At 32.5% G+C, this 72,089-nt stretch overlaps 2 protein-coding genes across 4 annotated transcripts in view; both read left to right on the forward strand.

The window, feature by feature from the left end:
- The first annotated feature begins 17,170 nt into the window (after positions 1-17,170).
- Positions 17,171-43,713, forward strand: LOC111705473 (FMRFamide receptor). The gene is made up of 10 exons (XM_023478032.1): positions 17,171-17,368; positions 24,392-24,526; positions 25,665-25,781; positions 34,486-34,570; positions 36,400-36,467; positions 39,066-39,141; positions 41,554-41,621; positions 41,705-41,833; positions 42,792-42,886; positions 43,261-43,713. The coding sequence occupies exons 1-10, from the start codon at positions 17,333-17,335 to the stop codon at positions 43,637-43,639; spliced, it is 1,188 nt and encodes a 395-aa protein (XP_023333800.1). The 5' UTR covers positions 17,171-17,332; the 3' UTR covers positions 43,640-43,713.
- Positions 43,714-61,602: 17,889 nt separating this feature from the next.
- LOC111705491 (uncharacterized) overlaps positions 61,603-72,089 on the forward strand; it is a 12,623-nt gene continuing 2,136 nt past the window's right edge. The window contains exons 1-13 of one of the 3 annotated variants that reach the window (XM_023478061.1): positions 61,603-61,689; positions 62,751-62,825; positions 63,347-63,443; positions 64,017-64,056; positions 65,110-65,182; positions 66,363-66,472; positions 67,134-67,194; positions 68,291-68,370; positions 69,067-69,148; positions 69,820-69,900; positions 70,759-70,815; positions 71,107-71,204; positions 71,716-71,812. In XM_023478061.1, coding sequence (XP_023333829.1) covers positions 61,612-61,689; positions 62,751-62,825; positions 63,347-63,443; positions 64,017-64,056; positions 65,110-65,182; positions 66,363-66,472; positions 67,134-67,194; positions 68,291-68,370; positions 69,067-69,148; positions 69,820-69,900; positions 70,759-70,815; positions 71,107-71,204; positions 71,716-71,812 — 1,029 coding nt within the window. In that variant the 5' untranslated portion in view covers positions 61,603-61,611. Of the gene's footprint in view, positions 61,690-62,750; positions 62,826-63,346; positions 63,444-64,016; positions 64,057-65,109; positions 65,183-66,362; positions 66,473-67,133; positions 67,195-68,290; positions 68,371-69,066; positions 69,149-69,819; positions 69,901-70,758; positions 70,820-71,106; positions 71,205-71,715; positions 71,813-72,089 lie in introns of those variants that run through there. The other 2 variants (XM_023478062.1, XM_023478063.1) reach the window with 2 other exon arrangements.

The following is a 72,089-nucleotide window of genomic DNA, read 5'->3' on the forward strand; positions in this document are numbered from 1 at the left end:
AATTGATAGAAACTCAATTTGTTCCAGAATATATTTTCTTCAATGAATTCTTTCAGAAAAACCCTTTACAATATATTCATTAAGTTAATTGTACATACACAAAACATACACAAATACAATATGTACGCTATCTTCATAATATCATCAGCTCATTATTTTATCTATATATGCTTTGCTTGTCTGGGTGTCTGTTTGTTTGTCTGCTTTTCTGTCTGTCCGTTGGTACCCAATAACGTCAATATTGCAAAACCGATCGGGCCCAAATTGTGTGTGGGACCTGATCGAGGGGAGGAAGGCCAGCCACAGCAAGTTCTAGTCCAAGCCATATTCTCCCCATTTTCTCGTCCGAGCCACCTCGAAATCCTCGTCATCGAAGTCCTCGTTTATAGAACTTTGATCTTTTTTGTTAATTTTAGTGAAAACCATAGAATTTTTTTCGGGTGGTTCCAAGGGGAAAATTATAGGCAGAGGTATGCCAAATAATTTGCTATTTATTTTGTATCACGAATGTTAGCCATTACGGAGGCAGAAGAGATTTAAGTTTCACCTAAATAAAGTTTGACATCATTTTCATGGCTTTGAAGATTTCAACATGATGTAATCATTGCAATACTTTAGTCCATCCATATTTTATGCCCTAACGTGGCCTGATTTTTAAAAGATAGCTTTATCTTCAAGATTTAGAAACTTAAAAACACATAAGAAGCGAAGGACGAGGTTTTCCAGGTGGCTCGGACGAGAAAATAAGGAGAATGTGGCTCGGATGAGAAATTGATGTGGCTGGCCTTCATATCCTTCCTGATCACATGACCCCGGGGAAGGTTTTTTTTTTAAATGCGCCAGTTCGTAAAGAAAACTCTGCCAAAAGAAACTGAGGTTTTGCCAAAAACTCGAATTTTCTGATCCCTACAGTTCTGCAACCGGATGATGTAAACCTTTGATATTTCAAACTTGGATTATTTAATCTAACATATCTTGAAGATAAAACTATTTTTAACAAATCTGGCCACGTTAGGGCATAAAAAAATGGATAGACGGATAAATATCAAAAAATCAAATGCCATATTATCAAATGCCTAATTATGGAGTACAAACGCAGTACGTTTCAATTAGGTATACAAGCTAGAAATGTAAGCAAATCAGAGAAAAATCATAACAACGGATCGTACATGCATCAAAACCGGTTAAATGTCAACAACAAAGAGAAAACGAAGAGGATACGATAAGAGATAAGGAAAAAGAGAAGAAAAGAGATAAGAGAATAGAAGAGTAGAGAGGAGAAGAAAAGAAAAGAGAAAAAAAGGGAAGAAAAAAGAGAAGAAAAAAGAGAGGAAAAAAGAGAAGGAAAATAGAAGAAAAAAGAAGAAAAGAGAAGAGAAGAAAAAAGAAGAGAAGAAAGGAGAAGAGAAGAAAATAGAAGAGAAGTATAGAAAATAGAAGAGAAGAGAAAGAAGAAAAAATAGATTGCGTAAAAGAGAGAGCCTGCATTTTACAGACGTTTTATCATAAAAATATGTTGAAGAATACCTTTAACTTTAAAATTAACTTTATTGTAAAATTGTATGATATTTTTGAAAAAAATAGTTGTCCTAACTGTTTAGCGTACATTTTTTTTGATCATTTGATCATTTTATCTTGGAGGACTAGCTAGACACTTTTAAAAATAATATTGGAAGGACGAGGATTCATTCGTCAAAAGATCCGACTTGATCCTAATATGTGTAGTATCAAATATAATCTGTTTTTTTTTATGCTGTAAATACATTTTTTCTTACACTTTGAGAACTAGTTTAATTTAGTCAAGGCTTCAACTTTTAATTGTAACAGTAACAATTCGATCACTGACCAATATAATTTTTCTCAGTTATTTTAGAGAACAACAGAAAAATTATAAATTTCATCGAGAAAAAGACATAGTTTATTCCTAGGAATATACATACATAATATATATTGTTAAAATTTAAATACATTTTTCTGAAACGAAGATACTCTACTCACACATGCACATGTAAACTAATAAAAACATAATCCGATCCTGTCCATCGTAGAGGTCTAACTAGTCTAACTGTTAATCTTCTTTTCTCTCAATTGAACTTCCCAGGGACTAGATGGAGGAGGAGAGAGGAGACTTTTATATAATGGTTCAAACAGCGGGAGAGTAAATGTATACAATTTACACAACATACACCCAACTAACCTGACCTAAACATGTTCCTACCATGTCAAATTCAGTTTTATATATACAGTTAAAAAAGGACTTTATCGCCGACAAGTTTTTCTTACATGCCCCCCATGGGCCAAATGTGGAATTGCTATACCAAAAAAACATTGATTATGTTCTGAACAGAAGCTTTTTAAAGAAAATAAGATTTGTTTTAATGAAGAGTAATGCATACTGTTACTATGTATGTAGATACTGTAAATATATATAATTTATACATTGCATTAACCCTAATCCTATCAGATCCTTAATTCTATATCTTTTTTAATCAAAGAAAAGACAGAAACATGAAGAAAACATTTGTTGTCAATGGGAACTGTTTATGTAGTTTATTTAGTTTACAACGATACCCTTTAAACATTAGTCTGCAGGCACGTTAATTTAGCTGAAAACTTATTTGGGTTTCTATAAAGTTTTTTACGAATTTATGCAGAAACTTATAAGGAAATATTTAGTCAAGTTTAAGTAGATTCAAATTTTTTTTTATATAAAGTTGTAAAGGAACTTTAAATTACACTGACAATGAAAAAAATATATTTTTAAAAACAGTATTTAAACCGAGTGCAACAAATCCTTGAAAAGCAGTAAAAAATATAAAATAGTACATTTTATTAATTTATAATTTTTTATCGCATCGCATTAATTTAATTATTGATTAGGATTTACAAACTCCCAGTTTTCAATCGACTTCTCTACTATATAATCGGAAACGTTTCTGACAATTTTATTATCACAAATTTATTAGATAAAAGTAAAATTGTTGGTTCCGGATTAAATTCCGATAAGGCCTATATACCCAGGGGCATATTCGGGCTTAGAAATCGTTGCAGTCTGAAAATCCACTGGAAACTGAACCAACATGGGGCCTGATCCCCCCACAGCCCCCTTCTCCTGAGTACGCCTCTACCTATACCACTTTTTATTTTTCATGAGAACCAGGGGCGGATACAGGGTTGGGGGCGGTAGGACCTTCGCACCCACCTGACAGATTCAGGGGGGGGGGGGCGTAGCCCCTCCTGAGATTTCAAGGCAAAAATGTCTCCCAATTTGATAAATCGTATGTGTACCCATTTTTCAAGCTATTTGATTATTTAATGGAAATATAATATTTACTAAATAATTGAATCATCAGAACGACGAAAAAAATATTTTTCTAGCCTGTTAAAAATAAATATAACCAACGATGTAAGTATGACGCCAGTGTGTTTTGGTTTTATTAGTGTTAATACGCGGCACATTGCACATCTTGAATTTAATTTTAAAAAATCAACAAGTAAATGTGAACAATAAATGTAGAAAGGAATTGAGTTTTTGCCACAAACTCGTATCTTCTTATCCCAATATCTTTGCAACCTAATGGTGCAAACCTTTGATATTTCAAACTTAGATTACTTTATCTATAAGTATTAATAGTTTGAAATATCTAAGGCCTACAAAATTGGTATATAAAGATATATAGATTAGAAAATCAGAGTTTGTGGCAAAAACTCAACTCCTTTGTAAGAAACTAGACTTATGTTATAATATTATTTCTATCTAGTAATGTTCCTTAATCAATACTCATTAATAAAAATTGTAATATTGTTCCTAATTTTCATGCATTTAATTATAACTAGTGATTTCATTTTAAGGGACAGAAAAACTAGTGCAAAACAGGAAAAATATCTATCTTAATAAACTATAATGTGTGATAAGTTAAAAATCTAGTTTTTTAGTCTTTAGTCATTAATTTTGACTCTTTTTGAGTATTTTAAGTCAATACTCATCTTTGGTTCCTAACTCTGGATTTTTGTTCCGAAATAAATCTAGCACCCCCCCTCACATAAATCCTGTATCTGCCCCTGTGAAAGCACACTTTAAAGTAGCGACTATAGAAGGCGAAAGTTTTTACATTTGCACTTTTGAAACTTTCTTGAATTTGACAGAATTTGTGCAACCTGTTTAAATAAACATATGGGAACTTTTCTGTGAAAATATAAAACGTGTTCTTTATTCTTATATTATACACTAGCTGAAGGTCCCGGCGTTGCCCGTGGGAAATTTTTTTTTGAAAATTTTTTAAAAAGTATTACAAATTTTTTTAGCCTATAACACCCACCAGCCACCCCTGAGTGTTCACAAAAAATATCAGCCCAATCGGTCCAGCCGTTTGGCCGGCTATACGCAACATAAATATATACGAATGTCTAGTTTTATTATATAGATTTGTTAAATAAAAATTACAAAAAGTTTATAAAAAAGTCACGGTAATCATTTCTGAAGGAAAAAAATAAAAACAAATCTACTAAACTAAATTGCTCGTAAGATTAAGATCTTATATGTTTTCATTTTACTAAATTGTGAATAACACAAATGTTTCAAATGCTTTGTAAGTAACCATGTGGACCGAATTTAAATAATTTGAACGGCGGTTTAAATTTAAACCGCGGCTTAAATATGGTTGTTTCCACTTAAAATTGTATCAAATGCTTCAAGATTTAAGCTGACGCTTAATTTAACCCGGGTTTTGGCGGATTTAAACTGCGGCTCAAATTCTTTAAATTCCATCTCAGATAAATATAATATTCTCATATTTGTGCGTAAAATAAAAACTACGCGGTCACTTTAAAGTAATGTCGGATACATTTTATATTTTCCCTGTGTCTAGTTCAGTGTGAGTGGAAACCATGTGAATAGAGATATTTCCTAAGAAAAAGGAGAAAAGGAAATGCAGATATTTAAAGATAAACATTTTGTACAGACATATTTCAACAAAGAAACAAAAGGATTATTTTATTTAAAATTTTTAAAATGTTCTTTCCAATTTTGTTTATCCCTCCTTTGTGGTGTATATAATCAAAAATAAGATTAATTTGCCCAAACAAGAATATTCTTGACAAGCTAGAAACATAGAAACTAATTGAAAACTTAAAACTATGATTTTTAAATTAGATTATAATAAAGAAACATGATGCCAAATCGAGTACGTATTTAACAAATGTCGGAAACAAAAACAGTTTAAAAGTATTTAAAATATTTTTTAAGACTATCATATTAACCAACGAGATTTTTATTTTAACATCATCAACAATTGGAGACATTAGAAGAGTGCCATGTCGTACTTTTAACCAGCCGTAACTAATGGTTCTTATTGTGAGCTGAGCAAGCAAGCATATTTTATATAAAAACAAAATCTCCAAAATTTAAACAAATCTATATATGAGATGTTGTTCTGCAGATATAATTGCTGGAAATGTGTTTACGAGATGCTCGATTTAACCAGATTATTTTCGCATTAAATATTTTGTTAATAATCAAAACGGAAACAAATATAGTTGAAGGGACTGTAAGCATAATTTCAAGTGACCCTCCATACACAGATGGCTCTACCCGATTTACAACGGTACCCTTAAAAGCTTGGTCTGATCAAATATTAATTAGATATGCAATAAATGTATGTTTTTGTTTTTTTAAACTGCTTCTTATTTTATTTGTGGTTTCTCTGCAAAAGTGACTTAACGTTATTTCCAATTTTTTGATCAGATAAAGGTTTCTTAAGAATACTGTTCTGAATCGGGTATTGCTATCTTTGCATGAAGGGTTACTTAGAGCTATGTTTGCAAGTTGCAGAGCATATTTACCCTGAAGATGAATCTAGTTTAAATATCCAATATTAGAACAAACTAAGTATTCATGTTTCAAAGGAATAGTCGGAGAGGAAATGCAGAAAACGAACCTGTCAGTTGGAATAGACTCAGATCCAGACAGATATGCAAATTATGAATCAATTTTTAGAAACGGGTCGACATTGAAGCCCCTTTTGTTTTACCTTTAAAATATTTAATGCATTGTTCCTTAGACTACCTCCACCCTTTGTCTATGGATTGCATAGTTCCAGATTGATTAACGTATTCCGAACCCGCATAGTTCCTTTGTGTATCAAGGTTCAGAGTCATACACGCTCTAGCAGTTCTCAGACAGCTTTCAGATAATTTCCAGATGAAAGAGATATACACTGATCTACTTTATACACTCTAGAGAAGATGATTAATAGATCTTCCAGGAGTTCTCAGAGAGTTCTCAGATATATCCGGATCTACTTCATATAATCTAGAGAAGATCATTAATAGATCTTCCAGGAGTCTCAGAGAGTTCACAAATAATCCATGATCTACTTTATACATTCCAGAGAAGATCACTAATAGATCTTCCAGGATGAGGGATTTTCTATTTTCAGTTAGTTTTGGAAAAATTTACAAAAAGTAGAGTTTGGACTTGTTCAAAGCATTTGATTTTTGAAAACGCCGGAGTTGTAAAGGTGGAATATATCTAATAATATTCGCTAGATCTTTGCATCCTGCACATATGTTAATCGTTGTAGTTCACTGACCAAATTATCAGTCAGTTTATTTTTACCTGTACCATGAGACCTAAATATAGTTAGTTGGATATAGACTGTGAATGTGAGTGGTTGGACTAATCATTTATCGATAGAGAAGATAGATTCAGAGAGCTTTAAGTGTGAGTAATAAAAATACTTGGAGAGACTTGGAGTTAGGGCACTGTTACAAAGAAACCCAGTTTTTGAAACAAAATCAAATTTTCTTATCCATATAACTTTGCAACCTGATGTGTAAACCTTTAATATTTCAAATTAGATTATTTAATCTGACATAATTCATAGTTCAAAATATCAAAGGTCTACGACATTGGGCTGTATTAGAAAACCAGAGTTTGAAGCCTCATGTTTATACTTAATGCTCATAGATTTTCTATATAGCTTAAAAATTGGAGCTTAATTTTGATAACAAAAAGGAGATCTTAAATTTCTATTTTTGGCTACATTCCTCCTTTTATAGTTTTTGAGCCGCCTCCAAAATCTTGTCCTGGTAAGTTTTTTGAAGAATGATGATCTTATTTCAACTTTAATCTTCTTTCTAGAACATCTTTATCTGTTAAAACTTTACCTTTCTACACTCCAACCTCAAAATGTTTGTGTCAAACACTGGTAGAACTTTGCAACCTCGTTTTCTGTAAAGAACGAGAGTGGGAAAAGTTGTAAAGTTACATACAATGATATCGTAAATTATTTTCTGTAATCTTTAGCTCTTCCGAAAAAATGTTAAACAAAAATTAAATGAAATTTTTTCATATCTTTTTAAAATAAGAAATATGTTATCTCTTTGTCGTAAAATATTATAAATTGACAAGTTTCCTCAGGAAGGATTTAATTTTTTTCCCTGTTTCTCATATAGAGAAAACTCTAGAAAACTAATTAATTTGCTAAAAAATAAAGGATTAATTTGATCTGTTTGCAAATACACTTCTCAAGCGTGTACAATATGCAAGATAATATTGTATATGAATAAAAATCAATAAAGCAATGCACTGAGTTTCTCAAATATTCAACGAGTCGGTTTTTCTTACAATGTATTTATATGCAAAAGATACAAAAATACAAACTTCAAATCGAACGATACTTATACAAACTAAATATTATGAATCAAATCAGTTTCATCAAATAGGGGAATTCTTCAAGGGAACCTCAGTTTAAGGGAGCTGACGATCAACTAACTCTCCTCCTTCGATTTTGCTTTATCCTAGGATCGCATTTAACCCTAGCTACCCCGGGGTTGTTCCGCCCCCTCCCCAACGCTTGGGTCTTCAAGATAACGGAAAATTCGGCGTCGCTTGGGTTATTTATAGAATCCAAATGCAAACTCAAATAAATCCGTTAGGATTCAAAATAGGACTCTAAAGTCCAACCGTAGGGTTAAAGAATGGGGGGGGGGAAGGGGGCATGATTCCCCTTGGTAGCTATGATCTCAGCGATCCAAAAAATCCTTGAATTGCTGATCGTAAAAGATCAACAAAACTCGCCCACTGTTACAATAATCTAAATTGTTTAATGAAAGACCAAATATTTCTTGTAAAGAGCGTTACATGAAGTTAAAATGTGGGATATGGATCACGCCAAACTAAACCACACTCAACTCATCATGTATACATTTCAATCTGAACCGATCTTAACGATCCTAAATAGTTTGTACTGTCCCGCCCGGTACAACAACTACACTACAACAGGCATACAGCAGGGGTCGATATACTTGGTGTCAGTGCCGCGCCTAGAACAGGCAGGGGCCGAGCTCTGCGGGTAGGACAGACTCGGGTAGGACAGACTTTGAAAGTTGCCGCTTAGGAAATTGCACATTTGGGAAGTTGCCACTATGGAAAATACCCTTGGGAAGTTGCCACTTGGGAAAGAACCTAACATCATATAGTTGACCTAGCTTGTGCAACTAGGTTGACACGGTCTGACTTCAGGCTGCATCTGGTAAAATTTACAATCACTAAAGTGGCAATTTTGCATGAATTAATTGCACGTTAGATTGAAACCTGCCATGCTTTCGATCATATCTCCTCTTATTGAAGAGCTATTGAGAAGAACAAAACTGTTCTGACAAGCTCGCTTTCCTCATACTTAAAGGTATAGAAGCTATGAGGTCACAAAGTCGTTAGTCGTTACAGTAATATCACAGTTCTGTCTAGTAGAGTGAGTGATCTTCTAGAAATGTGTAATAAATCAATATTTAACAAATAAAGACAACGCTGTCTAGTTCTTTAATCAATATCAAGTTTACTAACATTATTTTTAAAGAGACTGTTCCTCATAATTTGAAGTTACCCTTATTTGAAAAAGTATAGTAAAAAGGAATAAATGTCTGTTTTTTTCAACGGAAAACAAACAACAATATCAGAATGATTGAATCTCAAGATGATCTTTTGATGAAAATTTTATGAACGAATAGATTAATCAAGTTCTCAACAGTTAGAATTTATAAACTTTCATTTAAAATTAGTATTTATTGACAGCTAATGATGAAAAAATTTATGAAAGAGAAAATTAATTAAGTTCTTTGATACTTGTCTCGTACTTTCCAGTTTTAGTCTGTAAATAACTATCTTGCAAGGACAGTACTTTCCAGTTTTAGTCTGTAAATAACTATCTTGCAAGGACAGTACTTTCCAGTTTTAGTCTGTAAATAACTATCTTGCAAGGACAGTACTTTCCAGTTTTAGTCTGTAAATAACTATCTTGCAAGGACAGTACTTTCTAGTTTTAGTCTGTAAATAACTATCTTGCAAGGACAAAAAATTTACATTTTTTAATAGTTTAGACGTTACAGAATTTTAGAATTTCCAGAACCTTGAAAGAATAGATCTGCGAAGCAGAAGTTATTTCAAGCGACCTTTAAAAAGCTTTGTCTGAACTAGACTGTAAGGTATCACTGTTTTTCTCCAGTACCGTTTGATAACTTTTTTTTAATGGGTTTCGCCTTTTACCTAGGGTACTTGAAAACAGGGGCGTATACAAGAGTTTGTCCGGGGGTGGGGGAACTTGCACCCTTTTGGTCCTGAAAACCCCCTGGAAACCATATATTTACTGATCCAGGGAGGATTCACTTGTACAAATAAATTCATCTTCACTATATGTATTGTATACGGTATAGTGTGCTAAACAATGAATGAAATATTACCGGGTTTCAGACGAAATATTTCGGATGAGATATGAACTGTCAGAAATATTTATCAAAATATTTTAGCTTTTGTTTAAAATTTTATTTTCCCAAAGGCATTTTTCCAAACGGCTACTTCCAAAATGTGCAATTATCCGGCGGCAACTTCCTAAGTCTGTCAAAGCCGCAGTGCTCGGCCCTCCATCCCTGTTCTAACAGCAGCGACCGACCCCCACCCCTATTACAGCCTGCGGCGCCTCAGAAGGCCTTACCTAACCGCAATGAAGTTGCCGCTTGGGATATTACGAATTTGAAGTTGCCACTTGATAAATTATTATATCATCATAAAGATTTATTCACACACAAAGATATAAATACATATATAAATGGTCTAGTTTAAATTTGTTGAAATAAATTTTTGAAAATACAGGTTTCCAAAAGAAAAGAGAAAAATATGCAAAATTATGCACAAATAGACAACATTGATCATTACTTATTACATGACATATTTATCATTTCAGTTATTGTCACTTGGGATATGACCCTAGGAAAAATGTATTAGGAAAGTACCTAACAATTTATAGAGCTATTATGTATTAAGGGGAACAAAAATGTTTTAAAATTAGTTTAAAATGTAAAATAAATTAGTTTTTCTCCTTTTTGGGATTAAAACCCTAACTAGAGGAGCTGCGAGGTCACACAGTACATATGTCCATATTTTGACCTTCTCTTTCTGTCTAGTGTAGTGTGTGATCAAAGGGATTATTAGCTTATTCAGGCGGTCCTCGATATATGAAATTTCCTAGGTTTTTACACAGCATGATTTTGTAAGACAATATGAGATACTAGCTGAAGGACCCGGCCACCCATGAGTGTCCGCAAAAATTTCAGCCCATTCGGTCCAGCCGTTTGGCCAGCTATAGGCAACATATATATACGAATGTCTTGTTTTATTATATAGAAGATTAGAAAAACAGAAAAACATATTCATAATTCTTTGATACCATGCACATTCTACAATCTAACCATCCCTGCTAATTATTAACATTTCTTGGTCAAGATATCAAAAGAGTTGACTCTTTGCCACAAAGTCGTACTTTCTGATCCCCATATCTTTGCAACCTAATGGTGTAAACCTTTTATATTTCCAACTTAGACTATTTGTTCTAACAAAATTCATAGTTTGAGATTTATGAGGTCTACAGTCTACTACATTTGGCCGGTTGCAAAGATAAAAGGATTAGAAAATCAGAGTTTGTGGCAAATTTAACAAATAGTTAAAAATAGTTGAACTACTTTGACTAAGTTGAACCCCTTCTTTTTTCAGGACAGTTCAAGCTTGACTGTTCATGGTCCAATGTTGAAACTGAAAACAAATGAAAAAAAGCTTTTTTCTTCCAAAGAAATTTTATCAGAGATAATCTGAAAAAGAATTGCCGAAAAAAAGTCTGGAAGTAGGAATTAAATTTTTTTTGGAAAAAGTGGATAGAATTTAAAATTGATTTATTAAATTGAAATAGTTTTCAATATCAAATTCAATTCAAAATATATTTTCTATCACAAAATTTATGTACTTTTTTTACAAAATGTAGATTTTTTTGTATTTATATTTTTTGTTGAAATATGCAAATATTACGATACAGACAGGATGCACTTCGTTGAACGAGTTTTCCCACGCCCTCCTCCCCCCCGCCCCCCCCCCCCCCCTAGAAAATAATAGTTCAATCAATCAAAGTTATTTTAAAAAATCATTATTAACAAAATGTTTAGAATCATGTGTAAATAAATCAAGAAATCATCGCAAGAGATTTTGTTTGAGATTTATCTGATAAAAAGAATAAAATGAAAATTTAGAAAAGCTCTGGTTGCCTAATTAGCTAAAGTTTAATGGAGCGTGGTTTCATTAATTATGAACCATGTTTAAATATAAAAATATTTAGCTGATTAAACACAATTTTAGTTTGAGATAAAAGATATTTGTTTTAACAGAATTAAAAGTTCACCCTTTATAAGATGAACTGCAGTCACGTCAAATTAAATCAAAGGAATTGATTTTTTGCCGCAAAATCTGATTTTATAGTTTCTATATCTTTGTAACCCAATGTCGGAGATATTTCTAACTACGAATTTTGTCAAATAATCTAAGTTTGAAATATCAAAGGTTTATACACCATAAGATTGCAAATAAATAGGGATTAGAAAATTTGAGTTTGGGGCAAAGACTCAATTCCTTTCAGTTTCAGGTATTTCAATTATAGCTCATTTTTTTAAAAAGCTATGGAGAAGAAACAAAAAAGTTTGAATTTTAAAGGAATTGAGTCTTTTCCACAAACTTGAATTTTTAAACCTCTTTATCATTTTAAACTAATACCGTACTCCTTTGATATTTCAAACTTAGACTATTTGATCTAACAGAATGCATAGTTAGAAATATCTAAAGTCTACGACATTTGGTTGAGAAGATATAAAAATTAGAAAATAAGATTTTGTTGCCAAGACTCATTTCCTTTGCAACCAAATGATCATTTATTCAAGAGCTTCAAGGACACAAAGTCGTAACAGTAATTTTGCATAAATCTGTCTATATTGGAGTGTAGCTGAAGTGCACCTGACAAGTCACAAAAAACAAAACGTGGAAAAGGTCAATCTAAAGGATAGGCCCCCTCAAAGATGGTAGAATAGAATAGGGCATTAGGAATTTATCCGAATAGTGTGTACGCTCTGTACACTTTTATATGACGTCATTGGCTGCAGTATTGGTTTTAAATTCAAACAATCAACATTAAAACTCTAGTTATCAAATAAATTAATCATTGTAGGTGCTAAAAATGGTGGGAAAATAATGACACGGATATAAACTTCTAAATTTGTTTTAATCAGTGATAGGATTGGATGCTCTCCTGCTAAAATAAAGCTAAAATTGTGATTTTGTTACGCATCTCATTAGTATGAAAAATACCATATATTTTAAAACAAAATTTGTTAGAATGTCATTATGTATAGTTTTGTTATAGTCTAAAGCAGAATTGTATGCCAGTAACGTGAGCAAAGCCCGAAAAAACCTTGGTTTTAAGTAGCCAAATTATTTAAACCAATTACATTGCAGTCTGTTTTAAAATTTAAAGTTTATGTAAAAAGATAATAAAGTTATACATTTCTAACGGCAAATTATGTAAAAAACGCAAGTTTTTGGTGATGAAAATGCTCAAAAAGGCCTAAAATCTTTTTAAATTATAGAAAAGACGACATTCTTTGGCTTCTTATAGGACCCAATTGAGGCGTCTGGTTTTGCGTATAAATCCCAATGCCTACTCTTTATATTACAAAGCTCTTTGGGCCCCCTGTCCTATGTTCCTGTTACAGCTACCAGTTATATGTATCACAGTGTACAGGGGTTACCGGCTGTAGGCAACATATGCACATAAGCACTATGCCCATACAAAAAACATGCAAACATTCAAATTCGACACTTTGTTTTACTGTTAAAATTTGATTAATACTACTACGTATAATTATAAACTTTCATGAATTTAGTCAATATTCATTTTTTAAATTAAACAAATCTGATGTTAAAATTAGGAGGAAATAGAATTATTAATCAGGAAGGTTCTGGTTACTTAATTAACTAAACCTTAATGAAGAAATGGTTTAATTAATAATTCAACTATTTTCATACAGCAAAATATCTTGCCGAGATGTTTCTTTATTTAAAAAAAAATATTTTTAAACGAATTAAAAAGTACACATAAATATTTTTTATTTGCCCAGTTATAAAATTATTCAGAATTATTTTATCAAGAGCTGGGACTGTACGCATTATTTCAAGTGACCCTCCATGCCCGATTTTAACGGTATCCTTGAAACCTTAATCTGATCAAAAATGTGGGTGATGCGGTCGTTTTTCTGACTCGAAAAGTGGTCATTTTTGTCAGTTTCTAAATTGAGTCTTATAAACAAGAAATGCGCAAATCACTTTCATAGAGAACCCGCGCAACTGAAAATACAGAAAATAAAGAAACCAAAGCTGAAAACTTTAGAATATGATATCCTTAATCCCGATCTGTTGATTAATCTGGAGATTAAATTATTGAGGTGAACAAGCAATATTTAATCTGGAGATTAAGAGAAAGAGGAGATCAAGCATTAATCTCGATATCCACCATTCTAAAGTTTTCAGCTCAAAGCATTGATATCTAATTTATACTTGATCAGACAAAACTTTCAAGGATGCCGTTTTAAATCGGGCATTGCAATCTCTGCATGGAGGGTCACATGAAATTATGCTTAAAGTTCCAAGAATACATTTCTAATAAGGAGATAATTGAATGGAATCTTGAAATCAAAAAAAGTTCTTAGCTTGGTTTAAAATTGATGAGGTTTGATTTTTTAAGGAAAAGTTCAATTTCCAGACAAAGCTTGTTTCTCAAGCATATATTTGTAACAGAATATATTTAGATATCAGTATTTAAATATCTCAATTTTGCGCAATTTTAGATGAAAATATTTTCATATTTAGTTCATATTTTTAATGTTCGTGTAAGAATTAAATACTACTATTCACAATATCAATTCTTTCCTAATACGTAATTTAAATATACATATTTGTAGATTTGTTTAAAAAATGCTTGAAAACATTTAATCATGATTTTTACAATTAATTGAAGTAAATCTAATGTGAAAGCAGGGGTTTATGAATAAGTTGAAAATCTAAAGAAGAAAATGTTTAAATCTTTTCCTCCCCCCCCCCATCCCATTATTTTGTGAGATTACTATAAACGATAATCTTGGGATATTTGTCTATATACACTCTAGGTAAAGTGCGTACTGGGATACTCCTTTAAATATACTCTAGGTAAAGTATATCCTGGTATACTCCTCTACATATACTCTATGTAAAGCGTATCCTGGGATACTCCTCTACGTATACTCTATGTAAAGTGTATCCTGGGATACTCCTCTAAATAGTAATGCAGGGGGAGGAGTAGGACTCTGGGTTGAGAAATCACTTTGTTTTAATCAATTTTGTGATTGTAAACTCTATCTGTATACAGATACATTTATTTTAGCAATAAACGTTATCTTATCTTATCTTATCTTATACTCTAGGTAAAGTGTATCTGTGAAAACTCCTCTATATATACGCTATGTAAAGAGCAACCTCTACCCGGGGTTCTATTTATCCCCCGCAGTTCTCAGTCTAGGACGGATCCTTATTTCACGGAGAACAAACCAATCCTACTCCGAGCTTATCCTATCATAGTTCTCTATCTAGTTTAATTTGTTTTTGTTTTTTTTGCCAGGACGTTATGTTATAAAAGCAATCACTAAGCTTTCAAACTATATTTTGAGCGCACTAAATAATAATGAATCTGTTTTACTTATCATGCTAGATATTTTTAAAGCTTACGACAATATCGATTACAAGATACTTTGAAAAAGCTTGAAAACGCAGGAATCAGGGGCAACACATTACATTGGTTTGAATCTTACTCACGCGGCAGGGGGCTAAATGTCGATATAAATGATACCTTCTCAGACTTATTCAAAATATTAGAGCTGGGCCTTGTTTAATGATCAAGTCTAAGCTGTTTACAGTTTCTTATGTAAATGACTTCTTCCAATCTAACAATCTTTTCAGTGTAGCTGACGGTTAGGTGTAAAAATTTGATCATCAAAAAACTAAAAAATCGAAAATAAATTGTCAAATATATTTATAGCCAAATTAAATGATTTCCAAAATGGTAACTCTTTCAAAATCCATTAAAAAGGTGACAGGGTTAACCCTATTTAGCCGAGAAATGTCAAAAAAGGCGGGAAAACAGTTAAATGGCTCGGCCATTTAGGCAATTTATTTTAAAATGCTAAAATTTCGTATTCGAGCTAATTTTCACCTAATGCTTCATTAAGAATGTGTCGCACATCTAGGAATTCTTTTCAGGGGGACTTTACTCCTCCCCCCCCCCCCCCCCAGTAATCAAACAATTCTTGATTGATCTAAAAACTTTTTACTTCATCTTCCCATCATTTAGAATTCCAGTATTCATTCCCACTTAGAACCTTCTAGCCTTTATTAATATCAAAAAAGACATTATCTTTATTTAGAATATCGACAAAATTCAATCTAATTTAGATTCCTCCGGACAATATGGAGACAGAGGAATAGAGTCTTTGCCACAAACTCAAGTTGTCCAATCCCTATATATTTGCAACATAATGGTGTAAACCTTTGATATTATATGTGTGCATCGACTTTATCCAGACTTTCAGATTTTTGGTTTCTATTCCGCTCTACTTTGATAAATAAATTCTTCTAGCAACAAAATGTCTAGCTCGCCCCTTTTCGATATTTCTATATATTTGAATATCACCATTTTTAATTAATAAAGCTACGTGAAGATTTATGGTTTTAATTATGACCCTTTATGATATCGTGCTAAATCATTAAAGAGTTATTAAAGTGGATGTATAGTTGTAATTACAAATGACCCTTCATTCATCTCGAGCAAGCTAGACTTACAACAGTAGCCATTTATTCTTTGAATCAATTGAATAATGTGGAAGATTTATTTGTTTTTCTACTTTATGAGCTTTAAAAGTTTAAAATATGAATATGTTTTCATTCCTGATCACACAAAGCTTTTATGGCCGCTTATTTGACATGTATTTTAAAACTGGATGTTTACTTGAAATTGAGTCTATAGTTCCTTTAAACCCACTTCTATTCCTAGGAAAATGGAGCTATATGAATATTGGATGGAGCCGAACGGTAGTTGGCTCCATCTGAACGGGAGCTGGATAAATGATGAAAACGGGAGCTGGACAGATGATACCTTGAGCCCTATCTGGTGCCGGGAACAGGAGTTAGAGCTGGAGTTGGAGAGGAACAGAACGATCTGGATGAAGGATATCATCAGCGGCAGTTTTGTCGAGCAGTCGATTCTATTCCCTATCTGCAGTTTTGGGGTTTTAGGTAATAATTATAATGATAATAATAATAATAAAAGTATCCTAATATTCTATTGTCTCGGCTGTCTATGATCTCCTGTTTACATCTACAAGTATCCTAATATTTTATTGTCCAGGCTGTCTATGACCTCCTGTTTACATCTACTAGTATCCTAATATTCTATTGTCTAGGCTGACTATGATCTCCTGTTTACATCTACTAGTATCCTAATATTCTATTGTCTAGGATGTCTATGACCTCCTGTTTACATCTACTAGTATCCTAATATTCTATTGTCTAGGCTGACTATGACCTCCAGTTTACATCTACTAGTATCCTAATATTCTATTGTCCAGGCTGTCTATGACCTCCAGTTTACATCTACTAGTATCCTAATATTCTATTGTCTAGGCTGTCTATGATCTCATATTTACATCTACAAGTATCTAATATTCTATTGTCTAGGCTGTCTATGATCTCCTGTTTACATCTACAAGTATTCTAATATTCTATTGTCTAGGCTGGCTATGACCTGCTGTTTACATCTACAAGTATCCTAATATTCTATTGTCGAGGCTGTCTATGATCTCCTGTTTACATCTACAAGTATCCTAATATTCTATTGTCTAGGCTGTCTATGATCTCCTGTTTACATCTACAAGTATCCTAATGTTCTGTTTGCCCCATATGTCCCTGCTGTACAAGGTAATTACAACTTTTACAGAGAAATAACTTTCTTTAAAACAATCTTTTCAAGTTTGTCTTTCTTCTAAAACTTAAATTCTTATTTTATAGCTATTCTCAGAAAGGATCCTTGGCAATATTCATACATTTATATTCCTAAATTGAATCTTTGTAATATTTGTCACTATATTCTTAAAGGGGACATTTGCAATATTTGTCAACATATTCTTTTCATCCTTTGTTAGCATATTCCTGAAGTGAACCTTCGTAATATTTGTCAACGTATTCCTAAATTGAACATGTCATCCTTTGTTCGCATATTTGTTAGCATATTCCTAAAAGTAAACCTTTGCAATATTTATCAACATATTCTTACCGTCATCTTTTCATCCTTTGTTATCATATTCCTAAAGCGAAACTTTTTAATTTTCATGATGATATGCACTAATCATTCTAATCTCAATACCTTTTACTTAAAAGAAATTGAGCTTTTGCCTCCAACTCTGATTTTCTAATCCCTTTATCTTTGCAACCCAATGTCGTAAACCTTAAATATTTCAAACTATGCATTCTGCTAGATAAAATAATCTAAGTTTGAAATATCTAAGATGTACGCCATCAGGTTTCAAAGATATAGAGATTGCAAAATATTTAGTTTGTTGCAAAGACTCAATTCCTTTACATATTCCTAAAGAGAATATAATTGCAATAATTATCAACATATCTCTAAAGCGATTATTTGCATCTTTTGTAACTTAGTCTTAAAGGAATCTTTACAATATTTGTCAAAATATTTCTGATGGGAAGCTTTGAATATTTTTAAAAAGTTCTTCTTATTGGATTTGCAAATATTGGTATAAAATTTTATCTTAAATATTCGTGTCTTACTTAAAAAAAATAATCCCTTTTCAACACGTCTACCGGACTTTTTCCTGCAAATTTCCGCTTTTAAAATGTCTAGAAGGAAGAATGCGTCTTTGCGCCTTTATTGTTGAAGGTTTAAAGGGAGTGACCGACAATTATTAAATAATTTGTTAAAACCCAACTTTCAAATTATCCCTGAAAAATTAACAATCTATGAAGATTGAATTTACGCTCTTGCTGTACAAATATGCACCGTAAAAACGTCTCATAGCTCTCAAATGAATATCTCCACAATACTACATTCTCAGTTAAACTACCATACATTGCTGATCACTCCCTTTAAAATATGGAACAAAAACATTTTTTAAATATTCACTTTATATTGACTGCAGTGATAAACAAATTTTCTTAAATATCCGTAAATAGATAGATTTGTAAAATTATATTTCGTTAAGGAATTTAGACTTTGTCACTCTGATTTTCTTATTCCTAAATCTACGCAACCCAATGTTGTAGACCTTAGATATTTAAAACTATAAATTCTATTAGATTAATTAATTTAAAATTCAAATATCTAAAGTTTACGCTACCAGCAAGCGCATTAAAAATAACCATCATGAAATTGTAAAATAAAACTTCAAATACACATATATTTTTAGTTTAAAAGTACCTCCATTTAGTTCTCATATTACAAATCGAAATCTAATGAAAAAAATTCGTTCTGGTTCAAAAGAAAATAATTCTTTTCATCTTTTTCTTTTTTTAAATTCTCCCAGCAATTTAGTCAAGAATCCATATTGTGCACCCTAAGCTCACATTTTTCAAACTTAACTCATATTTATGAAGAGCTATTGATAACAAGATTAAATTTCTTTTTGCTTTTGTTGCTATTTCACTCTTGTGTGGTAAAGAGGAGTTACGAGGTTGCAAAGCTGTATAAGTTATTCCGCATAAAAAAAATCATATGAAGTCTTTTTGGAACGTTGAAAATAAGAACCAAAACACCAAAATATGTGGCAGAAGACGATCCCTTGGTTTTAACAGAACTCGACGCGGCGGAGAGATGAGAGGATTCCAGCTCACCAGATAATTTCTACGTTGTAAAATCTAAAATATAGTATTTCAAGTTTGGAACCTAAGAGTGGGTGGTGTTATACCTGGAAGGAGTGGAATTTCATCAAGAAGATGCTCTTACTTAAGTCAAGATGATCAGTTCATTGAGGTTTAGAGATTCTAGGGACTATGTACTGATCCTCCTGTCTATGTGAAGCTGTGTACTTAGCTGCTGAGTTCCTGGCCCACCGTGACAAATGGAGGATGCAGGTTCCTTCTCCACGCTTAGAGAGTGGTTCCTTACACAGATGAGAATTTTATCCAGAGCCAAGGTTCAGTGGTCTGGGTATAGAGTTATTAAGATGCCTACAGATTCAGATCTAGAATATGCTCGGTTCGGTATGACTTTAGGTCAGATTGGAGCTCAATCCTGTTAGAACCAGTATGATGAGACCCCCTGGGATGAAGGCTGAGAAGCTAGATTTTGACCCTAGTTCAACCAGGAGCTCTGAGTTTGGGAAGAAGTGTTTGGAGATTGGAAGATCTCAGAGATGGTGTATCTTGGAGTGGGCTCGTCTGAACCCTCAGAAGATGAGGTTTTTCTTTGTTAGAATGATCCGAGATGTTGGGTTTCAGCTCTTCTATAATCTATATGACTCCATGCGGTTGTGTTATTTCCGGATCTTTGATCATCCTGCTCCGTAGGTAGTTCTAGCTCGTTTGGATTAGAGGATGAGAGGATAGAGGTTGTGGAGGATGAGGACAAGATAGCTTTCCCAGATAATTTTGAGTTTTAAATCCCGAAGGATGTCGAGGATAGAGGTTTCAGAAAAAATGAACCAGTGTTTTTTGTTGTTTTATAAAATATAGATAAAACTTAAACTGTGCTATAGTCTTTTGTATTCCCCTGGGTCTAATAATCTCAGATTAGAGCTGAGTTTCACCTGATACACTCACTTTATTAGAGCAGAGTTCCACCTGATATACTACCCCTTTATTAGAGCAGAGTTCCACCTGATACACTACCCCTTTATTAGAGCAGAGTTCCACCTGATATACTACCCCTTTATTAGAGCAGAGTTTCCCTTGATACACTCACTTTATTAGAGCAGAGTTACACCTGATATACAAAATCCCTTTATTAGAGCAGAGTTCCACCTGTGATATACAAAATCCCTTTATTAGGGGCAGAGTTCCACCTGATATACTACCCCTTTATTAGAGCAGAGTTCTACCTGATATACTATCCCTTTATTAGAGCAGAGTTCCACCTGATATACTACCCCTTTATTAGAGCAGAGTTCCACCTGATATACAAAATCCCTTTATTAGAGCAGAGTTCCACCTGTGATTTACAAAATCCCTTTATTAGGGGAAGAGTTCCACCTGATATACTACCCCTTTATTGGAGCAGAGTTCCACCTGATATACTATCCCTTTATTAGAGCAGAGTTCCACCTGATATACTATCCCTTTATTAGAGCAGAGTTCCACCTGATATACTACCCCTTTATTGGAGCAGAGTTCCACCTGATATACTACCCCTTTATTAGAGCAGAGTTCCACCTGATATACTACCCCTTTATTAGGGGCAGAGTTCCACCTGATATAATACCCCTTTATTAGAGCAGAGTTCCACCTGATATACTACCACTTTATTAGGGGCAGAGTTCCACCTGATATACTACCCCTTTATTAGAGCAGAGTTTCACTTGATACACTCACGTACTTTATTAGACCAGAGTTACACCTGATATACACGATCCCTTTATTAGTGCAGAGTTCCACCTGATATACTACCCCTTTATTAGAGCTGCAGAGTTCCACTAGTTGATTTACACAACCTCTTTTTTAGAGCAGAGTTCCTCTGGATATATTAGATACTAGCAAGAGGGCCCATGTAAAAAAAATTTGAAACAAAAAATAAAAAATTTTAAAAAATTTAAAATTTGAAAAAAAAATTTAAAATTCGAAAAAAAATTTAAAATTTTAAAAAAAAAATTTGAAAAAAAAATTTAAAATTTGAAAAAAAAATTTAAAATTCGAAAAAAAATTTAAAATTTTAAAAAAAAAATTTGAAAAAAATTGTTGCATAAAACGTGCCGGGTCGACTTTACTTTGGGTAGTCCAGACTGGAAAGTAAGACTGATTGCATATATACAGTTGTAACGGCTCGGATCATGCAACTATTAGTTTGATGTGTCTCGGGCATAAAGAGCTTTCTATTATTTTCTCCTTATGACTAAACAGATAGAAGTATTTGATAAGTAGCGATCAAATACTACGTTTTTAGGATTAAGTCTGCTCCCCTTTTCATTTTTCGCGAACACTCCCTTTCAGGAATTTTGATTTCCGAAATATGAACCAAACATCTGATATCTTCACATAGATGACTCATCCTTAGCTAAACAATTTATTTCAGAGGTGAAATACTGAATTCCCAGATGTAAGACTTTGAACCTTGTTATCCAGCCCTATAAAGTTTGTCCATTGGCTTTAAAGTTTATACCGCTGAATTCCTACTACAGGGTGAAAAGAAAGTAATGCATCACTCAAAATAATGTTCTTGATCAAAAAATTGTTTAATATAAATTTATTCTAATACATAATGGCTATTATAAACATATTTGACTTGGTTTGGCATTGATGAGACCAGGTTCTCCAGGGTTTCCCAAGTATCACTTGAAGAAAGTGTCCAAAGATAAGTCTGAAATGACATTTATGCAGGATAGAGCTTGCTATCATACAGCAGCTACAAGCCTCCAGTCAAATGTGGCTCCAGGACCCCCAGGTTAACTTTTTGGGGAAGGAGGAACGGCCTCCTATTTCTCCGGACCTCAATCCAATCTCTGTGGTCTATATACTGGAGGAGTACGCACCGAAAGCTTAGGGCCGTATTTTTAACACTAATTTAAAGATTCTTCACATAGAATGTTTCTTTTTAATTTCTGAGCCGATCCTGTTTATAAAGATTATGAAAAATTGAGCAAGCCCTGAAAGGAAACCATATACGACACGTGGTCCGAAATTACTTGTGCAGTACACATTATAGCGTACCAAATTTGTACATCTTTGTTATTAAAATGTAGTTCTTCTTTTGCTTCCATAGGACAAGTAAGACAGTATATATAGATTGATGATAGGTTGATCTTTTGTACACAAAGGAATTGAGTCTTTGCCACAAACTCTGGTTTTTAAATCCCTATATCTTAACAACCCAATGTTGTAGACCTTAGATATTTCAAACTATGACTTCTGTAATATCAAACAATCAAAGTTTGAAATATCTAAGGTTTACGTAGTTTGGTTGTAGATATATAGGTAGTTGAAAATTGGGATTTGTTGCAAAGACTCAATTCCTTTACGATGATTTTGTTCTTAGATTTGGCCGCCATGCCACAGATTTTTGGCTACTGTGCCACTAATTTTGCTACTGTGTGCCACTATTTTGGCTGATGTGGCAATAATTTGGCCGCCGTACCACAGATTTGGCTGCTTTACCAAGGATTCGGCTGCCGTACCAGAGATTTGGCCGTCGTACCACAGGTTTTAGCCGCCATGCCACAAAATTGGCTGCAGCGTCGCAAATTTGGAAGCCATGCCACAGACTCGACCACTGTGCAACATATTCGGCCGCCTTGGCAAAGAATTGGCTGTTGTGCCACAGATGCTTCCACCATGCCACTGAATTAGAGACGGGCATTGTTGTTGTGAATGAACAATATTTTTGAGAATTTTACAAAATTTTTCACAAACGATGATGTCGATCAGAAAAAAAACGAACAATGATCTTATTTTACTGAACAAACTAATTTCCCCAAAGAAACACAGTACGAAAGCTTAGTTAAGGGTTAAAGCCTAGTGCCGGATTTTTAACACAAATTTAAAGTTTCTTCACGTAGGATGTATATAGAAAACTTTCTGAGCCGATCCTGTTTGAAACTACTTAGACATGCAGTCTAAACCTTTTCATAGCTCATATTTTTTTCAACCTTTCTTCGACTTTCAACCAATCAGAACGCTTAGGAGATATATGGAAAATATGAGTTAGCAAGATCACCGCCCTCCAAAACACAAAAAGGAAAAACATAATTCACAGCCTTGTTAAAAAATATTGTGGTAGTGTATTTGAATGAACATTAGACTGAAAATAATCTATTTAGAGAGTGTTATTACTTGAGCTAACTAGTGAAAAATAATAAAAAAGTTGTATTTTTTCCATGAAAGTTGAGATATTGTTTTCAAGTTATTTATAATACTTGTTAATAATCTTTTACAATATATATATATACACTTTCACAGGTTTCATTAGTTGATTGGTGTGTACGATTAACAGTGGTACCCTTAAAAGCTTTGTAGGATCAATGCACGCGATATAAATCATCTTCTCTTTTAAAGTAATTTTTTTTCTTGTGGTTTCTTAATAAAGTGACTTGCACATTTTTCCTAAAGAAATTGGAGGAAATTGTTAGAAAAACACTAGAAAAACGAAGATATCTCCCACATCACTGATAAGATAAAAGGGTACCGCTATAAATTGAACCTGCTCCATTTTTAAATGAAATCACAACTTTATGCTCGTATACCAGACTATTTCTGGGTCCGACATTTTTGAAGAGGTTCAAATCGATCAGAAAACTGGCATTTTTTAAAATTATTTTTAATTTGGTTTGAAATGTGTTGGATTAAACTAAAAAAAACTGTTTTGAGAAATAAAAATCAGAAACAACAAAAATGATTGTATTGCTTAAACCAAACATACATCATTAATTTTCATGATGAAAAAAGAAAAAATATAAAATATCTTACTTTTTGTCAATCCTAACCTTATACTTTCCCTAAAACTACTATGTTTAGGTCTATGTCTACCCCCTAATCTGTCCCTATATCTACTATGTTTAGGGCTATGTCGACCCCTTGATTTGTCCCTATATCTACTATGTTTAGGGCTATGTCTACCCCCTGATCTGTCCCTATATCTTCTATGTTTAGGGCTATGTCGACTCTTTGATCTGTCCCTATATCTACTATGTTTAGGTCTATGTCGACCCCCTAATCTGTCCCTATATCTACTATGTTCAGGGCTATGTCTACCCCCTAATCTGTCCCTATATCTACTATGTTTAGGGCTATGTCTACCCCCTGATCTGTCCCTATGTCTACGGATTGATGATGATCTCCCATACTGGTGGAATATTTACTACCGTTGCAGTCTCTATGGAACGGTGTATCACCGTGTGCGCACCATTTACTATGATAAAGGTAAGACTCCTTTAACTTTATATAAATTAGTATTATTAAGTCCAAAAGCAAAATTTCACCGTGTCAAAACAATTTTGCTACAGGCAATTTTATGCGAACTTGTTTTGATACGTTGGTTATTTTTACATATAATAAGCTTTTAAACAAATCAGAAATAAAAAATAAAAATCATATTAAATTTTATTTTATTTAAATCTATTTTTTTAATCTCCATGAATTAATGAAACTTTATAATATACAGCTAATTTACTGAGCACGATGATTACTTTACAGCGCGATTGACTTCGGTTAAAAAAGATCCTTAAATATATATGTGATTTAGTTTGGATGAATAATGGTATATTCTCTGGTTCTTTAGTCCACTATATACATGATAGAATACCAATTTACATTACACAATGCTTCCTTGATGAGGATTTCGGAGTGTTAACTAAAGATATTGGATTGATCTAGATTGGGAAGCAATATGAACAGTTTATATACTCAACTATTACAGGACAACAATTTGTGGTGTTAGGTACTTTCCCAATGGATTTTTCCCAAGTAGCAACTTCCCAAAGGTTAGGAAAGGTCCTCTGAGGCGCCGCAGGCTGCAATGGGGGGCCGAGCTCTGCGGCTAGGATGGGCTAGGGGGCCGAGCGCTGCGGCTAGGATGGGCTAGGGGGCCGGTCGCCGCGGCTAGAACTGGCTGGGGGCCGAGCGCCGTGGCTAGTACAGACTAGGAAAGTTGTCGCTTAGGAAATTGCTCATTTGGGAAGTTGCCACTTTATAGGGATTTGGGTATGTGGCAAAGACTCATTCCTTAGCCATTGGATTGGATTAATTTTTGGTGAGCTCTTACACTCAGTTTTTTATAAATATAAAAGAAATAATTAAAGGCACACAGACCACTTTTTAGAAACCTTTGTTTTACAATCTTGGTCTGGTTAAAACTTGGGATTTAAATTATGTATAAAGATAAAAAACATCTATTAGTATTTTAATCTTTCTAAAACTCCCATTTGTATCGGGCTTTCCTGATTGGCCGCTTGAGGTTGTGAAGAAAAAGCGTTTAGTAGAAGTCATTAAAAGTTTCTTGTTTCTGCGCAATTTGTCAAAACTGGAAAAGTTAATATTTTGATTTCATCTTTTATTTTAGATGTGGGAAGGTAAACTCTACATAATACCGATTGTTATAATCTCTATCCTGTACAATATAACCAAGTTTCTGGAGATAAGAACAGACCCACTGTACTTTGCTGCACTTAGGCTTAATGTAAGTATATTTGGGTTTCATATTCATATTTTATTCAACTACAGAGCACGAGATAATACAAATAAAAAAATCACAATTTACTAGGTAGTTTGGACCCGCCTAACCAGAGTAGGTTGTTTTAATTGGTTGGCCCACTATAAACGAATGAGAATTGCAGATAAAAACAATGTACATTGTACATTTTAAAGATAAGAATGATGATAAATCAGGAAAATGGTAAGGAGGAGGTGAGGGAGTATAAGTGAAAGGGAGGATACTCAGCGTAAGGGTTGGAACAGAGGGTAACATAAGTTATTAAAATCATGTTTATGAAATACAGGGTAATGAAGATAGTAAAGACTAAGTTTATCCACATGATACACAGTTTTTTTTGTACAGATATAATTTGCATAACTATCTAGATATATCTTTGCGACTTTTCTTTTAAACGATTTTGCAGATTTAGTTTCTTTCAGCTCTAATTCAATCGAATTCCATATTTTTGGAAATAAAGCAGAGGGAAAACATTCTAGAGTTTTAAAGAGAACCCGCTCAAGTTTATATGATTTTGTTCTATTTGGTTCAGCTAAAGAATTAAACATATCATGGAAGGATTTTGGAAGGTTTTCATAAAAGTATTTATGCATAAAAGATGGAACACCTAGTATATATGTATCATCAAAATTTAGGAGTTCTAATCTGAAAAATATTGGATCTGAGTGTGCCTTAAATGAACTATTATTTAAGTTTAAGTTTACTCACTGTTTCAAGAATAATTTCTGGTGTAATATTTGCAAACACAAAATTTTCCTTGGATGGCTCCTTCAGATATGTTTAAAAATTGACTTTAGAATCCAGATTATAACTAGACAATCTGGGTCCAACGTTCACAAAAAAGTCATTAAAACCCTCTGCTATTTCAGCAGATCCCACAAAACTTTTTTATCATCAGTGAAAATCTCAGGAACTGAATGACTTTTTTTCTTAGAAGATATAATAGAGTTTAGTAAAGACCAGGTCTTTTTGATGTCTTTTGAGTATTCTGTAAATTTTGAAGAAAAATAACTAGTCTTGGCCTTTTTTATTGTTGTGCGATAAACAGAATTATATTTTCTAAAAGTTTCTAAATTGTTTGTAGTTGGATTCAGGATTTTTTTCTTAAATAATTTTTCTTTTTGTTTTCTTAACACTAGCAAGGCGGAAGTAAACCAAGGGTTAAAAGAATTTTAATTTTTGTTTGGTTTATATTTGATAAATGGAAAGCTTTCTTCATAAATATTATTTAATGCGTTAGAAAATTCAGAAAAGGCTGTAGAAGGACCTTCATTTATCATATTATGAGTCCAGTCATTGAGTAACAGTTTTTCCTTAAACTTGGTTTTATTTTCGATTGAAATGTTTCTAATTAGAACTGGTTTGCTACCAATATTATCTTCATGTTGTGTACATTTAGACAATGAAAAATCGGGTAAATGGTCAGATAAACTTGAGTAGATGATTCCACATTCTTTCGACTCAGGATCTGAATTACTAAATATGTGATCTAGTAATGTTGCAGATGTTTGAGTAATACGTGTAGGGAGTGTAATTAGCGGAATAAGTGAATGTGTAGATGTAGCATTGTGAGAAGTGTGATTCAGCAGATTAATATTTAGGTCACCCATGAATTGGATTTCTTCAGCTTTACTCAGTGATTTGTCGGATGAAATATTTTTCAGAAGAGATTCCATAATTTCAGTAAACTTAATGATATCAGAGTTTGGAGGTCTATATACATTACCAATAAATCTAAATTTCTTTGACGAAACTTTGACTTTCAAAAACTCTTTCCTCAAAGACAGATATATTTTCTAACACCTCAAAATCATGTTCATTTTTTACCCAACAGGCTACAGGTCACTTCGCACCAAACTTAGCATTCAGTTTAGGATCTAAGAGAAGAATTGGAAAATGCATTGTTTTTTGAAAAGACAATTTTCTTTCGAAATTTCCGAAATTTCAATATTGTTAAAGAAGTGCACTTGTATTTTCAATTAAAGAAGCTGTGAAAGCTTTTAAACCTTCAGTTAAGTTTCCATTAAGTCTAAAGCTTATAAAAGTCTAAAGCTATAGATAAATAAAATGCAAAAACTCTTTCCTCAAAGACAGATATATTTTCTAACACCTCAAAATCATGTTCATTTTTTACCCAACAGGCTACAGGTCACTTCGCACCTTTGTAATTTTATTTACCTTGCGTAATATGTTTTTTCCACAGAAACCATAAAAGATAAAATATAAAAAAAGACACTGATTTAAAAAAAAAATTTGATTTAAAAAATGTATTAAAGTGGTTAAATATTTTAGTTTAAAAGTAAGAATATGGAAGAATAAGTAATACAACTTTTCAGCGTTAGTTCCATGCAAAGATTAATAACAATATAACACTAGATCTGGGATTTTTTAGTTCACAATAACCCTGAGGCATAAGCCCAAGGGAGAGAGCATGCGCGTAACTCCTTTGGGCTTCTGCCTCAGCGTTTTTGTGAGCGAAAAACCCCTAAATCTTGAAAAGGCGACATTTAGTGTTCTATCTGTATTGTTATTAATCTATGGTCACATGCCTTGCATTTAAAAAAAATGTTACACGATTTTTATCAGTAAAAAACCCTCATATTATTTAAATAAAACATAGTTTTGAAAAGGTATTTGTGTAAAAGTTTTCTCCGGGATATATAGATCTAATACAAAGTTGAAATTAAATTAGGTTTTTTTAAGATCGTATGAGGGCTAGAGGATAATTTTATCAAGGTCATGGTTTACATCAAAGTTTGAAATTCTTTTCATACAATTTTATATTTTACAGCAATGGTAACTCATTTCAAGAATAAAGGATAATTGGGCTAATTCCTCTATCTTTGCAAACCAATGTAGTAGGCCTAAACAGTAGATCTTAGGTATTTCAAACTATGAATTCTGCAAGTTCAAATACTCTAAGCTTAAATGTCAAAAGTTGTGTAAACTTGTTGTTGCAAAGATATCGGGATTAAAAGATTTGTAAGTGTGGCAAAACAAAAAAATGTTTGTTATGAAGGTTAAAGCTGCCAGTGTTGACTTAACAGAAAATAATATTTGCAGGGAAAAAATAATGCTTGGAACAAAGTCGTTATCGTTGTTCCAGAAACTTTATCATATTTTATTCTTTTGAACTTACATTTAAGGGCCTTAAACAATAATATTTCAAAAGCAAAGATTAGATATTTTCCAATTTGAATAACTGCTTGATATATAAAATAAAAGCTGAAATAGAAAATCGTCATTATTATTAATATCGATTATTTAGTGAAATCTATTGTAAAGAAATGTGTAAATTTCTAGGAAAAAATTATGATTGTAAAGAACAAAGTCGAGTTATCTTTGTGCATAGAACTTTATCATATTTTATTCTTTTGAACTTGCTTTACACAGAAATGTATGAATAGTGAGATGTTTATTATATAAAATTAGTTTTTCTCGAAATCCGCGAGTCGCTATCTAAAAATCAGCGGAAATTGTCAATGCCTACAGAGAGAGAATATTTTCTATACAGATTATCTAGTTGTGTCTTCACAATAATAGTATGCAGTAAAATTAAATATTCAACAACATTAAGAGTATAAATAGAAATGGGAATGTATACAATCAATCTTTATACGAAACAATATTTGTTATTGAAATTGAAACAGAGAAAAAGATTCCAAGCATTAAAACAAAATGGGGTTTCTTTAATGAAAATACCTCAAAACTTTGAAGTCTTATTTTGTGTGTAACCCTGTTTTTGAGCCAGCATGCATTAAATAATTTAATATACCAACAATTTATATCCCACAAGAATAGCCTTACATCATCTATTTTCATTATGAAAATAGAAATAAAAGAAAGCCCGAATTTGTTGCTATTTTGACACTTTATGTCATTCTTTAATATATCCCTTTGTCTTTAATGTTTACAGTGGCAGGCATAACAAATCGGAATTTAAGTATTTAGGTACTTTAAATCATTAAAAAAAAATTTTTAAATGTTCAAACTTTGTGGCCCCCCCCAAAAAAATCCTAAAATTCCTAGCTACGGACCTGGTTTCAAAATGGATGCATTGGACGATCTAATCTGTTTATGGCTAAATCTACCCTCTAATAAATAAAAAACGAGCTATTTTCATTTCAAAAATTCATTCCCTTAACCAAGAATTTTATTTTAACAGTCCTGATGTTATTTTGAAACTGTATAATATTTACTGTTGTAGTTTTTATGGATCTAGTATTTGGGACTTGAGTTCCCAATGTGTTTCAAAATTGTATACAGCATGGAATACTGCTATTAGAATTCTTTTTAATGTACCTAGAGATACACATAGGTACTTGATTGAAAGTATTTCACAATGTTTACATGTAAAAACTATGTTAGCTAGCAGATGTGTGTCTTTCTATGAGACTATTGAAGCAAGTTCTAAGCTTTGCATTAGATTTCTTTCTAATTTATGTAAAAATGACCTCAACACAGTTCTTGGCAGAAATTTATTTTGTATGGCAAATGATTGTTCTGTAAATCCTTCGGATCTTAGTAAAATGTTAGTTAAGAAACAAATGAAATATTTTGATGTCCCATTGGAACATGAATGGAAAGTTCCGGTTTTACAAGAACTTTTAAATACAAGAATGAATAATTTATATGTTGAAGGATTCGATGATTATGTAATAACTGAAATGATAAATATGTTATGTAGTGAGTAAAAATCAATGTTTTCTATTTGTGCATAATTTTGCAAATTATTGTTTTTTTTCTCTTTTCTTTTGGAAACCTGTATTTTCAAAAAAAAAAAAAATTTATTTAAACAAATTTAAACTACACCATTTATATATGTATTTATATCTTTGTGTGTGAATAAATCTTTATAATAATAATATATTCCTATATCATATGCACAATTAAGAAGTCAAAGATGGGGCAACTTGTATAGCATAATATCTGTCGGACTGCCTAAATTCTTAGATTGGCTCCATAGCTCCACAGAGTAGATATTCATAGAGGTTCAGTGTACTGAGCACTACAGCAGGCAAGCCGGGCAAAACTGTACAATTTTAGAGAATTGTACAGTTTTTGTCTTCGCATCATTAAAAACAAGTTATTTTTCCAATGCTTCCTTTGCTTACTCAGGGGCGTACGCCACTGTGTTTACTTTCTTATTTTTTTGTTTACATTTTAGGGGGAAAATATCTATCTATCTCTCAGATCATTTTGTATTGATGTGTACGCCGGCAAAATGCCTACTAAATATATGATCTAAATCAAGGAGAATTGAATAGAAGGAGGGGGCAATAGGGTTTCCGTACACTTTGCTGTGACGTTTTTGGACTGCTGGAGAACTAGTTTTTGCGTAACAACAATAATAAAGATGGTAAACAAGAACACAAATGATAAACAGACATTTGGTGCATCTCTGACGTTAGATGTAGATTCACTGTATACTAACTCATGTTTGTTTACATTAGATCGGCTGCCTTTATTATTGTTGTTACGCAAAAAATAGTTCTCCAGCAGTCCAAAAACGTCACAGCAAAGTGTACGGAAACCCTATTGCCCCCTCCTTGTATTCAATTCTCCTTGATCTAAACAAAGAGAATAGAATATATAGAGAGGAATTAAAAGAATCTCTCGGTATGAATTTTTTCAGTCCCTTTCAGCCTGAAAGGGAGTTCAAAGTGTACAAATCATGTAAATGTTCACAAATTATACGCAGTAGAGTACATTAATACAGTATGTTCCCTAGACTATCCATTTCAATTTCGAAATTTTTAAACTGTTAAATAAACTTTATAATTTGAATTAGTTAAATAAAAAACATCATTTGATTTATAGTTATAACGGAAAATCATCGTTAGTAAAGTGAAAGTCTATGTGAAATGATCATTAGTCAATTAATCAATTATGAAATCAGCCTATTTCATAATTTGTTTTTTTTAATATCAATTTTAGATTTTATTTTCAAAACATTTAGTTAAAGAAAATTTTTGAATTGAAGATTCTGATTCCAAAATAATTTTCCCATTTGAAAATTTGTAAAATGAATTTAAAATATTAAGTTTATCTCCATCCTCAATTTTAGTGGAAAAAAAGTTGAACCATATGTTGATATCTTGAATATTTCTAAAATATTGGCTTTCAAATAATTTTCAAGAAAATTTTTGTATAAAATGATGATCCAGGGCCCAAAAGGTTATATAGCACAAATATGTGAAGTACACCTGCAGTATGGAAACAGTACAACAAAATGGCCGTTTTACACTTTTTTCTAGTAAATTCCTCTCTATATATTCTATTCTCTATGGATCTAAATATGGCAGAATCGAAGTTAAAACAAACCCCTGCAGACCTACCAGTATGTGTACTGTATGAACCCCATTTCCTCTTGGAATCGAGGTTTTGTGAGATGAGTTGGCTGAGTGTATACTGGAAATCTTTGTCTATGATTGGCTCTCTCCCTGTGACTTTAGAGCATGTTTACTGATTGGCTTAATAAAGCAATAAAATATATATTTTTTTCTTTATTAATTGCTTTTTCTTTCCTGCATATTTATCTTTTATCTTTTCTGCATTATGCATAAATGCATGATGCAGTATATGCACTAGTAAAGTTTATAATGCACCCTCTCAGTAGAAACCAGCAAACAAATTTATATATTCAGGTTTTCCTTTCAAACAAATAAACTTTGTTTATTCAAAACTAATTGGATTGATGATATGTGCAGTACGGGATTTCCAACTTAAGTTAAATGTTCTAAAGGGGTTGTGTAATGTGTATATACTGTGCGTAATCTAACATATATTTCTCAATATTTAAATATATAATGTGAACTAAAATATTTATCAATTACGTTTACTAGGTTTTTTTTTAATGCGGCAACATTCAATATAGTTCTTTATAATAGTTCGATGCAATTCGGATTTATTATTCGGAGACATTTTTACATAAAAACCTCCCAACCTTTAAATAAAATACAAACTATTTCATGTCATTCTTCATTTATTTAATTTTATGCTGAATTCTGCAGATTCAAAGACAAGCTATTCCATTGTTTTCTGGTTCTCACTGTACAAAATACATTGATGTTTGATCTATTAGAGCTTTGAAGAACATCAAGGAACAGAAATCAAGGTTTCATATTCTACAAGCCCAGGGAATAGGAATAAAGGGAAAAGAAATGGCGCTGGTCTGGCATGAGAAAGCCAGTGCACTGCTTTGCAGACAAGTTCGGTAAACCTTACACACACTCTTTTGGTACAGACACACAACATGACTACAGTCAAGGAAAATACAGAACAATTTTGTCAATTATAATTAAGCTTGAATAACGACTTGTTTATTGTAAACTTTAATCAAATTATATTCTTTGCATGAAATGGCTTATAGTGTTGACTTAACTATATTAATAATATACTATGTATTGCATATCAAACTTATTTTAAAGTAAATAATTATCAATAAACAAATGTACTCTCCTAGACTGCACAAATACTGAGATTCGTTTATACTGTGTACATATATACCTACAGTACACGCCTTCCGTTCAGTAAACTTTACACACACTCTTTTGGTACAGATACACCCCTATGACGTTTCCGCCCCCTGTACAAGTATGCCAAGTCCATTAGCGCCTGATCCAATCAGGGTTCAGTCATGTGTTTGTTGTCTATTCTGAACCAATAGAAATTGCATGGCGGTAACATCTATCTTTCTATCTATATCTCATTATCCATTTAGAGATAAATCCTTATATCGTCGGCGCTATTCACTAAATGGAAATATTTACTTCTACTAAACTTTAGGGGGGGGGGGGGGTTATTCTATTCATTCATCTAAAAAAGGTAATCTTGTTGATCATTTTATTAGAAATAATTATTGGAAATGATTATTGGTCAGAACGGCATCATAATTGTATTACAATTTATATTATTCTTTGACATCATAATACATCAATTTAGGTAACATTTGATAGTACATTTGGACTATGAGATTACATCTGACATACAGGGTGTCCCACATCATATTAGACCGATTTTCGGGACTAATAAGAAAATTTAATTCGAATAAATCATTTTGAAAAATAACATAAGGCTTATATAAGAATTTTCTTGCGGAAAATGATAAGTTCTTCGAGTATTAAGGGTTTATTTTGCCGTTAAAGATTAGAGATAATCTAATATGATATGGGACGCTCTGTATGTTAGTACAATTGAACTATGAGCGTACAACTGTCCTATGATAGTACATTTGGACTATGAGATTACATCTGACAAATGTTAGTACAATTGAACTATGAGCGTACATCTGTCCAGGTCCTATTATGGTTCATTTGGACTATGAGATTACATCTGACATATGTTAGTACAATTGAACTATGAGCGTACAACTGTCCTATGATGGTACATCTGAAATATGATAGTACATTTGGAGTATGAGAGTACATCTGAAATATGATAGATCATTTGGACTTTTAGGGTACATTTGCCCTATGATAGTACTTCTGACCTATGGTAGTACATTTGGACTATGACATTGCATCTAAACTATGATAGGGCATATGATAGTACCTCTGAGTCTGACCTATGACAGTACATCTGACCTGTGATAGTACATCTGACCTATGACAGTACATCTGACCTGTGATAGTACATCTGACCTATTAATGTGCATTATCTATTAATCTAGGTGACCTATGACAGTACAGGATATGAGATAACAGAATTGAAGGATGCTACGTATATAATCACAAACAGGATTCTCAACATTATTGGTAAATATCATTCAATTTTTGAAAATATCTTGAAGCGAAACATTTGTAAATCCAGTGGTCACCGTTTATATCAATACAGTTCAGACGAGTTTTCTGTTTAGGTTTGTATTTAACAAGCTTTTTGCAAATTTCAAATTTACAAGTAAACAAATAAAATCTGTTAAGTGCCATTTTCTTTGTTGACATATTTATGTGTATCCAATATCCATGTTGTTTGAAAGCTTGGTAGAAACAAAAATTAATACAGAAAGTCGCCTTCATTGTAATGATATGTACGACGACGACTGAAGTACAAATACAAGGCTCCCCGTACTACATATGACAATTTCTTGACAATTAAGCATATATTCATTCGTGAACCTAAGTTAATGACTTAATTATGACTTAATTGAAACAAAAGGTGGTTTAACTTTTTTGTACCTTCAATATAAAAATGTTGATCATATTTTCATTTGTGAAAGGATTTCAAAGTTGTCCAAGTATACATTTTGCAATTTATATAATAAAACAAGACATTCGTATATATATATATGTTGCCTATATAGCCGGCCAAACGGCTGGACCGATTGGGCTGAACTTTTTTGTGGACACTTATGGGTGGCCGTGGGGTGTTATAGAATAAAAAAATTGAAATTTTTTCTGCGCGGGCAACGCCGGGCACTTTGAATAGGAACACGACTGTTGAATTAAATTATGATATTAAATAATCCAATGAACATAAAACCCAGCGATTGTCAATGTACATGCAGTGTATATTTGTGCAGTGCAGAGACCCATTTCAATTTCACTTAATTTTATTTTTAAGCTACTAGTGCAGAGTGCAGCTACACTATTTGATAAAATCAAATACATAAGATTGGTTAAATATTGTCTCATGGGTTCTTACTGCATAGATAGATGATACAAATGAATGTTAATGCCCGAAGGGTGGGAGGTTGGTTGGTTCGATGGAACTGTGAAAGCTACAGGGTTACCATTAAAGGATGAGAATTCAGAGTCGACTGTTTAGAATTTATACAGTCTTTTTACACACAGTTTTGGTTCCCTGTAGCTGGTAACGTTTTTCTTTCGGTACCAGATCATTTAGCAGAACATTTGAACACTATTTTAGTGGAAAATACCAAATTCAACCTTTTAATAGATTTTTTAACAACATCACAGTCTCATCCTTCGCGGGTAACCCTGTAAGTTCTTTGTAAACAGTATACAGACTATTTACAAGTTTTCTAGAGGTGTAGAGAAAACTATAAACAAGAAACTTTTTAACTTTTCTCAAAGTTTCACCATTAATGTATAGAGTTCTAACCAGTCTCATATTGGTTTTCACTAATACGTACGAATGCAGGGTTAGGGGGGGGGGTAGATAAAACATTAATATATAAATTTAGAATTAAAATTAAATCAAAAATTTTGTGTGAGGTTTCTTTTATGCTTGATCGCGATATCCAATATAAGCACTTTTGAATTTGAGGATAAATGCTTGATCCCTTAATTAAAGTTATCCCTGCAGGGTATGCAGACCACCACGGAATATCAAGAAATCTGCATAAGATTGAGATAAATGTTTCCCGAGATTTACCAGACAACTGCACTAACTTAAAAAGACTGACTGAATACGTAATTTCACGTGCCCCTTCATTTAAAGATGCCAATTTCCGATTCACAACGATACCCTTGAGAATTGGGAAGTGCCATGTTTGCATGTATGTAGGATCACTTGAAATTGTGCTTTATTGCCCTTTGCATTTTTTTCTAATTTCACATTTCATGAATTTTTTAAATTTTACTTTTCTCGATTTTGAAAAACTCATTTTCTAAATTTATTTTAGTTCTGGGACTAATTCCATTCCTTCTCTTGGTCCTACTTAATGTTATCATTTACAGGAAAATATCCCAGGTAAAACTAGTATATTCCTTCACCCTGGTCTTGGCCTCACTAATCATAAAAGAGTTTGATTCAATTACTTTTTGAATATAAACAATTACAAGTGAGAACTTTTCAAAAAAAAAATTATGAACATAAAAGATATACTAGATGGAACAGCAGCAGGCGCGTACACAGTATTATAGCCGGGGAGGGGTGGGATTAAGGGAAAATAGAATATGCAATATGAATTTCAGTCCACTGTAGTCCCAATTTAGAATTTATGTAGTTTTTTCGCTTCAGTTTAAAATACAGTGAAAACCATAATAACGAATACATCGGAAGAATTTATCAAATGTCGTCTTGACAATTTTTCAATGACGTTTATACTTTACTACGTAAATTTAAGTATTTGCGAAAATAAATAAATAGCCATGAATATGCGGGAACAGTTTTAAAAAGTTCCATATAATCATTTAATTAAAAAACTAAATATCTGCAACATTCCATTATCAGAAAGCGAAGAATACGACATTTGATGAATTCTTTCGATGTATTCGTTATTAAGGGTTTCACTGTAAGTAATTGGCAAAATGTTGATCGATTTTTGCGTAAGAGTGTTCTGGTATAAAAAAAAAAATAATTGTTTTAGTTGATTAATCTTCCTTTCCGAAAACGGAATTTTCTGTGAATTAATAAAGAATTTCGTATTTTAGCGGAATTTTGCTTAGTCCTAGTCCATACAGGACTTTACTCAAATCAAAAAATAAACCTTCCTCAATATCATGTGAAATTGTCAAATTGTTAATCACAAAAAGTGTAAAATTTTCTTTCTCTCTCACTCGTTTTTTTTATTTTCAAGGAAAATAATGTTTTTGACGCAGTTACTTGAAATATTTTCTATACCATAGAAGCAATCCCCCACTCACATTCCCCACATGTCACGGTAAACTGGAGAAGAAGCAATCCCCCCTGTCACATTCCCCACATGTCAAGGTAAACTGGAGGAGAAGCAATCCCCCCTGTCACATTCCCCACATGTCAAGGTAAACTGGAGGAGAAGCAATCCCCCCTCTCACATTCCCCACATGTCACGATAAACTGGAGAAGAAGCAGTCCCCCTCTCACGTTCCCCACTTGTCACGGTAAACTAGAGGAGAATTAATCCCCCTCTCACATTCCCCACATGTCACGGTAAACTGGAGGAGAAGCAATCCCCCTCTCACATTCCCCACATGTCACGGTAAACTGGAGGAGAAGCAGTCCCCCTCTCACATTCCCCACATGTCACGGTAAACTGGAGGTCCTGGTTAAAAGTCCAGGGACTTTAAACTATTTACAACCAGTTTTCCCCCTTAAACGTAGGCTTAACGTTTTTGCAATCCTTTACATTTTTGTTGAATATGTAAGGAAGATGTATATTTTGCTTTCTTTAGCGAAATTACAATTAAATGCTGACAAAACAGAACAATATGATTTTTCAGAAAATTTCTTTTCAATTTTTGAAGAAAAAACATTATAAAAACCTAAATTGAAACCTCAAAATCCAAAATGGAAGCGTACTTTAAAGGGAGTGTTCACGAATAATGAAAGGGGGTATAGGCTTAATGCGATAAAAAAGCGCTTTTGATCGCTACTAATCTTACTTCTATCTGTTGCGTCTATAAGGAGAAAATTGTTAAAAACGACTCACACCGAAGAACGTAGTGTCCATACAAATTCAGAAAGATGCAACATTCAACTCGGATCGTAAACAAATCAATTTAATTCCAAACAAATCATTCAGATGTTACAAACAATAGTCATCGATTATTTTTCGACGCATTCTTATATAGCTAATATTTAATAATATTTTTTATTTAAAAAAAAAAAAATAATTTTCGCTGGCTCTGGATTTTCGAACATTCCTGGAAAATATGAAAAAGTCGTCTTCATTATCAAAAATTCTCGAAACAGTAATAAATGTTTTCAAAAGTAACTCTCAGATCATGAAAAATACAAAATAATATGAAATATCAACTATTTACGAATGCGTCGCAAAATAATCGATGACTATTGTTTGTAATATCTGAATGATTTGTTTGGAATTAAATTGATTTGTTTACGATCCGAGTTAAATGTTGCATCTTTCTGAATTTGTATGGACACTACGTTCTTCGGTGTGAGACGTTTTTAACTATTTTCTCCTCATAGACACAACAGATAGATGTAAGATTATTAGCAATCAGAAGCGCTTTTTTATTGCATTAAGCCTATACCCCCTATCATTATTCGCGAACACTTCCTTTAAGTTATCTTAACTCCACATAATTAATCAGATAAAGGTTTCAAGGTTACCGTTGAACATCGAACATTGCCATCTTTACAGGGAGGGTCAAATATCTCTGAAGGTTCCAACATTAAAGTTTTTTACTTTAGTTATTAAACATTCTTTGTCCCTGCTGTGTAAAATCTAAAAATCACCTAATGGAGGAATGATCAAATTTTAGATTAAAGAGTACCGTTGTCCTTGTGAATCGGGTATGCCACTCTTTAAATGGAATCACAGATATTTTCAGGCTCTATGACTATATGTCCAAACTAACCATGATTGGCTGTTTTAGGCCCCCAATCCAATCATCTGTTTTTAAGGCCCACGCTAACCACAATCAGCTGATGCAGGGGAACTCTCACAGACGCGACTCAACAATGGCGGCACTTCTCTTTGGTAACATTTTTATTTTTTAAACAACTAATTGAAAGTTTTTGTTGCTTTACATTGATTCCTCTCACAACAACATACAAAAATATTTAGAAAAAAAACTGTTCAAAACTTTTTATCATTTGTTTAAAAAATATTTAACATCTTTTTCATTGTAGATTATTTTTATTTAGAACCATCATTAACTTTAGTTTTGAAAATAATTGCCTCATCTTTCACTTCTTTCTAAGAAAACATTATATTTTGTCAAAAAAAATTTAACACGAAAAAAAGTTTCAATTGAAGTCCGAACTCTTCATTAAAAGTTTTTAACCTAAGATTTAACAAGAGGAATATGTGTATGTAAGCGAAATGATATTTAAATTGTAGAATTTTCAAACGACTGCCGAGCCCCACATAACAACTATCAAGCCCTGAATTTAAAGATCCAGATTTTTAACTTCAGAAACTAAATTTTTTAGAAGATTTGAACAAGATGCATTATATTTTGATAATCCATGAGCACTGTGCAGTGTTTATAAAAAAATGAATCTTATTTAGAATGTGAAGTTTGTTTTTCTAAATCACACAAATAAATTGAGTTTTTGCACATGCTCTAATTTTTTAATCCTTTTTTTTTTGCAACCAAATGTAATAAAAACTTTTCATATTTTAAACTATGAAATCTGTTAGATCAAAAAATCTAATTTTGAAATGTTAAAAATATCAGGTTGAAATGATATAGGGATTAGAAAATTTAAGTTTGTGACAAAACCTCATTTTTTTAAACCTGTCAAGACTAATTTGCTAAATTACAGGTTTATAATGTGCAATGCGCGCTAGTTCCGCCATTTATACAAAGTTAAAATTTGTATGAAATCCTTGAATTTAAGTTGTTCTTTAATAATAATTGATAGAAAAGCATTAAAATATCCTGAAAATTATATTGATATTTGATAATATTTGGTTTTTCTAGTCATAAAAAGGAAAATAAAAAATAAAATCATGAAAGCAATGTCTTAAATACAGGACTTGGAGGCTGTTTCAGGGGGATAATAGGTCATTTTATAAATTCTACGGCTCGGAGTTTTTTTGGAAGGACTCGGCGTCACACTCCCTCCCTCGGATTGTTATTTTGTGGAAAGTTTCAAGTTAAGAACCTTCCTAAGTTTCCTTAGCACATATAAATCATATTTTCAGTTAGACTTCAATTTTGAATCCATTTTGACCCAGACATTGAGGTTTTTTTCTATGTTACCCTCTTATTCGTGTTAAACGTTATGCATATTTAAAAATATAATATTTTAAAGATGGCTTTTAAATATACAGAACTGCTCAGATTTCCCCCCCGATAAATCCTGGGAACGTAAACTATTTAATTATATTAAAAAAATCAAACTTCAAGGCCTTTAACCAATCTTTCAACCAATTTCATGTAAATATTGAATTCCCATGGCGCCCTGAATTGAAAATAGAATTTTAATTAAGATTTCCCAGGATTGGCTGAACAAAGAAATTCTCTAAAATAGTATAGCTTTGCAATTTTTTTTTAAAAATAAGAAGAATTTAAAATTATTCAAATATGCAGGATACGAAGAATATTCAATTTATCTATTCAGTCGTATTTGGAGAAAATGATGGTAAAACCAAAAATGTTTAAAATGTGTAAAAACGTGGTTTTGAAATTATACAAGGTTACGGCAGATTGAAATTAGATTTCCATTGGGTAAAATTGTTCATGCAAAAACAAATTTAATGGATTTTTTCAATTTTCTAAATAAAGCAAAATAAAAGATATATATATACTAAATATTCTAAACAGGAAAATCGGATAGAAACTAAAAATTATTTCAACCATAAGTAATTCATTTTTTGATGCAAAACGTTGTTTAAAGGAACTTAGAGTGGTATGCTCGATTCTCAACAGTACACTTTCAACATATTTATCTGACAAAGGATGAATTAGATATCCTGCTTATTCTAGATAAAGAATTAATTATTAGAAGTGACTTGTGAATTTATAATGGAGAGACACTTAAGGAAATTGTGAGATATAGTTACCCTTGAAATTAGGCCAAAATCCCTTTAGTAAAATGAAAAGTAAAAACAAACAACAGATATGAAAATCTGCATTAAATTGGCAAACTGACTTGAAAGGAATTAAGCCTTTGCCACATACTCAATTCTAATCCCTAGTATATCTCTGAATCTTGACGGTGTAAGACTTTGATATTTCTAACTTAGATTTTTTAATTCAACCGAATTCAAAGATTTCAATATCTAAGGTCTACAACATTGGGTTGCAAAGATATATAAATTAGAAAACTAGAGTTTGTGCAGAAAAAGACTCAATTCCTTTTAGCCTGGACAGATTTTAAACCTGCCTGAAGCCCAGGTGCTGGTCGAATCAAGGATATGAAACCAGTTTTCTATGCTTAGGTATCGTTATCGTGTACTTCCTCTGCCACTCACTCAAGAACGTTATAAATCTCTATGAGGCAAAGATGGTAAGTTTTAGAAAAAAATAAATTTTAAAATAAGCAATTTTAATTTCAGCTTTCAGAGCTTTTAATGTTAATTGATTGATTAGATTGTGGAGAGACGTGGTTGTGAGCCAAGTGAGAATGAATGGCTTCCAGTTCTTGAGGTTTTGAGTCATCTGAGCAATATTCTGATAGCATTCAACTCATCTATTAATATTCTTATCTACGTTTTCAAGGTAGAGTTTTACTGGTACTTAATGTTGTCTTGGTTCTCCTGGTTCTCATGTTTCTCCTGGTTCTCCTAGTTCTCATTGTCTCTTGGTTTTCGATCCTAGTTCTCCTGGTTTACCTGGGTTTCGTTGCTCTTAGGTTCTCTTTTCGTTGGTCTCTGGTTCTCTTTGTTCTTCTTTCCTGGGTTTCCTTGCTTTTCTATATCTTATGGTTTTCTTTTTTTCAACTGGATCTCCTAATTCACTCAATTATCCTAGTTTCTCCTGGTTCTCCTAATCCTACTGAACTATCCTGGTTTCTCCTGGTTCTCCTAATTCTACTGAATTATCCTGGTTTCTCCTGGTTCCCCTAATTCTACTGAATTATCCTGGTTTCTCCTGGTTCTCCTAATCCTACTGGATTATCCTGGTTTCTCCTGGTTCTCCTAATTTTACTGAACTATCCTGGTTTCTCCTGGTTCTCGTAATTCTACTGAATTATCCTGGTTTCTCCTGGTTCCCCTAATTCTACTGAATCATCCTGGTTTCTCCTGGTTCTCCTAATTCTACTGAATTATCCTGGTTTCTCCTGGTTCTCCTAATTCTACTGAACTATCCTGGTTTCTCCTGGTTCTCCTAATTCTACTGAATTATCCTGGTTTCTCCTGGTTCTCCTAATTCTACTGAACTATCCTGGTTTCTCCTTGTTCTTTTGATCCTACTGAAATATCCAGGGTTTCTCCTGGTTTCCCTAATTCTCCCGGCTCTCTTAGTTCTCCTGGTTTTCCTCTTGGTTCTGTTTACTCTCCAGTTTTTCCAATAGGTTCCCCTGGTTTTCCTTGTTCCTTTTTACTCCTGGTTCTCCTTTACTGCTGTTGGCTTTCTCTTCATTTTGTATTCCAATTTTTCCGGCATTCGTTCTTCTCCGTGATTGTCTTAGATAAGGTTATTCTTTCTTCAATTTCATCTCTTTATCTATGTTTAGGATTTTAAGTTCCGTAAGGTTCTTCTGGTTCTTCTCTGCAGCAGGTGTTCTCCGGGTTCCAGATTAACTGCAGCTCCACGTCTAACACAGAACAGGTTAATAACTGGCATTGTATAGATTACATTTCATATTCAATGCATATTTTGTATTTCAATATTCAATATTGATAAGCTTGAGTAGAAATTAAAAGGCATAATTGATTAATTGATAGTTTTATGAGAACATGGCATATGAACAAATTTATAAATGAAACTCTAGAATCCTAAAAGTGGACATTTATAAAATTTTTATTTAAATCACTTAAAATTAAAATCAGCGTGTAGAAAAATGTTTAAAAAATAAATGAACAACTGAATGATTAAATAAATGAGTTAAGTACACGGATGAATTATCTAAAATAATGGATTTAAGTAAATACTTTTGAAGAAATGAAGAAATGAATAAAGTTGAATAAATGAATCTTAATAAGGGACTGTATGCGAGCAGGAAGAGTTATCCCTCTATCCAACTACAGCGTACAAGGAGTTACAGTACAAACTGCAGACGCCTCTAGAATGTCATGTACAGTACATAAACAAGCACAGGAGATACCAATGAAAAATCTCAATGTACAACCAGTACACGTTTCTTCTGTACACCGAGATAAACTAGTTGTACAGGAGAACAACACTTGTGTACAGGATATAACTGTACAGCGATATGAAGCTCCTGTACACCAGGAGTCTGTAGATGTACATAATAATAAAACTACTGCACATCAAGATGAATTTACTGTACACGGTGTTGTACAGGAGGATTTAAAAGAAGATCAACAGCTGATTGAGACCAGTAAAAACGAATCCAGTTAAGTTTAGTTGTACATATGTTCAAGAATAGACTAACACCAAACTAGATTTCGATTGTAATAAACTACATTAGATTATCAGTTTTAAAGCTGGAATAAGAATCACTGTATACCACAAATGAGTAATTATTATTATTAACCATAAATACCCTGTTACAACCTATTATCATCGATAATTTTTCGACGCATTTGTATAAAGTTGATATTTTATAATATTTTTTATTTGATTTATATACAATGCACTTAAAACGCGCCGATTAGTTGGCCTCCAGGTGTCTCTGCTCTCGATGCTCTGAATGATTCCACGTGGCAGAGACATCTAGCGGAAAAGGTCGTCGTTTTTAATCCTGGATCTCCAGAATTGAGGATTGTGTTGTTTACGATAAATCTACAATTTCAATTCATAAAGAGCATGCCAAATTCACAACATTGCTCTTGGCACCTTTATCTTGATAATAATGTGGAAGAACGTCGTTTTTACTGGCCTGAAAAAAGTGTGATTTTTTTTGACAATATCTTATTGTTTCTGAAGCAAGATATTCGCAAGTCACTTTTGCAGATAAAGAAATGAAAATAAACAGCTAGTTTGATATTTAATTTATACTTGATCAGACAAATTTATTAGAGTACAGTCGTGAATCTGACAAGCCCTTGTAATAAAAAGACAGAATTAAGAATACTATAATTTCACTGTTTTCTGGTTGGTAACATACATGGGGTGTCCCACGAAACATGACAGGTGGTGAATAGTTTTGAATGTCTTCTTCCATATACGGTATTAGATATTTTAGACTTTTTGCAGTTTATTTTTAAAAAAAATCTTTTACTCAAATATGTTTTACTTTAAAATCAATTTTACTATAATATGGCGGCCATAAAAAATTTGATATTATTCTCTTGGGGTTCGAACAACTTAACAAACTATGAAAGAAGACTTTTAAAACTTTTCATCAACTGTCATGTTTCGTGGGACACCCTTTAGTTGAATATTCAACTAAAGGGCGCCGTGACAAACTCCTGAAAGACAAACTCCTGAAAGACAAACTCCGGAAAGACAAACTCCGGAAAGACAAACTCCTGAAAAGACAAACTCCTGAAAGACAAACTCCTGACGAGACAAACTCCTGAAAATAAAAAATTCTGAAATACAAACTCCATAATATCAAATTTAAAAAAATGTTTCACAATTTATATTTAATCTAGCCGCAGCGCTCGGCCCAGAAAGTGTCAACACTTAACCTAACCCATGGCCGCAGCGCTCGGCCCTCTAGCCTGTCCTAGCCGCAGCGNAATACTAATATATAAAAACATGAACTAGAGATTAGAAAGTTAATACTACAAATACTAATATATAAAAACATGAACTAGAGATTAGAAAGTTAATACTACAAATACTAATATATAAAAACATGAACTAGAGATTAGAATGTAAATACTAAAAATACTAATATATAGTTGTGCTATTTACCAGACTTTTGTCGGGTATAATTTGTACTATTTACTAGCAGATGTGCCCGACGTTGCCCGTGGAATTGAAAAAAAATTGAAAAAAAACAGTTTTTTTAGCCTTTCTTACCCCAGGGTACCATGGATTCATTAAAAAAAAATTATGATCCAAAACGATTAACAACACTAGTTATGGTCCAAAACGATTAACAACACTAGTTATGATCCAAAACGATTAACAACACTAGTTATGATCTAAAACAATTAACAACAGTAGCTATGATCCAAAACGATTAACAACACTACATATGATATAAAACGATTATCAACACTACATATGATCTAAAACGATTATCAACACTAGTTTTAATCCAAAACGATTAACAACACTATAGTTATGATCCAAAACGATTATAACAACACTAGTTATGATCCAAAACGATTAACAACACTACATATGATATAAAACGATTATCAACACTACATATGATCCAAAACGATTATAACAACACTAGTTATGATCCAAAACGATTAACAACACTAGTTATGATCCAAAACGATTAACAACACTAGTTATGATCTAAAACAATTAACAACAGTAGTTATGATCCAAAACGATTAACAACACTAAATAAGATCCAAAACGTTTAAGATTAACAACACTAGATATGATCCAAAACTTTAAATTTACTTGAATTTATCGTGACTGTAATACTTCTATATTTATGTTATTATTAGATTATAATAAATATATGTATATTTATTAACAATTTAAAATAGTTTCTATAAAGGAAAACTGATCACTGAGTTTGATCATGTTCCGACCAGAAACTGAAATATATTGGTTTAAAGTCAAAGTTTTGAAGTTTTGATAGAAATTCGACTTCATAAGCCTATCACATTGAACAATTAAATAATATTAGAATTTAGATTCGAAATTTTGATTTAATCATTGTTTTTTCTTTACTGACAGTATTGTAGCATACCGATTATTGCAGTACGTTTGTAGCCCTGGTGAATTCTTGCCTTACAGTTTTAGTTGATAATTTGAAAAAAAGATTGCATATAATGTTGTTAACCATTAACTTTAAGACCTCTGTGTAATGTCGTCTTTAACTGAAATCCCCTCTCGGAGACACCAAACCAATTAATTTCAGTCCCCCATTTCTTTGTTTCGGGGACGGAGCCTAAAACACTTTCGTTTATTGTGAACCCATAAAAGTTAAACAAGAATATTTTCATATAAAGAATTAGTGACTTTCGTTAATATTCAACTGTCATTTATTTCAGAAGTTTAAAAACGTCTTTTAATACTGATCAACAATAAGTTACCCCTTTATCATCCGCAAATAAATCGTGAGATTTTTTCTATTATTAACATTTATTATAAAATTGTACAAGTAACCAACCTATAATTTATGTTATTTTTTAGGAAATAAAGCTTTTGTTATCGATTTTCTTGAGACGGGGGTTACTCTGTTGTGTGTATTTGCGGCCAACCGGAAAAGATTTGTCCGGGGAGAATAAATATCCCCCACCAGAATTCCGACGGGCCTATTGTTCAAGTTTATCTGGTGTGTTTGCTGTTATCTGTCAACAAATGTCTATTCAATGCCAGCTATAGTGTCTATTTAATGTCAGACTAAAAACTCTGAATCTTTTGAAACATAAATTTCACAGTAAGGGATCTTTCATTTGGCGTACCGTCCCGGTTTGCCTACCATAGTTTGTAATTGTACTGTACAGCTTGCTCAAGCTGGTTGAAAGTCGACCCAGTGCTTAAAATGAACCAGAGTTGACAGTGCTGAAGTACCAGACCGACTGTTAGGTTCAGTACAGTAGTACATTACATTACGAACAGACTCTGAACACAGCAAAATTGGACAGTACGCCAAAACAATTATCCCTTACGATCTTGTGAAATTAATATGATGACGTGTCACGAGTTTCCCTTGAATGTTAAACACAATGATTAAGAATATTTATATCAAAGGTCGGTAGTATTTAAGTATAAAATGAAGGGATACAAATATATGAATGGTCGGTGGTATTTAAGTATATAATGAAGGGATACAAATATATGAATGGTCGGTGGTATTTAAGTATAAAATGAAGTGATACAAATATATGAATGGTCGGTGGTATTTAAGCATAAAATGAAGGGATACAAATATATGAAAATGCTATTCTTGATGACATTGACAACTTAATCATATAAAGGCCGGTTACAACATGCATTTTGATTATTAATAAATCACTGTCCTTGTCTACCATGAATTTGGCCTTGTCCACCATGTACTTGGCCCTGTCCACCATGTACTGGACCTTGTCTACCAAGAACTTGACAAAATCCACCATGAATTTGGCCTTGTCCACCATAAACTTGACTCTATACACCATGCATTTGGCCTTGTCCACCATAAACTTGACTCTATCTGAGTCTATACACCATGAACTTGACCCTGTCCACTATGAACTTGACCCTGTCCACCTTGTACTTGACCCTGTGCACCATGTACTTGGCCCTGTCCCCCATATACTGGACTCTGTCCACCATGAAATTGACTCTATATACCATACATTTGGCCTTGTCCACCATAAACTTGACTCTATATACCATACATTTGGCCTTGTCCACCATAAACTTGACTCTATACACCATGAACTTGACCCTGTCCACTATGAACTTGACCCTGTATACCATATACTTGACCCTGTCCACCATGCACTTGGCCCTGTCCACCATGTGTTTACATTAGCGTCCGGAGACAGTACACTGCAGTACAAAAGATGTGTATACTTCTGAAATAACTTTCCTTGCATTACATCCTTGTAAATCAGTTTCAGGAAATAAATAAAAAAGGAAATTGAAATCAGAGGCGTATACAGAAACTTGTCCAATGTGTGTATTAGGGGCTTAAATTATTTTTTCTTTCCAAAGGGGGCAATTAGAACGGGGCCGTTTGAGCCTGAACCCCCCCCCCCTAAAAACAATAGATTTTACTTATCTAGGGGGGGGGGTAAGCTAAGTCCACTTACCCCCCCCCCCCTCCCTCTCCTGTATGTACGCATCTTATTAAGATTCCATTACACGAACAGTTTTAAATGGTCTCTTCATTTAATGATTCTTTAAAGATCAAATAGAAATTCGACGAAAGACGACATTTAAACTTTGCTTATTCAAGACGATTTTCTAAATGATCAAATGAATCTAATTCTTTCAACGAAATAGTTTAAGTCACAGTAAATTTATGATATTTCACAACTGAATTTGTGGATAAAAGCTCAGTTTATCTAATACTTGTTTGCTATGTACATGTAAGTATTCATTTGTTTAAAATAAAATATTTTATATTTTCGATTTTGCGGCGTTTTTTTTTCTTATCACCTAAACTACTCAAATGTTATAGGTCTATAACATTCTCAAAAATAAAAAGGCCTCGAAAAGTTGGACGATTGACATTAATCACACTCCCCAGATCTTAACGCTAATGTCATAGGCAAAATCATATGTAGCCTTGTATTGGAAACGCTATAAACCCCCCCCCCCCAACAAAAAATTGCCCGAGTATAATAAAGTGTAAGGTTCAAGCTTATTTTTATATGTAGAACTCATAAATCTGGGGATAAGGAAGACGACTGTTACACCTTAAAATACAGTTAAACTCTAAATGAGCCACACATCGAAAAAAATTATCAAATGTCGTCTTGACAATTTTTAAATGGGTTTTACACTATTTTACGTAAATCTCAGTATTTGTGAAAATTAATAAATAGCCGTGAATACGCGGGAACAGTTTTAAAGAGCTCCATATAATCATTTAATCAAAAAAAGTAAATATCGTGCAACATTCCTTTATCAGAAAGTGACGAATACGACATTTGATGAATTCTTTCGATGTATGGTTTATTTAGGGTTTAGTTGTAGTAGAATGAATATGAGACACAGTCATTTTGCAGTTTAACTTTAGAGGGACTCATTTCACTAAAAAATACTTTAAAGCAACTGATTAAACAAAACTTGATATGTAAAAAATAAAATACACAGAAATTGCTTAAATGGTGGTCTTCCTATAGCATGGGCGGCGAAAATATCAATACAACGAAGACGACTTTTTATCAATAATGTTTTCATCTCTAACAAGCATTTTTCATATTACTAGTTTACAAGCTGTATGATTAAAAAATTCTCTTGGTTTAAATGTTAGTCTGTGGTTTAAATGTTCAAGTGTTTCTGCTGTTTAAAAGCTAAGTAGAAATCAAAATTGAAATAGAAAGTCGTCTTTATTGTATTGTATTGTACATTCGACGACGACTGTATTCCACAGTTTTAAGGGTACCACTGCTTGTATACACTGTGAACTTCTCTGAATTCTTATTTATGAAAAAGAAAAAAGAATAATTTCAGATGAATTGGCATTTCCTGTTTTTGCTCAGTATCTTTTCAGTTCTTCCTGCTTTTATGAGGACCCGGAGATAAGAGGTTTCTTTTCACACTTTTTCATCCAGTTGTGCTAGCAGCTGATATACAAGATGAGACAGTAAAGAGACTGTAGACGTATTTCAAGTGTCCCTCAATTTCATCAAATTGGCTTGTTCGATTCACAACGGTACCCCTGAAAACTTCATATGAGTAATAATGAGTGATGTTTATCTTAAAAATTGTTGAGTTCTGTTAATTTTCTTAATTGTTTTTTAAGCATTAATATACTGCAAGTTAATTTTAAAGAAACAACGTTTGAAAATGATTAATTCTAAACGAGACATATAAGAAAATCTCAGTCATTTTAGTCCAATAAAAAATCACGAAATATTTAATATCCCTTCTTTCCCTCGAGCAAGGCATTAATTGAGACACTTTTCTAATGAATATTTGATATTACAGAAACTCAAAGAATAGTTTTTGACCTCATTCCGTCCTCTAACGTGTTGTGAGGGGGGGGGGAGATATAAGTTTTTATCAGAACATTTCTTGTTCGTCCTATATCACATTTTTGGAGAAAAAACCTGGTGTATTGAGAGTAGAGGAGGAGGCTTTTTATGCTACACTTTTTATACTTAGCTCCAAGATCAACTTCTCTTTATCCTATATCCTTGTATTCCTGTACACTGTAGATAATTCTAGAATTTATAGAACTCATGTTGAATTGAATAAATTAGAGAAAAAAAATTCCATGCGCCCCACATTAGAGCGCACACGCCGAGACAAAAATTTAAAGCACATGGGGGGTCTCGGACCTAACTGGGTATAGAGGGAACCATTAAACTAGAATATTTGTCTAATTACGTTTAGGATAGAACCTGGAGAACCAGGATAGATCTGATCAGAAAACCATATTTCAACCCTTCAAGTCTTTAATACGACCCGGAGAACATGAACCAGGAATTTATAGATCCTCCTCATTCTTATATAGTGAAAAGTAAACGCCCTCTCATACAGTTAAGTTTACGTCTGAAAAGAAAATAACTAAAGAGTGAAAGAAAAGACTGAGGTGGTTACACTTAATAAAAAGTTAGAAAACATGTATTGTTTCTTGTAAAGGATTAATAAATGTAACAATGTAAAATAATAAAAGTCTGGTTTTTCCCCCGTCAGAGACACAAAGGAACCAGCAGTGGAAAAAAAGAAATATATGCATAAATATCTACATCAGTAACAAGGAATAAATTGGGTCAAATTAGAAAAAATCTTTTTTTCTGACAGAACAGTTTTTGCAAAGACTGGCAATCTTCATCCGAAAATTGAGAGAATTGGATAAAAAGGAATTAGATGGAAATATTTAATAGAATTTATTGTAAGGAGGATATCTTCTTATTTGTTAGTTCGGCACACATCAGGTTAAATATTCGGTTTCATCGAGAATTTTCAATCGAAATCCGATGAAAGCATTAACCCGTTGTAGCAAAGACATTATAGTAAATAACGCTGAAGGATTAAACAATTCTTACAATTTTGCACAAAATTTGGACAGACATTTTGCACACAATTTGAACAGACATTTTGCACAAAATTTGAACAGACATTTTGCACAAAATTTGAACAGACATTTTGCACAAAATTTGAACAGACATTTAGCACACAATTTGGACAGACATTTTGCTTGTGAAATAGAAGATTAGGAATCAAATGTTTATACAACATTGTATTGATAGCTAGTCTCGATTGAGAAGGGTTTCCGTTTTTCTTCCGGATCAATTTGAACCCCTAGGCCTTTATACGGAACATTTCCGGAAGCGTTTTTTCTTAATTCTATAAAAACAGATTCCGCCGTTAATTTCCGAAAGTTTTTAATGGTTTATTAAGGGAAAATGGTCCAAATCTATCCGGAAAGAATTGGAAAATTGTCTCAGAAAATTGTGAGCGATTGGCCATTTTTTACTTAGTTTAAGGTCGCGAAATCTTAAATAAATTTATTCGATTCGATGCAATTTTCACTTCTTATATTTCATCTAATGGTTTAAGCCTATTATCGTTCAGATATTTTATCTTTAAATTGGACCTCAAGTTTTGTTCTAATACTATGGGATGTAAAATGACGAAAGGAGGGGGTATGAGAATACAAAGTCAATCTATCAGACAAATCTTGTATTAAGGTTAATAGATGGTTATTATTTCCTAAAAAACAGCAAGAAATCCTTCTCAACTCAACTTAGGAATTCCAAAAAAGGGGGAATGGAGGAAACTCCCCCCTCCTTATCCCCTCCTAAACATCTTATATGTTTATTAGATATGGAGAATAAATGTTGTATAGGATAAGTATTACTAATCAGAAAGGATTCTCTTATATATATATATATCATGACCTAGTTATACCCTACACTACATCATCTCATAGAGAAGTGTAAATTGGAAGTTATTGGATAGAAGAGAAAAAATAAAAATAATTATAACAAAAATATATTCATTGAATACAAAAAATCCCCCGAAAATAGGGCTTCGCGCTAAATTTGTGCTAAAAGTTTTAGATAAAGTTACCCAGAAAATCTTTGAAACTAAAATTTGTCCCAAAAATCCATAAAATAACAAATTGTTCATAAATTCAATGGTAAAATTTCTAGAATTTAATACAGAAGATTCTGACAAATAAAAATCTCCTAAATAAAAAGTCCAATATCAGGAAATAAAGATAAAGTTAAATATATATATATATATATATATATATATACTTTTTCTCATATTTTTATTCAGCTACAAAGCACGAGATAATACAAATAAAAAATCACAATTTACTAGGTAGTTTGGACCCGCCTAACCAAAGTAGGTTGTTTTAATTGGTTGGCACATTATAAGGGAATGAGAATTGTTAATCACGTGGATTTAACGGTTCTGTCAATATTTCAGAAAACTGTGACTTTCGATCACAATTTGACCCCTTTTACATAATTTTATAGCCTTTTATTAAAAACATGTTTTTGTTGGCATATACATTTTGAATGAAAAAGTATAAAACAAAAATCTGTAAGTCTAAAGACTGTCGAGTTATAGACGAAAACACGTTTGATTTCAAATAAAAGAAACCGATTGCTTCTCTCTCTCGTAAGTTGGGTGTGTAATAAATACATGGGTTTACACTGTACAGTGTACATTTAAACATAATAATGATCAGAAAAAAAGGTATAAGGAAAGGAAGGGTACTCAGTGGAAGGGTTGGAACAGAGGGTAACATATGTTATAAAATCATGCTTATGAACTACAGGATGAAGAAGATGGTAAAGACTAAGTTTATTCAAATGATAAACATTTTTTTTAAAGATATAACTTGCATAACTATCTAAATAGCTCTTGGCGACTCTTCTTTTTAAACGCGCGATTTTGCAAATTTAGTTTCTTTAAGCTCTAATTCAATCAATTCCATATTTTTTGGAAATAAAGCGGAGGGGAAACATTCTAGCGTTTTAAACAGAACCCGTTCAAGTTTATATGATTTTGTTCTATTTGGTTCAGTTTTGGTTTATATATGTGTCATCAAGATTAAGAAATTTTAATTTGAAAAATATTGGAAATATTGTCTACTGCGCTAAGGTTACGGTCCTTGGATTAAAAATTCAATTTCCCTTATTTTTCTTATCTCAAAATGGTTTACTTCTTCCAACTCTAACTTATCACTGCCCCTCCCCCTCCTCCCCCTGGGTAGGGATGTGGTCCTGGGGGGAGGGGGGGGGAGACCCATCCTTGTTTCTCTAAGGTGTGTGGTCCTCTAGTAAAATATCCCCCCTGTAGCTGGGCTTAAACCTTCAAACCTAATCTAACCCATTTTTCAACAAATACTCCAACTATTCCAGAGAACAGGAGAAAGTGGAAAAAAATGAATTCTTGATTTCGTCACAAAGTACCTCCCCCCCCCTCTTCTCCCTTCCCTGCTGGGTGAATTTCAATTCTATTAGAATTCAAAATCTAGTTTTTTAGCTTCCGTTTTCTAGAAGCTGTATTTGGCGTCGGCGATCGATAAAAAAAAAACTTTTTGTCGCAAATTGTTTTTTTAATCCCTATAACTTTACAGCCTGATGGTGTAAACCTTTATCATTTCAAACTTGTATTATTTGAACTAACAGATTTCATAGTTTGAAATTGTAAATTCCTAGTCTAGAAAAAGTACAATCATGAACCTAGCTCTGTCCGACAATTCTACGACAGAAGGAAGTACATATTCATATGAAACATCTATAAAAATGGAGAGACGACATGTCAATGAACTAGTACTTGTGATTTTGAATGTGCATTATATTTTCACATTTTTCAAAAAACAAATCGATGTTATCCTTGATCAGTCAAAGTTCTAAAGTGTACTGTTGTAAAAGGAAGGTCACTTGAAATTTTGCTTACAGTCCCCTTGATAAAAGGCCAAATCCATATCAGTTAATTTCAAAATTATTTTTATTTGCTAGATAAAATCCGTGAAAAAGTACGAATTCTTGAAAGCAATTTCGTATTTCTAAGTGAACTTTAATTAATTTGTAAAAATCTCAGGTTTCAGTCTCGAGAGTTCAAACATTCTGAATAATTTAAAGATGGCTGAATCCTGAATTCTGGAAAAAATGATGAAAAAAAGAATTTGTTGCCCTGGCATAAAGTATCTTAATACTGGATGTCTCAAGAATATAGAAATAGAATATAAAAAATCTTGAAAATATTGCTGAACAAAAAAAAAACAATATCAGTGAGCTTTAAAATTTGGGAAACCAGCACAAAATTATCATTTGATTCAAATTTGACATTTTTAGAGATTTTCCTTTTTTGGGACCTGTCGTGTATTGGAATATCTAAGTACACTATTTGATGATTAACCCAGATATATCTTGCTATCTATCAAGATCCAACCAATATAATGGTATTATATACATTCAGATAATACTCAGAAATATACCATTATGGATATTAAGTAATTTTACAAATGTTTACAAATAATGCAAAAATGTGCTAGTTTTTCTAGTGGGATGTAAAAAACTAAAAAATATTATTAAAAAAAGACTCCTTTTTATGATATAGCAAATATTTATATCTACGATCTACCAAATATCCATGTCTACGATCTACCAAATATCCAAGTCTTCATTCTGCCAAATATCCATGTTTATGATCTTCAAAATATCCATATATACAATCTACCAAATATACATGCCTACCTTTTACCTAATATCCATGTCTACCATATACCAAATAACCATGTCTTCTATCAAGTAAATATCCATGTCAACAATCTATCAAATATCGATTTTACGATCTACCAAATTTTCATGTCTACGATCTACCAAATTTTCATGTCTACGATCTACTGAATATCTATTTTACGATCTAGCAAATATCCATATCTACGATCTACAAAATATCCATGTCTACGATCTACCAAATATCCAAGTCTTCGATCTACTAAATATCCATCTTTGCGACTTATCAAATATCCATTTCTTCAAAATATTGATCTTCAAAGTATCCATATATACGATCTCCCAAATCTATTTTACGATCTAGCAAATATCTATGTCTACGATCTGCCAATTATCCATGTCTTCGATCTACCAAACATCAATGTTTACGATCTTCAAAATATCCATATATACAATCTACCAAATATCTACTTTAAGATCTAGCAAATATCCATGTCTACGATCAACCAAGTATCCACGTCTACGATCTACCAAATATCCATGTCTACGTCTACGATCTACCAAATATCCAAGTCTTCGATCTACCAAATATCCATGTCTACAATCTACCAAATATCCATGTCAATGTCTATGATCTACCAATATCCAAGTCTTCGATTCGATCTAACAAATATACAAGTCCACGATTTACCAAATATCCATGTTTACGACTTATCAAATATCCATGTCTATGAACTTCAAAATATCCACGTCTACGATTTAGCGAATATCCATGTCTAAGATCTGCCAAATATCATGAACTGTCCCTTTAATATTCTCAAAGTTTAAATGATTTAAATATATGTGAGAGACCTGACATACTTTATGAAGATATCTCTTGAGTGACGGAATACAAATTAGAACATATTGAACCCAAACTTTTTCCTCATGAAATCAATCCGTCCAGGACGGAGAAAAAACCGACAAGTTCATCACATATCCCGGAAAAGGACGGATAGAGAGTTATCTCCTAGTTTTTGTAAACTAGAATTAACAAGGTTTAAAGAGTCTGGGGTGCCGGAAAACAGATCTGAAGTAAGACAGCTCAGGATCAAAAGATGTTTTTAATAATTCAGAAATTCCTTCCTAAACCCTTCACCCCNCACCACTCCTCCCCGGACTTTTAAACATTTATTACTTGGAAGAAATATTTCAATAGTTAGATACAGAATTTAAACCTGTTTAGTTTATATTTGCCAATAATCATATTTTATTTCAATTTATCAATTCAGAATCATTTTCAAACCACTAAGAAGCATTATACGCCCTGTCGAAGTATAGTAACATTTTATCAAAGAATACATTATCTCTACTACAACTTATAGTTAGGTTGAGTTGAGGTTGTTTATTCTGAGGTCGAAACTAATGTATTTTTCTGTAAATTACGTACTTAGTTGGTTTCTTTGCGTTTGAGTCGTCGTCGGACACGATTGTCGGACACTCCATTCTTGAAAACATTTCTCAAGTACAACTCTTGGTAGATTTTCATGTATTTCGGAATTAAAAATAAATTCCTCAATTTAAATGTTTTACCCATGGCATTTCAGTTCAGCAAATACAGTTAAGCGCTATCCGAAGCTATATTATTTATGTTAATTCATGGCCCTCATCAATGCTAATTACTCGCCTCAAACTCTAATTTTTATAATCCTCATATCTTTGCAATCGGATCTCGTATACCCCTTTGATATTTTAAAGTATAAATTCTGCTAGATCACCTTCTCAATCTGTCAAAAAGAAAAGGTTTGCACAATCAGGTTTAGAATTTATAGGAAACAGAAAATTAATGTTTACGGCAAGTTTTTATTTCCTTTAAAAACTGATAATTTAACTCAAGAAACATCTAGACCAAGCTATATTCTGAATTGACAGGGGGGAGGGTAAAAAATGTAGGAAGAGGGGGGGAGGGAGAGGTACTAGGTATATTATATAGTGAAGTAAGGACCATATTTCACATTGATAGAGTTTTTTTTTTTTAAATGAATGAAATTGGGTGAAAATGACGCACCCCTGCTATTAATCTAATCTATAGGGTGTCTAAACCCCTTTTCACTGGCTTCCTACATTATAAATCAAGCTTTAGTCAACTTACAAATATGTAATTGAGTTCAATAATGAAATTTTCTATCCAATGAAAATAAGAAAAAATAATGTTTTCTAATGAAAATTATCTTAACCCAGACGGTTTTAATAAACTTAGAGTTCTATATACTTTGTACAAAAATATATTTGTGAAAACCTTGATCATAATGTAACTTTTTAAAATCTAAAAATCAATCCATTATAAAATAAAAAATAAATTAGGAAAAATTTTAAGTTTGAATTTCTTTAAATTTAACTTTAAACTTTTTTAAAAGACAATTAATTTTTTAATATTTGGATAATCAATTAATTAAACTTAGACTTGAATTTCAAAATGTCTAAACCCAATGATATATCAATAAAAACGCACCAATCTTCTTATAAGATTTTATTCATATGTAGATGAAAAGTATCCTGGTTAGGTTCAGGTTCAGTTCTAGCTCCGGGTACCGGAAACGGTAGACAAGGTTGACCATTGAACACATTGTAACCAATCCATCCTCTTGTCAATCCAAACTTTCTCCTAGAACCACAATTTTCAACTGTTTTTCAACCAATTCCCCCTCTTACTCCTCTCCTTTACACTTTCCGTTGACTCCCTCCCCCCCCCCCCGTCATTCTCCTTCCCCTTTACGTTATATTTTCTTCCCCTTTGCTTTTTCTCATCTAATATCCCACCCCCCCTCTTACCCTTTGACTTTCCTCCCGAATTTTCTTTCCTCTTTACCTTTAACTCTCCTACCTTCCTTTCCTTTCCTCTTTATCTTTAACTCTCCTCCCTTCCTTCCCTTTCCTCTTTACCTCAATCTCTCCCCCTTCCTTTCCTTTCCTCTTTACCTCTAACTCTACCCCTTCCTTCCCTTTCCTCTTTACCTTTAACTCTCCTCCCTTCCTTTTCTTTCCTCTTTACCTTTAACTCTCTTCTCTTCCTTCTCTTTCCTCTTTACCTTTGACTCTCCTCATATCCTTCCCTTTCCCCTTTACATTTGACTTTCCTCCTTTCCTTCCCTTTCCTCTTTACATTTGACTTTCCTCCCTTCATTTTCTTTCTTCTTTGACTCTTTTCCCTTCCTTCTCTTTCCTCTATACCTTTAACTCTCCTCCTTTCCTTCTCTTTCCTCTTTACCTTTAACTCTCCTCCTTTCCTTCTCTTTCCTCTTTACCTTTAACTCTCCTCCTTTCCTTCTCTTTCCTCTTTACCTTTAACTCTACTCTCCTCCTTTCCTTCTCTTTCCTCTTTACCTTTAACTCTCCTCCTTTCCTTCTCTTTCCTCTTTACCTTTGACTCTCCCCCCTTTCTTCTCTTTCCTCTTTACATTTGACTTTGAGAAGGACAATCAATGTTTTAGCGACAACAAAAAAACCATGAATGTAAGAAAAAATGGATTGATTCCTTAAAGTTGTCTTCATCCCATTGTTTTTATTGTTGTTAAGCACCAGGATTATTTTTTAATGGTTTGTATTTTTAGATTCTTTTTGCATATATAATTTCAAAGTGTAGAAAGCCGGTAGGTGACTCCTTGGATATTCAATATACACAAACCAGTCAAATTTAACCAGTATACAATATCATAGATAGTTTTAGGTCCACTTGTTAGTTTTTTATATTATAATACTCTATAAAGATAAAATAGTATAAAATGTACCAAGGAATTAAAATGTAACTTCCATGAAACAATGTGTATTGCAGTTTCTGGAAGAAATATAATCAAAGCTTTGAAAGTTTTTATCCTTATCTTATAAGTATTTGTAGGGTTTTGTCCTAAAAAAGTTCCAAATAAATTTGAGATCGTATAGTACCGTTGTGAAACCAGCTTGGAAGTTAAGTTAAATAAAGGGTCACTAGAAATTAAAACGGAAGTCCCCTTAAAGGGAGTGACCGGCAATGTATGGTGGTTGAACTGAGTATGCAGTATTGTAGAAAATCTTTTTAGAATTCATTTGAGACATATAAAACGTTTCCACGATGTATAATTACTGAGTTTGAGTGCAAAGTCGACGTTCAAAATTATGAATTTGGGTGGATACTTTTTAGCATCGATTTTTTCTTTAATTATTAAATAGCGACGACGAAAAATAAAGTAAAAATTATACAGTAAACTAAATAGATTTAATTTCTCAACAGAAATTTGTCAATAAATCAATGTTAGAATCAATTATTTTGTTTTCATTATTATATTGAATTTCTTATTTTTTATGAATTTGTTCGCAGATTTCTACAAATTCTTCCAATGTCGTCTTTTCAAAAAAAATTCCAGAAAATCTGCAGAAAATCTTTTTGAATAATAAAAGATTATATAAACTAATAATTGAATAAAGTTACTTATTTTCGATGATAAATTTAATTTTTATTTTCTCGGCCGGTTCCTAAACAACTAATTAGTTTCTGTAGAATTTTGTTTACATTTTTTGTCCTCGTTATTTGATAATTTAAAAAAACCGATTCTTAAAACGTACCTACCGAAATTCATGATTTTGAAAATTACCTTGCGCTCAAACTCAGTAAATATACGTCGTAGAAACATTTTATATGTCTCAAATAAATCTTTAAAAATTTGTCCACAATATTGCATATTCAGTTTAACCACTATACAACGCCGGTCACTCCCTTTAAACGTGTTGTTAGAATGATTTGTATTTAAAATTATAAGGAGGGTAGTTTTAGAATTTTTCATGTAATAAAATGTAATTAAATTCTTTAATTTCAGTTGAGACTTAGTGAGTAGTTAAGTTTTTCATTCACTAATGAAACCTGATCCAGGAAAAGAAACTTTAACATTTTTATCATCAGTATATACAGGGTGACCCTCAATAATTAACAAATTATCTCAAAACTTTAACGCCAAAAAAATGCTGAAACCGGTATTTTCTGCATGCCAAGTTTTTTTTTCATTTTCAATCTTTAGAATAATTCAATCCTTTAGGATGTCCCAAAAATCTATTTAACAACATTCAAATGCTGTTTTTTTCTTAATTTAAAATTTTTTCTTAATGACCCCGCGTATTTTTACAATAAAACTACTAGTTTATACAAAGAAATGAAGAAGTGAAATACTTACAATCTATAAAGATTTTGAAACCTAATAGAAGAAAAATCTTAATCTTGAATTGAATTGTTCTAACCTGGATTGGTGATCAGTTTTGATCACGCCCTGGGATCGAAGATCAATTTCCAACCCGAACTGGTAGAGTATTTGAAATTGATCATAAACCAAACGCCGGAGAAACACAGATCATGATTAGAGTTCTCCGACATGGATTCGGAGAATATTGAACCCTGGTAGAACTGCTTCACCTGAGCCTGGTCCAGGGTAGTCAAGGAACGAACAAGTGTAGAGTTTACTTCCAGGATATAAATAAGATTATTCTTAGTAATCTGCGCTAAGTGAGTGCACTTATTTTAATTTTGTTAATATCGTAAATATGGAAATTTAGCATTTTGCGCCTCTTTTTAATGCATCCGCTTTGACAGGAACGAGCAACTCCTTTAAAAATTTACTGTTGTGAAAAAGTGCTAAAATGAACAAGAAGAAATGTAGACACCGGAAAAAAATACAGGAAGACAGGTAGACAGTTAGACACTTGATAAATAAACAGATAGACACTGGGAAAATAGACAAGTAGTTAGCTAAGACAGGTAGTCAAGTGGAAGATTGACAGATAAACAGTAGACAGGCATGCAGATAGACTAATAGAAAGTTAGAAAGGTAGACATTGAACAAAAGACTGGTAGACATGTAAACAGATAGAAAAATAGACAGAAAGACAGGTAGACATAAGAAAAATAAATAGGTGGACAGGTATACAGGTATACAGGTAGACAGGTAGACATGTAGACAGGTGGACAGGTAAACAGATAGACAGGTAGACAGGTAGACATGTAGACAGGTAGACAGGCAGAAAGGTAGACAGGTAGACAGGTAGACAGGTAGACAGATAGACAGGTAGACAGGTAGACAGGTAGACAGGTAGACAGGTAGACAGGTAGACAGATAGACAGGCAGACAGGCAGACAGGCAGACAGGCAGACAGGTAGACAGGTAAACAGGTAGACAGGTAGACAGGTAGACAGGTAGACAGGTAGACAGGTAGACAGGTAGACAGGTAGACAGGTAGAATGGCAGACAGGCAGACAGGCAGACAGGCAGACATGCAGACAGGTAGACGGGTACACAGATAGGCAATGAGAAAGGTATAAGCAAAGGATAATTAAAACCTAATAATAGTCTGATTATATTTTATCCCTCTAGACAACCTCAAATAGAAACTCAGAAAAGAAGTTTTAGAAAAGATTTTCATGTCAGATATGAAAAGACTATCTTTTATATTTTATATTTCCTCCAAATATTCTTTTCCTCTGTGGTTTACAAATTTCTGCAGAGATAAATCTAAGTATTGAATTACATGTTAGAAAAGTAGAACAAATGTTTGCTTGTTTAATACTTCTAATTATTCTGAATATATTATTATTTTATGAATATTGTTTAAACTACAATTTTTTATTTGAACTGCAAAATTAATCTTAAAGGGGTCGATCCCCAAAAATAAAATAGAGTTTATGATGTAACACAGACAGAAAGTTGTTTTTGCTTAAATTTTTCAAAAATATTGAGCTTTTTTAAAATTTTTGATATACTTTTTTGTAAAAAGAGCGTAAGTCTATAAATATAAAATATTTTACAATAATCACATTGCATTGCTTTTTCAATTTAAAAATGACATCATAACAATCTCAATTTCTGTTTTATTTCAGAAATGAATATTAAAATGGCAGTTTAAAAATCTGGTTGATTGAGAATAAAAATGGCCGGATTGGGGGTCTCCGACGTGTCTCCGTTCCTTCAAGTTCGGAGTACATCTTGGTTTCCCTATAATAGAAAGGAAATAATACCAATATCAAATGAAAAATTAGAAATAATAATTCATAATCAAAAGAAAACATGTATATTGTACAATGTTTTTTACCACCAAACACGAAATATATAAGTTTTTTTTAAAAAGAATATTGTACTATTTTTTGCATAAATTCTAAAATATTTTCATTACTCTACAAAGCCGGGGCCAGATTTAGAAAATTAAGGAGGTCGCTGAACTATCTAACACCGGTTCAAATCATTAATCCCCAATGAATCCTTAATTTTGAATTGGTGATCCAAGATTTGAACCGTCGGTAGATACTTCAACGACCTAGCTAAAATTCATTTAATAAGGTCCCTGCTAGATTAATCCAAAGTACAAGGTTGATTTTTAAGGTTTTGAAACAAATTTTCAAAATCTTGTCAGACTTCAAAGTTTTTAAATGAAACTTTGTTTGTTGTAATTCTTCATTTTGGGATTATATTATTATTATAAAGGACTTCTGTATAATCTGTGTAGGATATTATATTATTATTATAAAGGACTCCTGTATAATCTGTGTAGGATATTATATTATTATTATAAAGGACTCCTGTATAATCTGTGTAGGATATTATATTATTATTAAAAAGGACTCCTGTATAATCTGTGTAGGGTATTATATTATTATTAAAAAGGACTCCTGTATAATCTGTGTAGGATATTATATTATTATTATAAAGGACTCCTGTATAATCTGTGTAGGATATTATATTATTATTATAAAGGACTCCTGTATAATCTGTGTAGGATATTATATTATTATTGAAAAGGACTCCTGTATAATCTGTGTAGGATATTATATTATTATTAAAAAGGACTCCTGTATAATCTCTGTAGGATATTATATTATTATTATTATAAAGGACTCCTGTCTAATCTGTGTAGGATATTATATTATTATTATAAAGGACTCCTGTATAATCTGTGTAGGATATTATATTATTATTATAAAGGACTCCTGTATAATCTGTGTAGGATATTATATTATTATTATAAAGGACTCCTGTATAATCTGTGTAGGATATTATATTATTATTATAAAGGACTCCTGTATAATCTGTGTAGGATCAACAGGATCAGGCAAAAGTTCTACAATTGCAATATTCACAGGAAACCAGGTACAGAGTGTTCCAATAAATTTATGATACAGAGTATTCAAGCAAATTATATATAAATGACTCAAGAGTTATAAAAAAAGAGTTTTAAACGAGGGTATCCCAATTCCCAGAAAGAACCTTTTAATCCTGAACACAGTAAGAAATATAAAAATTTTATCTAACAAAATTTGTTGGAGCACCGGCATCAAATTCATTCAACAAAATTAATTTGACGAATGATTCTGCTAGGGTGAATTTGATGCCGGTGCTCCAACAAATTTTGTAAGATGAAAATTTGAAGTTTCTAAGAGTGAATATGAACATTTTAACAGTGCCTGCTTCTGCTTTAGTTAACATTCTTAGGTTTTCGTGAAATGTGTGAATATTCTAAAGGCCGGGTGCTTTATAACCCAGTATTATTCTGTCAGCAGTATTTCTAAATAAAGTTAAAGATTACTAAATTGCATCGTTTTTGGCACTTTAAAGATAAAGTCCGCCCAAAACTGAGAGAACTGTCCCTTCAATATAGATTTGATATTTAGGTTGCAACCTCAGATTCAACTATAAGCGTGACTAAACACTGCCAACTCTATCCAAACCTACTGGATCAAGGAGCTTCAGCTTGGTTGGATACTGTAGGTAAGGGAATTAAGTTTTTGCCACAAATTGTCTAATCCATATAATCCATATATCAGTTGGTGTAGATCTTTGATATTTCAAAATTCAATTATTTCACTCAACAGAATTAAAAGTTAGAAATAATATCTAATGTCTACGACATTGGATTGCAAAGATAAAGAGATTAGAAAATCAGGGTTTGTTACAAAAACTCAATTTCTTTCAGCTGTGAATTAAAGACTTCTCCGCCTGCTCAAGGATTATAAAACATAGGAATGAGCACCTAGTTCCAACTAAAATTTTCTAACCCCTTTAGCTTTGCAACCTAATTCATGGTGCAAAGGTTTATTATATTGTAGAATTTATGTTTAAGACATAGAAGATCCACTCAGGTATATTGCACAGATATAAGGATTAGAAAATTTGAGTTTGAGGCGAGTTATCAGTTCCTTTAGCTAATGGAACATCCAAACCTTGGCGTAGAGGTTTACGGTAAATCTTGCCAACATGATCAAGCCCGCGTTCGCGTTCTTAGATTATGAAAAAAAAGACTTTATGTAATTCGTCAAAATTTGAATCTCTTTTATTCTGTAGGTTGGGAGGATAAACAGAAAGATGATACAGAAACCTTCAGGTCAGCAATAAAAACAGTTCTTTGAACACCACTGATCCGCTGTAAAACTAGTTTCTTCAAACACCTGCTCCACTGAAAAACCGGTTTCTTTAAACACCACTGATTTGATTTAAACCTGTTTCTTCAAACACCATTGATCCGCTGTAAAAACAGTTTCTTCAAACACCACTGATCCACATGTATACTCAGTTTCTTCAAACACCAATGACCACACTGTAAGATGGGTTTCTACAAACCTCAGGGATTTGATATCAACTGATTTCTTTAAACACCACTGATCTGCTGTTAAACCGGGTTCCTTTAACAACACTTATCTGCTGTAAAACCGGTTTCTTCGAACACCAATGATCTGCTTTAAACCGGTTTCTTCAAACACCTGCTCCACTGTAAACCCGGTTACTTCGAACATAACTGATCCGCTTTAACCTAGTTTCTTTACCCTTATCTGCTGTAAAACCGGTTTCTTCAAGCACTACCAATCCAGGGATGTTCCTATCAGTTTCAAAAATATAAGATATGAAACAACATTGTGGATAGTTGAATTTTGGCCAGCTCATCAATTTTAGTAAAAGAACTTTGTGTGAGATATCCCTAATATACAACCTGTAGACCACAGGAATTAAATTTATCCATAGAACAACAAAAGATACAGATTACTCCTTGACTGGGCAGTGATTAAAAACACAAAAGTTTGGGCCTCAAGGTTCTTGGTTTTGAGACTTCAGGGAGATTTTGCTTTAAGAAAGGGCAAACTTTTGAATGATATAGCTCACTTAGCTTTATAGACTAAACTTGGTATCCATTGCAAAAACTATTAAATTGAGGGATAAGTGCAGATGCTTCTATAGGAGGGAAAGAGGCTATTGGGGTTCAGCGAGTAAACCTCACCCCCCCCCCCCCCCCACTGCAGGATCAGTGAAAACTATGGTTTATAGGGGGGCTTTCAGGCCCTTAATTGGTGCTAAGCCCATTATAAAAGAAAAAAATTAGGCCCTCTCGGACAAATTTCTGTTTACGCCCCTGGTTTAATGCATTTTAATTCCCTTCTTTCAGGGAGATATTGCTGTATATTCATGAGAACAATATTGCTTCCGTTCTTGCTGTTATTTGGTGTGTTACACCCCAGGTATATTCAGTATTCACCCCATATTTTTTTCGGTACATGAGGGGGATACATTCCACCAACCCCCCTTATCTATAAAAAGGTCTTGAAAAAAAAATGAAAAATTAAGTTTAGCCAAGCATTCATTTCAAAATTCTTTTTAAAAAAATCACAATTTTTTTAATGCAATTAAAAAGATTTGTGATCTAAACAGAATTAGTATTGGGCATTGTTTTATAGAATTATTTCTATAAACATTAAAGTTTTCTTTCCATGGGAGAAATTTCTTTCCATGGGAGAAAAGAGAAAACTATTGTATACTCTACACTAAGCTATATTTTGAATCTGAAAGAACTAATAATTTTAAATATGTCAAACTTCGCACATTTTTGTGCAAAGGACAAATCAACTTTTGTTAAATGTTTTAAAACGGGATCAGGGTGCCCAATCCTAACAATAGTACACTGTTCTTTATACCTTAATCAAATCCTTATCAAATGCATTTTAAAATCAGTCAGTAAAATATTTTTTGAAAAATTACTCATACACTTGTTAAAGCAAGATTCCTATGCTTTCCTGTAAAGTAGATGTAAATAATTATTAATTATACTTTTAGCAATCCCGGCTTTATAGTTTGGGGGAGCGATGCGTTTAGTTGCACATGTTGTATCCTTCAGGGGAGTAGCGAATGTACAAAGAATAAAACAAGACTTCATCTTCAGTTTAACCCCTGATTGGTATGAAAACCATGCACAAGGACACTGGTTTTTTACTCGACCAGCTGTGAGGACTGGACTAGAGAGGAAGATTCCTCTCAATGGGGCTTTAAAGCTTACAACTCCCCATTTTGCATAAGGGGTGCAGCTATGGGTTTTCCTTAAAATTCCCCTTAGTTGGAAAGACTATAACACGAAGGAAAACAGGGAGCAATCCCTTATACCCTGCCTCCTACAAACTTCCTTATCTCTCTCCTACCTGCTCCACAACTCCCTGATTTTATAATCCCTATATCTTTGCAACCCAATGTCGTAGATATTTCAAACAATTAATTCTAGATCAAATAATCTAAGTTTTAAATATCCATGGTTTACACTAAGGTTGCACAGATTTAGGTATTTGAACATTGGAATGTGTGGCAAAGACTCAATTCATTTGCCAATTATCTATCAAAATGTTGCATGTGCATAAATAGGTCTGTCTTTAGGTACGGACTGATGCAAGTTTAAGAAGACAAGCCGAGTTTATAAATAAACTCAAAGAAATGGATATCTGGCAAAATGTAATTATTGTTGTCAAGCAAAGTATAAACCCTAGGTACAATTTCTGCATATTTCATAATGGGGCGAAATATACTACTGTATTACAATTTCTGCATATTTCATAATGGGGCGAAATATACTACTTTATTACAATTTCTGCATATTTCATGACTATTTTTTATTTTTACAAACACTGAAAAAACATTGAAAAGTTGTCAAGATGACGTTTTATAAATTCTTTCGATGTCTCCGAAGTTCTGAATTGATAGTTTGAAATATTGAATATCTAGAACATGAGGTTGCAAAGGATCAGTAAATCAGAGTTTGAGGCAAATGGTATGTTTGTTTCCTTTTTAAATAGGAAAATTATCATTTTGTTTAAAAAAGATTATTTCATTTTTACAGGGTTCAAAAGTTTTAGAATAAAAAATACCCCTTTTTTAAATTAATCCTATTTATAAACAATATTATACAGTTTAATTGTATAATTTCATCATGACAATTTTTCCATGGGTTTTATACCATTTTACGTAAATCTCTGTATTTTCGAAAATAAATAAATAGCCATGAAATATGCGGGAACAGTTTTGAAGAGCTGCATATAATTTTTTATTCAAAAAACTTAATAATCGGTGAAGGTAAAAAAGACAACATTTTATTTATTCTTTCGATGTCTCCGAATTTCTGGTTTAAAATGTACTATGTTATTATGTAAGATATGACGCAAAAGGTGCTCTAGCTGCTTTAGGTGATTATTCTAACGGTATGCATATTCAGGTAGAAAACAGGGTTAAACAAAAACAGTTCTTTACATAAAATCTGATTAGAGGTCAAAACTTTTGTGTTCAGTGTAACAAGCAGTCATTTTTTTCATCCTAAGGATTAACTTAATCAAGCGGCGTCAAACATTATAGAAATCCATTGTATAGCAACAATAGGCGTATTTTCCGGGAGAACATTTTTTATAATTTTGAGAAATTAAATAATCAGTTTAAAGTAGATATAATTTTCATGAAATCCTTTTATCTAGATGATAACACGGAATTTAAGAAATCATATTAGCACTACTGGAGAACTTTTTTTATATTTTTGAGTATTTTCTTTTGTAAAAATAAAACTGTACATATTATTTTCATAAAATAGTTTTTTTGATAGTAACACGCAAGTACAAATGTACATATTAATCTAGTTAGGTGTATAGTGTCTAGGCCCTAGGGTATGTAAAAAAAATAGAAATAATGATAATGATAATTATAATATACAATGATTTACAATAAGATTTAATATCTCAAAAATATTAAAAAAAAATTCTCCCTGAAAATACGCCTTGTTGCTATATCTAGCGAATTCTATAATGTTTGACGCCAGACTTAAGCCAATACAGGTATATCTGAAAATTAAGGCATAAAGCACAATTTCCCTCAAAGGAATTGAGTCTTTGTCACAAACTCTAATTTTCAAATCCATATATTCTTGCATAAATCTTTTATATTTCAGACTTAGATTATTTGATCTCACATAATTCATAGTTTGAAATCTAAAGTCTACAACATTGAGTTGCAAAGATATAGGGATTAGAAAATCAGACTCAATTCCTTTGTTAATCACAGTGGATATCAAGATCAAGCGTTAACACCAGCGTCACCTGAAAACAAAATTTTGTCCTCAGATTTGAATCTTAAATTTAAAAAAATGGAATTTCTTCCATGGCTTCTTATTCAAATTGTTTTCACTTTTTGCACTTACAGTACAGGCACAGCTTTAATTTCAAATTCAAATGAAATTTAAAAAATAAAATTGATATTTTAGATTTACTTCTTACTCAAACAATAAATTTAAAAATGTAGAAAACATGTTTGGAATAAAAACTTAGGTTGTCGGATATAGATTTCTTTCTGACCTGGCGTTCTCGCAAACACAACGAGATTTGCTTAAAACACAAAAACCAGTGAGGTAGGTGTTCTCAGTAGAAACTGGTGTAGAAAGACGACATTTGGATATTATTTGATATTGTGCATCGTCTCATTTGTTCTAATCCGCTGTTTAAAAAATAGCTATCTCTAAAGTTCTTTCTTAAAGGTGCGTGAGCTATTTCACGTAATCCTTCAATAATAGATGAATTTTCCGTTAAACTTTTATTTTAGTAGCACTAATAAAGATACTTATTTTTTTGTTGAAAAGAAATAGTTTTGGTCAATTTTTTCTTATCTCTGCTGCATACATCCGAAAGGTTAGTTTTCAAAGAAACTGCAATATAAAAAATTAAAGAACAATTTTCAGTAGAAAAAATGAGGATATCTCCTTAATTTTGACCTTGTACCTCTTGAAATTGAAGGCCACTTGAAATTAGGTCAATAGTTTATTGTTTGCACATTGGGTTAATATCGGGTCGTCTTTCAATTCACCTTAAATATGGCAAACTATAAAACTATTGGGATTATAGATGAATTCAATATCTTGATTATAATAATCATTATCATGTCAAGCTTTTAAGCAGTTTTATATATATTTACATTAAAACGGACAATGATACCAATAATATAATGATAATGACCATAACAAACGTGAATATAATAATAATTCAATTATGATGTTATATCTCAAATAATAATGATAATGATAAAATATTTGAAATGTGTTTTTTTTTAGAGAATTATTAAATGTGTTGACAGACGATGAAATCAGAGATATTCTTCAATTAAAAATTGCCAGTATTGCAAAGCCTGTGCAGGTGAATGTCGTCTTTATACAAATTTTGACAAATTTATCAGAGCCGCGAATTTTTGTGATGAATATCCGGCTAGGCCGATAATTCAGCGTCTGGATTCTGTTCTTGCTATCCAGTGCAGGATAAATTAACTATCTGTGTGTACTGTACAGAAGTAATCTGCAGTACACACAGAAAGGAAAATATATTAAGGTTTAAATCGCAGAATAATTTTGCAAATGACATCATTTCAACGCTGAAATGAATTTTACAGCGAAGATTTACCCATCAACCTGAAGATCTCCGGCTACTCCTAAGCCTAGCTTGAGATCTAACACAAAGTTTCGTTCTAAGGATGCCTAACTAAAAAAGTTGAAACATATTAAAAAAAAACAGCATAACTAAGTAGTTTAGAAACAAATATTTTTAACCTTTTTTGTTAATTATTAACTTGGAAACCCAGGTTTCCTTGAAGTTTACCCTAATAACAGTCAATCTACTAAACTTGGAATTTTTAATCATTACTCAAAACATTCCCGTAGTTCTACCCAGTTTTACAAAAAATTGAGACAAATCGGTCCAGGGATTTATAAGTGATATGGACGTACATCTACACAAAAACAGACAGACAAACAGTTATTACTTCTTTAGTTTATATTATTAATTATAATGCTAAAATATTATTTTTGTTTTAGATAATATTCCTTGATAGTGTATGTGTAGAATGTGGACAACAGGGGGATGTTAGACTAATGGGAGAATATTGTCATATGGAGGTCAGATTAATTTATTGAATATGGAAGAATATTGTCATATGGAGGTCAGATCTATTATTAAATATGGGAGAATATTGTCATATGGAGGTCAGATCTATTATTAAATATGGGAGAATATTGTCAAATGGAGGTCAGATCTATTATTAAATATGGGAGAATATTGTCATATGGAGGTCAGATATATTATTAAATATGGGAGAATATTGTCAAATGGAGGTCAGATCTATTATTAAATCTGGGAGAATATTGTCAAATGGAGGTCAGATCTATTATTAAACATGGGAGAATATTGTCATATGGAGGTCAGATATATTATTAAATATGAGAGAATATTGTCATATGGAGGTCAGATCTATTATTAAATATGGGAGAATATTGTCAAATGGAGGTCAGATCTATTATTAAATCTGGGAGAATATTGTCAAATGGAGGTCAGATCAATTATTAAATATGGGAGAATATTGTCATATGGAGGTCAGATATATTATTAAATATGGGAGAATATTGTCATATGGAGGTCAGAACTATTATTAAATATGGGAGAATATTGTCATATGGAGGTCAGAACTATTATTAAATATGGAAGAATATTGTCATATGAAGGTCAGATCTATTATTAAATATGGGAGAATATTGTCAAATGGAGGTCAGATCTATTATTAAATATGGGAGAATATTGTCATATGGAGGTCAGAACTATTTATCAAAGAAAAAGTTAATTTAGCTTCAAAATTATTCATTTCTGACAATTTCCTCCATTCTTTCTGTCGCAGAAGTCTTCAAGTGGGATTTTATAGAGAAATCAGAACTTGAGATAATCAATTTACACTGATGAGATATAGAAATATTATTATCTAGGCTGTTTATAAACATAAGAAAGAGAGCACTTTATCCCACCCGAAGCCACAGCTCAAGGCAGGTATATTAAAAAGTATAAATAGTTTAAGATACAGTGGGACCCATGAAACAATGGAATAAAAGACGACTGTTAGATACATTTTATGCTTTTAAAAAGTTAAAAAGACACGAATTGTACACAGACCTGTTTCACTTAATAAGTTCATGAAGAACTTAATGACAAAACTGTTCATTTTTTTAAAACATCAAATTCAAGATGGCTTAGAAAATTGTTGTTTTTACTTCACATATTTCTGGTTCCAACAATGTAACAGAGAGAGATTAAAAAAAAACATGCGTTTATTTTAGTTTCATCCTTCGGACCGGCTTTTCCAAATACATCTTGGGGATGTGGTAGTTGGTCCGTGTGGGCGAGTGTGTGGCTGTGGTCCATGTTCTAAACCAAGGTATGTGGTCCATGTTTTAAACCAAGGTATCTGGTCCATGTTTTAAACCAATATTGTGGTCATTGTTATTAACCAAGCTATGTGGTCCATGTTCTAAACCACGGTATGTGGTCCATGTTTTAAACAAAGGTATCTGGTCCATGTTTTAAACCAATATTGTGGTCATTGTTATTAACCAAGCTATGTGGTCCATGTTCTAAACCAAGGTATGTGGTTCATGTGCAAAAACAAGGTGTGTGGTCAATGTTCTAACCAAGTTATGTGGTCCATGTTATAAACCAATGTATGTGGTCCATGTTCTAAACCAAGGTGGGTGGCTCACATTGTGCAATTTGTTTGCGAATGTGACTCAATGCACAATGTAAGTCCGTGCTACAAAATAAATTCAAATCTGAGATTCTTTCGTATTAGGTACAAAAAGTTACCTTGGAAAATAACTTGTTATTTTAGATACCGTACCATGTTTGAGTTTATTCTTGAATAGAATATGTCATTTTTTTATTTTTGAAAGGTACAAATGTTGCGGTAAAAAAGAGGCTTCTGAAGGTTGTAGACAAGTGTTGGTTTGCTGTAGGAATTCTACAACGTCTCAAGGATGCAAAAAAAAGGTTAGAATACATCATACAGTGCTATTCTAAATAAACCGGAATACTATTGACAAGTCGACTTTGGCCTTAGAAATAGTTTACGCATAGAGAATAGAATATATAGAGAGGAATTTACTGGAAAAAAGTGTAAAACGGCCATTTTGTTGTACTGTTTCCAAACTGCAGGTGTACTTCACATATTTATGCTATATAACCTATTGGGCCCTGGAATATCATTATATAGAAAATCTAAAATTATTGTTAAAAGACCAACCAAATTATGAAATAGGCTGGTTTC

This window comes from Eurytemora carolleeae, unplaced genomic scaffold (genome assembly GCF_000591075.1).
Source record: "Eurytemora carolleeae unplaced genomic scaffold, Eaff_2.0 scaffold396, whole genome shotgun sequence".
In the NCBI taxonomy this organism is placed as follows: Eukaryota; Metazoa; Arthropoda; class Copepoda; order Calanoida; family Temoridae; genus Eurytemora; species Eurytemora carolleeae.

Bases quoted from the DNA above. Each gene is read 5' to 3' on its own strand.
- LOC111705473 (XM_023478032.1), top strand. From the start codon at position 17,333: ATGTTCTGTTTGCCCCATATGTCCCTGCTGTACAAG. The intron at 36,468-39,065 runs GTAAAACTAGTA...TCTGTTTTTAAG, and splicing joins TTTACAGGAAAATATCCCAG to GCCCACGCTAACCACAATCA. The intron at 41,622-41,704 runs GTAAGTTTTAGA...TTGATTGATTAG, and splicing joins ATCTCTATGAGGCAAAGATG to ATTGTGGAGAGACGTGGTTG.